Source organism: Pelobates fuscus, chromosome 7 (assembly GCF_036172605.1).
Source record: "Pelobates fuscus isolate aPelFus1 chromosome 7, aPelFus1.pri, whole genome shotgun sequence".
In the NCBI taxonomy this organism is placed as follows: domain Eukaryota; kingdom Metazoa; phylum Chordata; class Amphibia; order Anura; family Pelobatidae; genus Pelobates; species Pelobates fuscus.
The window spans coordinates 123,597,125-123,665,284 of NC_086323.1; the positions used below are offsets into that span (position 1 = coordinate 123,597,125).

The following is a 68,160-nucleotide window of genomic DNA, read 5'->3' on the forward strand; positions in this document are numbered from 1 at the left end:
CACTCGTATGGCTAGGATCACTTAAACTGATTCTTGTAAAATAGAAGTGTTCCTATTACAATTAGAGCAAATTATCTTTTCCCTATACAAAACAAAAACTTTTACATTCTGCTTTTTACCTAGATAGATCCAAACACATTATTGGTTTAAACACTAAACTGGGAATTGAACAAGACGTTAGGCAATGTTAGGCTAAAATAGCCAAGCTAGAAAAAACTGGTAGGATACTGCATATGGAGTCCTCTCCATATCTCAAACTATGTACAATGTTAGACGTTAAAAAGTGGATGTTCCAAGTAAGCCGCAGAACCACTATAGAATAGTGTTCATTGGACCTCCAGTGCTCAAGCAACACGCAGAACTCTTATGCATGGAGTGTAGAGTCCACTGGATACTTTCTCTCACCACCTTTGCAGTGAGATGGGAATTTAATACTGTTTGGGGTGTCCACTGGTCTCTGTGTAAACCAGAGGAAAGCCATGCAAGCCTATCCTTTCCCTTCACTCCATTGTTGGGATTGTGTGGCTAATAATACTACCCAAAGCTTCCAGGACTATTAGTAATGTCATCATCTACTATGGATTTCTGTTAATGGAAATATACATCTGTTATGCAGGGAGAAAAGAAAAACAGTAAAAACCTCTGCAATTTCAAAATAAAATAACTCCATAACTCACAAAATCAAATTTCCACTGGATGGTGTATGTGAAAACAAAAGAAATATGCAGTAATCATCTTGCTCTGCATTATTAACTCTTCATGCCCTCTAAGAGAGTTAGGTGAGTGGGAGAGCATGCACAGTCTCACCCTGTTTATATAAGGTCCAGGTGACCCCAAACCATAGCAGGCCAATATCTAGGAAATGGTGGCGAGATTCGGAGTCAGTCATGGATTGCCTACTCCATGCACTAATCTTCACAACGCCACATGTGGTTCTGGAACACCCACACTTTGTATTATAAACCCCTCACCTCTTGTGTGGGAAGGGTATGGTTCTACCGTTGCTTACAGTTTGCCCTGCAACGCTAAAGGCCCTATCTCACAGCCTAGGATTTGGGGTGGATGAGGGGTGCAGTACGTCCATTTCATATAGTACTCATCCACCACACACACTTAGGGATTAAAGTTTTAAAGTGGGGGTGCTATGCTATTTATGTGATATTGGATTATAAGAAGGGAGTAGCAGTTAGATACATTTTTTTTGTATCTATTACTAGGATATTACGACAGATACTGACAATAAAAAGGTTGTCTACTGTCGGTAAGTGTTGTGTAAATATCTCCTGGGGGTGGAGTTTGTAGCTGTTTAAAAAAAACTTATCTTAGAGAACAGAGTAGAATAACAGCAGGACAGGGACTCTGTGAACATCACACATTTCTCACAAACTGAGCAAAGTTTGCAATGAAGAAGCAGGAACTTTTGATTTTTATTGTCGTACATCTGGGAATTTGTACTGCTAGACTAGCACTTCCAGGTAAGAAATCTTAATTATATTTTGACCAGATTTATAACTCCATATACCTTCATAGTGACAAAAAATAACAGTAAACACATCCTAAATTTAAAACGTCTCCATAATAATAAAGTGTAGGTTCTGCCATTTTGCATGTAATATACAAAAATAATGAATAATAATACATTTTTGTTTCTTTAAAAACCATATATATCAGGTAAAGATAATGTTTTAAATGGCATGTTATGAATGTATTTTAATTTTCCATTAATATTTCTGTATATTAATTACTGTACACAGATAATCATTTGAACACTTCTTTTATACAATATATTACAAATACAATAGTTATATTAATTATTTTCCTACCCTATACCCACGATTACATAAAGACATATTCTAGTCACCAATTTAATGGTGTGGTTGAATGTACATGGCTGGATTGGGAATCATGATAGTTGGATTTAGAACTGCTGCTTAAAGGGACTCTCCAGTGCCAGGAAAACAAATCAGTTTTCCAGGCACTGCAGGACTCTGCAGTGCCCCCTCTCTAACAACCACCGTCCAATGTTGCTGAAGGGGTTAAAACACCTTCAGTGACTTACCTGAATCCAGCGCGATGTCCCTCGGCGCTGGGTCAGGCTCTGCCTATGCTCCTCCCAATGACGCGTGCACTTTAGACCTCCCCATAGGAAAGCATTATTCAATGCTTTCCTATGGAGATTCCATAGACAGCCACTACAGGAGGACTTAGCCCTACAAGGTAATTATTGCAGTTGATAAAAATAAAAATAAAAATGCAATAATTACACTTGCAGGATTAAGGATGATGGGAGTTGGCACCCAGACCACTCCAATGGGAAGAAGTGGTCTGGGTGCCTGGAGTGTATTTTTAATGTAGTGGTTCTAATGTCTATAGTTTGTCCTTGCAGGCTTTTCAATGTAAACACTGCCTTTTCAGATAAAAAGCAGTGTTTACATTGGTGCCTTGAAACACCTCTTGTGGTAGTCACTCCAGACTCTAGAGGTGCTTCTTAGTTGAACTGATACTCCAGACACCAAAACAACTTAATCTAAATTAAGTTGTTATGCTGCCAGAAGGACCGGGAGGCACTTTTACCTCAAGGGGTTAAACTGTTCTAAAACGGTTTTAAGCTCAAGGTTGCCTCCAGAGGCGATGTCCACTTCCCCTCTGGTGGCATGCGGCTTCTGAATTTTCAGATTAAGGAAGCACAGTGTGCTCTCCATTCACTAAACTGGCTTAGAAATAAATAAAACCTTTTGTAGTACTCTGTGAAGTAGTTGACTTGCTACAATACATGAATATAAGTAGCACTTAAAAATAATAAATACCTGCTGCGGCCATCACTACTAACTTAATGAAAAACTGGTGGAATGTAGTGAAAAGTGGGTATATATACCTCAAGCAGTTCCTATTTAAGCAAAAATGAATTATACCTATATTAACCATAGATTTAGACAACCGTACATACAAAAGTTGAAAAGTGTAGCAAAATACAAATAACAAATGTTACACAGTAGAGTCACTAGAAACAAAGTATTGATGCACTAAGAATATAATTGATTTAAAGGAGCACTGTAGGGTCAGGAACACAAACATGTATTCCTGACCCTATAGTGTTAAAACCACTATCTAGCCCCCTTGGTCCCCTTTGCCTCCCTAAAGATAGTTAAAAAAATCTTACTTGTATACAAGTCTGAAGCTGCTGCCTCTGCCTGTGAACTTCCTCTGGTATCATCAGAAGTGGTGGCCTGATCCAATCACAATGCTTCCCCATAGGATTGGCTGAGACTGACAAAGAGGCAGATCAGGGGCACAATTCAAACACAGCCCTGGCCAATCAGCATCTCCTCATAGAGATTAATTGAATCAATTAATCTCTATGAGGAAAGTTCAGTGTCCGCATGCAGAGGGAGGAGACACTGAATGTTTGGATGCATTTTGGCCATGATCCAGGAAGGATCACTAACAGCCATCTCTGAAAATACAGTGTTTACAGCAAAAAGCCTGAAAGTAATGATTCTACTCACCAGAACATCAGGTAGAGCTGAGTAAAATACAGAGAGAACACACAGAGCTGGGAACAATATGGTAACTACCCCACACAGAAAGGATCACTGTTATGGTTTACACAAAGCTGCAATACAAAGATCCCCACAGTACATGTTCCTTCCTGTATCATGCTCCAGTTGTCTCTTTCTATCTTCCTAGCCTTCTCTTAGCTCTCGTTCTCATGATCTTATCTTCATTAGTGCTCCTGCTATGATAACTTTAGCTTTCTATTAAAGGGACACTCCAGGCACCCAGACCACTTCTGCCCATTGGAGTGGTCTGGGAGCCAACTCCCACTACCCTTAACCCTGCAAGTGTAATTATTGCAGCTACTAGAGGGCACTTCCTGCATCATAGCACAGAAAACCTGTGCTAGAGCGTCGCTGGACGTCCTCATGCTGTGTGAGGACCTCTAGCGTCGCTCAATTCCCCATAGGAAAGCATTGAAAAGCATTTTCAATGCTATCCTATGGGGAGTTCTAATGCACATGCGCGGCAATTAGGTCTCCCCAGCCGGTGGGCGGGATCAGTCTCGCCCACCGGCCGACGTAAAGACTGGGAGGAGCAGCGGCAAGAAGAAACCACCGCCGAGGGATATCAGCGGGGTCTCAGGTAAGTGACCTGAAGGGATTTTCACCCCTTCAGCAACCGGGGATGGGGGGTGGGAGGGAGAGGGGACCTGCAGCTATTTAGAGTTTCCCTTTAAATATTGCTGCTGTTATGAAACATGCAGCTACTCCATTAGGTCTGTGCACACAGTGTGCATATGGCTAAAGCATCATGATACTGATAGACTCCAAATATGTCAGCTACTCAGCACACAGTCTACACAGGGTAACGCAGCAGGATACTGACATACTCCTTATTAACTTTGCAGCTGGCAATACAATGAATTTCCGGTGGTAATATGGAGCCAAGAGGTAGCTAACATTACCAACATTCATTACGGGTTGAAACAGATTGAAATCAGAATCAGATCAGTCCTCAGAGTCACAGCCCCAGTCCTTTAGATTAAAGTGTCACCACTTTTCAACTAGCCAAGGCATGAGTCTTGCAGGTCTAAGCTGTAGAGTGACAGAGCACTTTAAAGAAGATGGTGGGTATATGCAGTAGGAGTTATATTTATTAATGGCAGACAGTACACTGCTCTGTGTAAGAAATGCCCCCCTCTCCTTGTCACCCCCAGGCTTCCCTGGGTTTATTTATATATATTTAGTAAATATTTGAGCATATTACATTGCTTAATCATCCCTCAAACAGTCACATGGGCTATTGGGGGATAGAAAAAGTATGCACTTATATTTGGCAGGGGCCAGGATTTGCTGATGCTGTGCTCTCCCTGTGCTGCTTCTAAGATGGCTTCTAAGATGGCCCCTTAAGTCTTTTTCCTCAAACTGTTATTCAATAAACATATCAGCGTGGTACATGTAACTGACAATGTTTTCCAAAACTAAAATTTTAAGCTCACCTTGTTTTCTTTTAAATATCAAGGCTTTGTATCCAGGTAAACCCAGCCCAGACTGATCTGTACTTTATGAATATGCTCAATCATGTTGCATACTGGCTCCATTGTCCTGTCTTTCACTTGTTAGTGAATAAACAAAATGTTGTTTTTTAATATAAATCACTGTTTCAAAGTCACCTTATCAATTTCTGTCTGGCTGCATATATGATGTTGAAATATGTCATGAAAAAAAGGGTTACAACATGTCTTTATTTTCAGCAGACTGTGCAAATAGTCTGTGAAAAAAGTGATAAGTGCTCTCTATCCAATAAAGCAGCTATTCACCAACAAGGAGTTCCTTTTACCTTGTGAACAATAGAACAAAACAAGCAAGTAAATTAGGTGGACAGCGCTAAGAATTATTATAATAAAATCATACATACACAGGTAGCAGCAGATTTCGCAATTGTGTGTCTTACTCTTAAAAAAAGGGAAATAAAAGTACAATGATAGTGCAGTATGTTATGAATAATATGGTTGTAAAGATATATTCCAAAGGGGCACTCACGTTTTCCAGAGCTTATAAAGCTCTATTTTAGGAGCCGTCTAAGGATTTCTTTTTGCTGGTATCAGATTCCCAAGGTAGTGCGATTCATCATATGAAAAAAATAAGGATGTATACCAATGGTACAGTACGTATGTAAAAGTAGGATAAGTAAATAATATTTGACCTACTTACATTTGCTAGAGCAATGACCTGCTCTAGTGTATGGAGCTTTAGGTGGAACAATCCCCACCTAGGGATATATGTAGATCAGGAACAGCAGAGTGATGGTAAGAGTATAAGGAGCTCAAGAATGACTGGGTATTAAAACAGAATCTTTATTAATAAACAGAATAAATAAAACTATTTAAAAGTGAACTATATAGTAAAAAGAAGTATAAATAAAACCAGTCCTTGTAGGCAATCCTTAATCTCCACTTGACATGTTTCGCTTAGTGCAGTTGTTTACAAATTAAACTGCATATTTGTCCAGGGAAGTACACATATATGTACACAGGCACACACAGACAGATGCAATCAAAGAAATACACTCACACACAAATCCACGTGCATACTGACACACACTATAACCCATACAAATGCACAGATAGATACAGTGACACATTGACACATACATAAAGAAAGAAAGAAAACATATTCCAGCAACATTCTTGTGGGCTCTGGGATGGCTACACTGGCTGCACCATGACTATTTTATTCCTCATCCTTTCTGTGATGGGACTGTCCAAGCAAGCCTGGGACACTTTGGGACTATATCATTGGGCTGAGGCACAGTTCAATAAGTTTATTTCCAAGGCACACGTGCTTCAGTTTTTTGTTTTAAAGGGACACTATAGTCACAACAAAGAAAACAGTTTAAAGGGACACTCTAGGCAGCTTAACAAGTTAAGCTTAAATTAAAGCTAATAAGCTGAAATACCTGTGGTTAGTTTATTTTATTTTAATTCTGTGTAGTTTTCTCAAAGTGCTGTAAAATATTTTGCTGGTATCAGCAGTGTAACACAGTCTCTGAAAGAAACATACCTTTTTTATTAGCCAAGAAATGCTCACAGCAAAGACTCAGCACAGAGACAATGCTAGCGCTAAGCACAGTATGTGTAATATAGTTTTGTTACTCTTTTGCCTTCACTTCTGTTCCTCTCTACTCATTCTTAACCCCTTCTCCTCCAGCCCCTGTCAGCCAATGCCAGCGCCTATAGGTGGTGTCGTCATTTAGTGACAGTAGGTTTACTGTTGGGTGGGAGGGATATGCATTTTTTTTTTTTTTATCTATGCAGTTTTTTTTTTTAATAAAACATTTTTTGTGTACAGATGATGCTTCTGAATTTTCACTGCTCAATTTACTGCCATTTAGGAGTTGAATCACCTTTGTTTCTGTTTCTGCAACCCTAGTCACACCTCCGCTGCCTGAGACTGACAGAGCCTGCATGAAAACAAAATGTTTTCATTTTCAATCAGATGTAACTTACTTTAAAAGTTTTTATCTCCTGTTCTATCATTTGAACTTAAATTACATACAGGAGGCTCCTTCAGGGTCTAACAAGCTATTAACAGAGCAGGATATAAGAACTGTTAAGTTAAACAGAATTTGCAGTAAATGAGGTGTAAACATTAGATGGCTCTTTACAGGAAGAGTTTAGAAAGGCTGTGCAAGTCACATGCAAACAGGTGTTACTAGGACTGCAAAGTGATGGAACTCCTAAATGGCAGAGAATTGAGCAGTGAAACTGCAGGGGCATGATCTATACACCAAAACTGCTTCATTAAGCTCAAGTTGTTTTGGAACTATAGTGTCCTTTTAAGATCATCAACAACTTATAATGGTCATGTGTATTTGAATCCTTACTATAAACAGATGCATACTTTTTGGCAAATGTACTTATTAAAGCTGGCAAATGACGCTGAAGGAGGCGGACTTGAACCTCTGGCAGCAATGTGCTTTAACTTTGTACGTACAGCTTTTCAAACATAAAAAAAAAAAAAATTAATATTACATTGTAATTACTACACCACTAGCTTGTCATGCATGTATAGAAATTGCTAAATCATATTTAATTTCATTAAAACAAACTAGTTGCTGATGTTTTGGTAGACTGTATGTCAGTGGTGTATCCTGGTTTTGTGCTGCCCTAGGCAGGACAAAACCCAGGCGCCCCCCCCCCCCCCCTCCTCACCCAACCCTTCCCCCCGCCCTGCCTTCTAAATACACACACACACACACACACATTCACTAACAGATACGCATACACTAGCTAACAAAAACAAACACTCACTAACAGACACACAACCCACTCACAGGCAAACACACTCACACTTACAGATACACACACACACTCACACTAACAGGCAAACACACACACTAACAGACACACTCACTCACTAACAGACACACTCACTCACTAACAGACACACTCACTCACTAACAGGCACACACACTCACTAACAGGCACACACACACAGTCAGAGACACACACTAACAGACACACACACACTAACAGACACACACACTAACAGACACACTCACTCACTAGCAGACACACACACACTCACTAACAGACACACTCACTCACTAGCAGACACACTCACTAACAGACACACACACACAGTCAGAGACACACGCAGTCAGACACACACACACACACTCACTAACAGACACACACACTCACACAGTCAGAGACACACACACACTCACTAACAGACACACACTCACTAACAGACACACACTCACTAACAGACACACACACTCACACAGTCAGAGACACACACACTCACTAACAGACACACACACTCACACAGTCAGAGACACACACACACTCACTAACAGACACACACACTCACACAGTCAGAGACACACTCACTAACAGACACACACACTCACACAGTCAGAGACACACACAGTCACTAACAGACACACACACTCACACAGTCAGAGACACACACACAGTCACTAACAGACACACCCACTCACACAGTCAGAGACACACACACTCACACTAACAGGCAAACACACACACAGTCAGAGGCACACACAGTCAGACACACACTCACACACTAACACATTTTTTTTTTAATTTAACCCCCCCCCCCCCCCCCAGCCTCCTTACCTTTGGGAATGCTGGGGGGGTCTCTTTCTCCCTGGTGGTCCAGTGGCTGCTGAGCGGGCGGCATTGGCGGGCGGGCGGCTGGTGAGAGAGAGCTCCCCGTGAGCTGTCTGCTCAGCTCCCTCGCGCGCCGAAGAGTGAGGCTGGGAGCCGGAATATGACATCATATTCCGGCTCCCAGCCTCACTCTGCGGCGCGCGAGGGTGCTGAGCAGACAGCTCAGAGGAAGTGCTCCCTCGCCAGCCGCCCGCCCGCCAATGCCGCCCACCTGACCGGCATGTCTGTTAGCCACAAGGCTAACAAGACATTTGCCTTGGGCATTTGGGGGCGGCGTTTTTTGCCGCCCCCTGGAAAATGCCGCCATAGGCAAATGCCTTGTTTGCCTCGCGGCTAATACGCCCCTGCTGTATGTACCCTCTCCTAATGCATAATTGAGAAAAGACTTTCTAAGTAAATTAACAGAATTCACCTAGAAAGTGAGGCAGCTCAATGAGAAGTTGCAAGGCAATTGCCTTCCTCTGAAATTTAGCTACACTGTACTAACCAAACAAGAAGGTAACAGGACTAGTTCTCTGATTGAAAGCCAGAGGGGGTGTAACAAGCTGAAAGGGACACAATAGGCACCCAGACCATTTCAGCTCCTTGAAGTGATCTGCGTGCAATGTCCCTGTCCCCCTTAACCCTGGAAAGGTAATTATTGCAGTTGTTTATAAACTGCAATAATTACCTTTCAGGGTTAACTCCTCCTTTAGTGGCTGTCTACCAGATCATTAGGCAACGTTTGGTCATCTAACTGATGCTGGACATCCTCACGCTATGCATGAGGACTTCCAGCATTACTGTAATCCCCATAGGAAAGCATTGAATGCTTTCCTATGGGGAAATCCTAATGCGAGTGTGGCAATTGCCGCACATGCACATTTGGTCTCCCCACCAGCTGACATCGGCAGACATGAGCCAGTGCCACCACTGGACCCAGGAAAGTGACAGAAGGGGTTTTTAAACCCTTCTGCACCGTGTGGTGGGAGGTGGGCACTATAGGGAGCTATAGTGCCAGGAAAATGTATTTATTTTTCTGGCACTATTGTTTCCCTTTAATTTATAAAAGTGCCAATTTCTACTTAAATCTGCACTTTTTGTAAAATGAAAAGAGAACACACTTCATACAAGCTGAAGTGCTTTAGGGGTCTGGGGTCACCCTCTAAAGGTCTAGCTTTTTAGTAAAAATCCTCAGATTTTAGATCATCTGCCTGCATCAAGAACTTGGCCAGTCAAAAGCCCCTCATTTTGGTCTATAAACAGCTGGACAAGTTTAAACTAGGACTGAAAATGCATATTTATTTAATTCTTAATTTAAGAGTTCTTATACGTTATTCTAATCCAGAGCCCTTTACAAAATTATAACAATTACTCCTATTTATCAAACACAATCGGCAACACTCTACTGGATGGATACAGACAATAGTTGTTTATCTTACTGCCTTTGGCAAGATTAGAAATGGGAAAATCTCTAAGCAACACACAAAGATAGCATGCACTCATTTCTTAGTCGTCAATATACCGTATATATACTCGAGTATTCGGTCAGTTCAGCTGGGAGCTGAGTGGTATTCTCCCAAAAGATGTGCTCAGCCCCCAGCTATCTACCAAACGTTCGGTCACATTAATCTACCGAATAAAACTCTAAAACTGTATTTTAATGTAGATTGTCAGTTCTGCTGCACGAGGGGATAATCCACTTAATCGTCCATTTTAGTGGGAGTATCCTTCTCGTGCAGCGAAGCCTGTTGGGAGAATTATGCTGCATGATGGGAGAAATCCCCTGAAACAACTGTATGGAAACCCCTTGCATGGGGAACTGTATAAATATGCACGCTGTGAATAAAGCCAGTTAGTTGACTCCCAAACTGTGTTTCGTCCGGTTATTGGGAGGATTGGGGATATTGCCTTACTTTTCAGCGCTGACTGTGGATGTACCTGTTATACCAGCGGAGATCGTGGATTCTAATACTGCACTCCGCTACAGAGTATAAGCCGAGTTTTTCAGCACATTTTTTGTGCTGAAAACCCCCAACTCGGCTTATACTCGAGTCAATGTCTGTATTATGGCAATTTAAATTGCCATAATACAGACAGGGGGCTGGCAGAGAGCGCTTACCTCTCCTGCAGCTCCTGTCAGCTCCCTCTGCAAGTCCCAGTGTAAGTCTCGCGAGAGCCGCGGGGTCATAACGCGGCTCTCGTGAGACTTACACTGGGAGCTGACAGAGGTGCTGACCGGACCGGTGCAGAGGAGAAGGGAGCTGACAGGAGCTGCAGGAGAGGTAAGTCAACGCTCTCTGCCAGCCCCCCTCCACTGAACTGCCAATGCCACTGGACCACCAGGGAGTGAGAGCCTCCCTCCCTGCCATGTATCAAGCAGGGAGGGGGGACGAAAAAAAATATAAATATAAATAATAATAAATAAATAAATATATATATATTTTAAAAATAATAATAATAAAAAAATAAAATAATTACAAAAAAATAATAATAAAAATGCCCACCCCCCCACCAAGGCTCTGCAAACACACACACACACACACACACTGCACTCATACACACTGCACTCATACACACTGCACTCATATACACACTGCACTCATGCACACACTGCACTCATGCACACACTGCACTCATGCACACACTGCACTCATGCACACACTGCACTCATGCACACACTGCACTCATGCACACACTGCACTCATGCACACACTGCACTCATGCACACACTGCACTCATGCACACACTGCACTCATTATATACACACACTGTTATAAATATTCAATTAATATAATTTTTTTAGGATCTAATTTTATTTAGAAATTTACCAGTAGCTGCTGCATTTCCCACCCTAGTCTTATACTCGAGTCAATACGTTTTCCCATTTTTGGGGGGGTAAAATTAGGGGCCTCGGCTTATATTCGAGTCGGCTTATACTCGAGTATCTACGGTATCTGTTAATCCCAAACTACTTGTGTGTCTGCTCTGTGAGGTGAGAGGATGACTAGTGGTTTCCCTTCTGTACAAATTGTCAGTTCTGCTCAGAGCAGAGGTTTCAGTTATGTGCAGTTAAGGTGTAAATATTCTATTATGAAAATTGCAAGCTGAACTAGGGAATCTCCTCACAGAAAGATTAAAGGAACACTATAGTGTCAGGAATACAAACGTGTATTCCTGAAACTATAGTTTTTAAATAGCCATTTAGACAGCTGGCCCCCTACTCCTTAGTTTAAAAAGGTGTAAAACGCATCTTTTATTTTAAGCGTCTGGTCACTTCTGACCCCGCCCCCACTCTGCCTCCTTGGCTGAGATCATCATATTTGATGATCTCAGCCAATCCAAAGCTTTCCCATAGTAAACTATTGGGAGGCTATTGTGCATTGTTCCAATCCGCATGTCCTCATACAGATGCATTAAATCAATGCATCTCTATGAGGAACGCTCAGCACCTCCATGCAGGGTGTGAAGTCGCTGGGCACTGACCCAGGAAGAACCTCTAGTGGTCCTCTGAGTAACTGTTACTAGAGGTGTTCCCAGGCAGGAATGTAAACACTGCCTTTTATCTGAAGGAAAGGGAGGGGCTAGCTGCGGTGAGAGAGACAATGTGAGTAAACTACTTTTTTATCTCCAACTTGAGGGAAGGCGGTCACCTAAACAGCCACTCCAGGACTATAGTATTAGGAATGCATGTTTGTATTCCTGACACTATAATGTTCCTTTCTAGCTAGAAGTTAGTTGTTTGTAATTAGCTTGTATTAGAAATGGCAATATCTGCCTGCAAATTTTGGTTTGACTGAATTGTGTAAATTCAGTAAAATGGAATTTGCAGGTGCTAGTTCTGCTGAATTATTATAGATTATATTATAGATATATATTATAGATTATAAGCATTTGGTTGTGTTTTTGTATAATTTGCATTTCAACTATTCAAATGCATTTGAACTAGCTGAAATTCAGTCTACATTTAGTTTAACCCCTTAAGGACACACGACATGTGTGACATGTCATGATTCCCTTTTATTCCAGAAGTTTGGTCTTCAAGGGGTTAAGGTGTTTGAGTCATTATTGTGAAACTCAGACATTGCTAAATTTTCTAATCAAATCCAGATTTTTTGACCTGAATGCACCCAGATGGTACATATTTATTTTATGGATTGGGGGCGTGCGGTCTTTGGTGAATAACTATATATATATATATAAGAGAGAACGCAAAAGTACAGCTCATTATATATTGAACCATTGTGCTGGTGCCTAGAGTATCCCTGTATCCCTGTATTAAGACTGGTCTGGTTTCCTTTGTCCTAGATTGGAAATGCGATATAACTACATGTGATACCATTCAGCATTGGCCTTTCAAAAAGGATTACAAAGTCGATGATGTTGTGGAATCTGTTTGCATGGAAGGATACAGGCTGAAGGGTTTTAAATTAAGCCAATGTTATTCATATGGATGGGATCCTCCACTGCCCACTTGTGAAGGTAATTAAAAAAATATTTAATTATTTTTGAGATTTCTCAATCAGTGCCATGCAAATGTTATTATTCCATTAGAATCTCCATCTTGCAAATTACTCAAGGTTATCAGTTAAAATGAAAAATACTGGGAATCCATATGAATTGTGCAATGTAGGCCAAATTAGCCAGGTTAAAAACGTAACTGCCTCGAAGATATTTTCAGTGCAGTTGATTTGGCCTAAAACTTGAAATTCACTTTGAATTCAATACACGTCACACTTTAGCAAATAACCTTATAAGATGAAAACTACAGATTTGAGAAAAATACCAAACGTGTCCAGTGGCTTAAATTGTGCACATCAGATGTTAACAAATGACAAAGCACTGTTTAGAGAATTATAGCTCCATGACTGCATATGTGTAGTATTAAAGAAAAAAATATATATTTTTTTTGTAATATAATTGCCTTCATTTTCTTATTAATTCATGTCTGCTGAAATTTTCAAAGGCATTACTTACCTACTTTTTATTCAAGTCATTTTCTTGCACCCATGACCGCATACCATGTTATCTGACCCAATGCTCACTACATTACCCTGGGTTCAGGACCAATGTGGCCTACTGGGAAATTTCAGTGTCCTGCATACCATCAGGACGGTTGCATCCAAAAGACTTCCGTCTGGGTGAACAGGCTGTGGGGCACAAACAATCAGATGACCGGCAGGAGGGGAGTTCACAGCACTACCCTACCAGCCAGTAACACTTTGAGAAAGACCCCTTAAGGGTTGAAACGTCAATTTGATGTCAATTTAAATATTTCTAATTAAAACCACATATTTACTTTGAAGTCCTGTAAGTGCATGTGTGTGTGTAGATTGGATTAGTCGTATTAGTCCAGTAGACAAGATGCCAAAATACCAGAGTATTGCAGTATGCAATGATACCTTTTTTTTATTAAATTAACATAATATTTCAAAGACAAGCTTTCAAGAGTTCTCTCTTACTCAGGTCTGAAGCATTAATGATCAATCTGATAGAGTTTAATAATTAAAAACAACTGATGTTAGAGAGGGGGATGGAGGGGGGTGGGGGTCATAAATAGCAGAAAATGTGCCTGAAAGGTGCAGGTTGGCTGAGAATAGCCAGAAAAAGTAAATAAACAGAGCAGAGTCAATAAGCCTGTTGAAAAGAAAAATGGAAAAAAAAAAAAGAAAGAAAAAAAAACAGCAGAGCAGGACATGCAAGTGTAGCTGCATATATGTATGTATATAAATTGATCCATTAAAGGTTAAGCGAGAATATTGAAAAATAACTATATAAGACATTAAGATGGGTGTTTATATAAAGTTTTGTTAGTGTGTGAGAAAGCCAGAATCTACATTAAGTCCTTCATTTCTGGTGTTGAAATGTGTGATCATTTAAATCTCCAATGTCTTTCATTCATGAGAGTGTGTCAGAATTCTATCCTGACAACCAAGATAGTGTTTTATTTTATTACTGCAATGCCTGTTTCTCGCCTCTAGTGGCCTCCCTAGCCACTAGTCAATCCTCAGTCGCTCTTACCTGCTTCATATGATCTTCCAAGTCTGTTATAAAAGGCCACACCCAACTTATCACATGGCCTTTACATTGAGAGCCAGCCAGCAGCCCCACTGGACCCCAGGGAAAGGTAGGGAGGCTGGGGGATTAAATTTTTTTTTTAAAAATGTGAGTGTGTATGTTACTGTGTGTGTGTCTGTTACTGAGTGTGTTAGTTGTGTGTTATTTTGTGTGTCTGCTAGTGAGTGTCAGTGTTTGTGTGTCAGTATGTCAGGGTGGCGGTCCGGTGCCCGGAACCCAGGCGGGACGTGGACCGAGACCCATTATGCCTGATGTTAAGTAGGAGTCACACTGCGGAGGAGGATTAACAGGGTCCGGTGCAGGGTAACCGCACGCCCCCTGGTGTTGAGCACCAGCGTTTGTGCAGCCACATACCAAGACCCTGATTCAGCTTATGCGGATACCAGGAACTAGGAGCTTGGAAATTAAGCAGACCTCCCATGAGCTTAATAGGGAGGCTCTGCAGCAGGATTGTATCCAGTACTAGAAACAAGGCAAGACTAGAGATAGGCACCAAACATGAAAACAAGACAGAACTAATAGAACCCAGAGCCAGAGAAAGATAGTAAGCTAAACCCAGAACATATACACAAGACATGAGGAAAACATGAACATAACATGGGCATGACTGGACAGGACTATACATGGACTGGGGATACAAACTAAAACAAGACAAGATAACATAGGCAAAACAAGAGGAGAAATAACTAAATACTACATATGAAAATCATGGGGATTTAGTCACACTATATGATCATACATTGCATAAGCCTGCCAACAACGCCAATGTACCCTATATCTGGCAGGTCCTACACTGCCTAAAGTATGCTAAAACATCCCAAGTAGACATATATAGCACTTACCTGCAAGAAAGGGCAGAAGCTTTGAGCAGCTGCCTGCAGGGCTCTGAAACAGAAAGGAATGATGGAAAACAAACAGGCAACATAAAACAAACATTTAAAGGAAACCTGGAGACTGGGAAATCCAGGGACGAACTATAGGAATGAACCCAGAAATCCCAGCATAAAGAAAACCAGACATAGAATAGAAAACCAAAAACCCAAGAAAGCTAAGCAAGAATAGCAAAAAGAGTACTGGATACCAGAAGCCAAGTCCAGACATCAGAACAGAGCAGAGCAGATCATGACACAGTGAGTGTGTGTGTGTTAGTTTGTGTGTCTGTCACTGAGTGTGTGTCTGTTAGCTAGTGTGTATGCATCTGTTCGCGTGTGTTTGTGTGTGTGGTTAAAACCCCTTCAGCACTTACCTTTCCAAAGGAGCCCGGCGCTGGAGATCTCGCCGCCCCAATCCGCCTCTCCGGTCTGAATGCACGTGCATAATAATAATAATTCAAACCGCCCTTAAGGAAAGCATTACTCAATACTTTCCTGTGGACGTCCAGCGTCTTCTCACTGTGGTTTTCACAGTGAGAATCGCGGAAGCGCCTCTAGCCGCTGTCACTGAGACAGCCACCAGAGGCTGGATTAACCCTCAGTGAAACATAGCAGTTTCTCTGAAATTACTATGTTTTCAGCTGCAGGGTTAAAACTAGAGTGACCTGGCACCCAGACCACTCCATTGAGCTGAAGTGATCTGAGTGTCTATAGTGGTCCTTTAAGTGTATGTGTATCTGCATGCACTGGCGTACCTACCGCTGTCGCAGGGGTCACGACTCCTGCGACCAGGTGTCCGCCGCCATGTGTTGCGGCCCCGGCCCGTGCAGGGTAAACGCCGGGGGGGGGGGGGGATGGATCAACATATATGCGGCAATAACACAGCCAGACACAATAACAAATGATACAACATTAAGGGATCATATTTGTGCACATCTGTGAATGTGGTGTACATGATAGTGTGTGACAAAGGTTGCTACATTGGAGAAACTGTCCTTTAGCTGCATCCCAGAATGAACCTACACAGACACTCAATCAAGAACCACAAGGAAAGCGGATATTGTACCCCTGTTGATCCACAAGCACCAATACATGCACCTACATGTACAATGTACACAATACATGTACCTATCAATATACAAAGTACGGTGTGTAGACCTATGCTTTCCAATACTCTTATGCATGTGTGCTTATATATGACTGTGCATTTATATTTGTGTATATGTGTTTGTGTGTATGTATATGTGTTCATGTATTTATGTCTATGCGTATACATGTATGTATAAAGTGTGTATATGCTTATGTGCTTGTGTGTGGATGTACGTGTAGGCGAGCATGTACATATATTTGGGCATTTGGTTATATGTACATTGTATGTACTTGTGTATAGTATGTATGTTCTTGTGTATACTTGTACATATGCACTACTTGTGTATATGCCTATGTACATGAGTGTGAGTGTGTCTGTGTATGGATATAGGCTTTAATGCATATTCTGTAACTCTTGGATAGGAATTCATACATTCTTTATATTAATACTCCCCCCTTCTGCGCTGTTTACTTGGTTTTTTTTGGAGGGTGGTTTCCTCTCCCCCCTCACTCTGTGATCTTCGCATTAGATATTTACGACCCTCTGCAAGAATGGTGTCTATGTTCTATCAAACCTGTCCTATCTGCACTCATGTCGCTTTAACCCCTGTATCACAACTCAACTTTGAATTCTATGTGTCGTCTTGCTCAGAAATGCTTCAGACTTGAGAAAGGGAGGTTCTCCCAAAAGCTTGTCATTAAAAAATTCTATTAGTCCAATAAAAAGTTATTACAAGTTATGAATTGTATCTGTTTTTTACATCCACATCACTGGACTAATACGGCTACAATCTCTACTTGAACACTATATATATATATATATATATATATATATATATATATATATTTGTTTTTTGTTCTTTAATACATTGCAAAACACAAATACACACACCAGTCAAGCCACAAGACTTGCTTTTCCCACAGAAATCTCACTTTAACAGTGCTCTCACTACTGCAAGGGATTCTGGTTAGACGTATGCAAATGAGCTCAAGCTCATGCTGATGAGTTGCATTAACAAAGAAACAGCTGTCCATGAGCGGTACACTGGCTTTGCTTCTCTTCCTGAGTTATTTCAAAGCTGTTGTATACAGCAGACACATAATCCAAGGAATCCATGTATAAATTTTAATTATGAGGCAAAAATGTGGTTCTTCGTTGAGCTCATTTGCATACGCCTACCCAGAATCCCTTGCAGTAGTGAGTGCACTGTTAAAGTGAGATTTCTGTTGGAAAAGCAAGTCTGATGGCTTGACTGGTGTGTGTATTTGTGTTTAGCAATGTAGTAACTATCCACTTACTTCAGGTGGAAGGGGTTTTAATCCACACTTTTCCCCCACCACAACTAGATTGGTATGTACTAGATATAGAGATAGAGAGAGAAAAAGACCAAAGAATTTGTTTATAATCAAATCCGCATACTTTGTAACGAATGATGTAAAAAATTAAGTAACTAGCATTTGATAAGCAACATTTTTTGCTAAAAAAAAAGAAAAAAAAAAGGGACCTATGTTCTATACACGCAATTAATTGAATTTAACATTTCTTATTTCAGAGGATAATTCAGAATCAGCAAGCAATGGAATGAGAGGTATGTCTTAATATAGTTTAAATTTACTTGTCATCATTCATCTCTTCATTCCAACATTGTATAGCACTTTCAGAACTGCCTTTAACTTGATAACTTTTTGGCACTTGTAAAATGTTAAGTATAAAAAAATTGGAATTTGAAAATGTTATTACAAACTTAAAATTCATCCAAGTTCCATCTATTTTTAAACCTTTTATGCCAAAGGATGGGTAGGGAGAAAGCTTCGCCTCTCTTCCTGAGTTGTGTTTCAAAGCTGTTGTATACAGCAAGCATAAACTCCAAGGAATCCTTGTTTAAAATTGAAGGCTTTTCAACCACTTTTTTCCACACCATAACTTTCTTGGTTTGTGCACCGCAAATAACGCCAAGCCTCACTAGCAAGCCAGTAACCAAACTCATGCGGATGAGTTGCATTAACAAAGAAACTGCTGTCCACGACTGGTTCCATGGCTTTGCATCTCTTCCTGAGTTGTGTTTTAAATCCATTTTATACAGCAAACATAAATTCCAAGAAATCCATGTTTAAAATTGAATAATGAGCCAAAATGTGATTCTTTGTTGAAATAATTTAATATGCCCACCCAGAATCCCTTGCAGTAGTAACATCACTGCAAATATGAGCTTTCTATGTGAAAAGCAAGTCTTATGGCTTTACTTGTGTCTAGATCGGTGTTTAACAATGTATTGACTATCCACTGACTAAAGGTGTTTTCAATCACTTTTTCCCCACCATATATACATACTGATATTTTATTGTTTTGCTTTGTTTGTATATTATTTTCAGATGGAATTCAACATAATTCATTTTGTCCACATCCCCCCAAAATAAGAAACTCTGAAAAAATAACTATTAAAGAAAATTATGTTAATGGAGATACTGTGGAAATTAAATGTTTTCCTAACTTTAAACTACAAGGAACAAACATTATACACTGTGAAAATGGAATATGGGCATCCCCTCCAAAGTGCATTTGTGAGTAAAGTGCATGCATTAGGGATACAATATATAATATAAGAAAAGTACAAGATATAAAAAGTGGTGCACAAAACACTTTGTCAATATCTTGGTAGTGAAGCTCACAGGTTTGATGCAGAACAGGGGCAGTCAAAGGCAGAACCCCAGCTGTTGTAGACCTTCAACATTAATGGTGTTTTGCCAGCATTCATTTTGACAAAGCATCGTGGGCAGTGTAGTTCAACAAAATTCTGTATTCTACCTTTGATCAGTCATAGTGTAGAACACTGTTCAGCCTCACGGTTTTATATGTAAATATCACTGTCTAGTAAATATGTTTGTTTGTTTGTTTGTCTTATCTCTATATTGTATCTTTAACATTTGTCTTATATTGAGGACATGGTCAACCTACTATCTCAACCATTCTTATGCTGAACATTTCTTCTATTTTTAAGCCGTGATGACTCCAGCCTCAAGAAAGTCTACTTGGTGGTTGGATATGGAGGATTCCTATACTGAGGATTCCTACTGCCCAAATGCATTCAATATCCACGTGGTTATACCTGACTAAATATGTCCCTTGTCTGCGCCCAATTTCTGATGTATCTCCCTAGAAAACATAGTACCTTTACAGGGCCGGATTAACATAGGGGCTGATGGAGCTGCAGCTCCAGGCCCAGGCCCATGGAATAGGCCCATTGGTTTTAAAAAAAAAAAAAAAAAAAAAATTTTCTTTTTTTACATATTTTTTTTTTTTTTTACACACTACTCTTAGGGTTGCCAGGTATTTCTCATGTATTTCTTAGGGTTGCCAGGTATTTCTCAGAAGTATTTATCAGGTATTTGAGGCTGCCTAGCCGGTGCCGGTATTGCAGTAATACCGGCAATACAAATGTCTGTCTCAGTATAAACATAGTTTATTCTGCAATACCAGCGCCGGCCAGTAGGGGTCGCTGTTTGTGTGGAGAGAGGCAGTGATAAGAAGTTACGGCATCTCCCTCCCTGCATCTCTCAACTCACTGATCCGCGGGGACCAGTTCTGCACAGAGAGTCCAGACAGCAGCTCCGAGACATGGGGACGCTGAGACATTGGGACACTGGGTAACATGGGGACCCTGAGCATGGACGTCCGCAGGAATTTTTCCGGGGGGGAGGGGGGACATAATTGTAATGACATCCATGCTTGGCCCCTTTTTGACAGTGTCACGAAAGGGAAGGAGCATAGTCATTTTCACATAAAGCCAGGGTGAATAGCGTTTTCACAACTATGGTGTCAGGAATATATGTTTGTATTCCTTACACTATAGTGTTCCTTTCATCAAATTACAGGAACATTCTGGTCACCATAACAACTTTATCTAAATGAAAATGATGTGATGCAAGGAGGCCCCTGGGTGCTCTTTCTTTGAAGGGGTTAAACCGCTCTCAAATGGTTTACCCCCAAAGGCTTCCTTCAGCTCCAGATCTCCAGGTCGCTCAGTGGTATTCAACTTCTGAAACAGAGTGTCAGGAAGTGCAGATTGACGTCAGGCATGGGTGCTGCAGATTGGCTAGAGTGGTCAGCTGACCCTCTAAGCCAATCGCTAGTTCCCGATTCATAAAAATGTTTTACGTTTTTATGAATGGGGAGCTACTGATTGGCTTAGAGTGCTAGCTGACCCATCTAGCCAATCAGCGGCACCCCTACCCAGCGGCCCTCTGTGTTTCCTGACACTCAGTAAATAAAAGTGAACACATTAACACTGATATTGTTTGTTTTTACCTGGGGAGATGAGAAGGTCCAAAGTTTCCCTGCCAGGCCCAGGTACCAACGCCTAATGATGTGGTGTCCAGAATGAAGTGCTCCAATCTCATTTTCTTCTCCTTCATTTGACACAGTCTTCTTTGCCTTCTGAGGCTCCTTCTGCTCCTTTACCTTTCTGCTACTTTCTGCTTATTTTGCGCCCTTCTGCTCTCTTTCTGATCCCTTTCTGCTCCTTGATGGCCCTTCCTGCTTCTTGATGGCCCTTCCTGCTTCTTGCATACCCTTCCTGCTTCTTACTGCCCTTCCTGCTTCTTTCTGCCCCTTCCAGCTTCTTGCAGCCCCTTGCTGATCCTTTCTGTTCCTTCTGATTCTTCCTGCCCCTTCCTGCTCCTTGCTGCCCCTTCCTGCTCCTTGCAGACCCTCCCTGCTCCCTCTTCCTACTCCTTGCTGCCTCTTCCTACTCCTTGCTGCCCCTTCCTGCTCCTTGCTGCCCCTTCCTGCTCCTTGCTGCCCCTTCCTGCTCCTTGCTGTCCCTTCCTGCTCCTTGCTGCCCCTTCCTGCTCCTTGCTGCCCCTTCCTGCTCCTTGCTGCCTCTTCCTACTCCTTGCTGCCTCTTCCTACTCCTTGCTGACCCCTCTTGCTCCTTGCAGACCCTTCCTACTCCTTGCAGACCGTCCCTACCCCTTCCTGCTGCCCCTTCCTATTCCTTGCTGACCCCTCCTGCCTCTTGCAGACCCTTTCTGCTCCTTGCTGACCCCTCCTGCTCCTTGCTGCTCCTTCTACTTTACCCTCCTGTTCCTTGAAAACCTTTCGACCCCTTCCTGCTTCTTGCTGCCCCTTTCTATTCCTTGCTGGCCCCTCCTGCCCCTTGCAGAACCTTTCTGCTCCTTCTACTTTACCTTCCTCTATGCGGTCTCCCCCACCCCCCATCCCTCACTTACCTGCTCTGTAGGCTGCCTCTGTGCTGCTCCCCTGCGGTTTCAGTCATGAGAGAGAGGCAGGGATAAGCTGTAGCTTCCTGCCTTTCTCCATTCACAGCGCCACCTACTGGCCAGCGCTGGTATTGCACTGTATTCTCACACTAAAACGAAAAATAGCAGCACAAGCTGAAAAATCCGGGGGGGCCAAGTACCCCCTTTACCCCCCCATTCGGATGCCCATGACCCTGAGACACTAGGGACACAGTGGCCCCATGTCTCCCAGTGGCCCCTAGTCTGTGTCCCCATGTCTCCCAGCCACTGTCCCTAGTGTCTCAGTGTCCCCATGTCTCCCAGTGTCCCCATGTCTCTAAGTGTCCCCTAGTGTCCTAGTGACATCAGGACACATGGAGACATGAGGACACAGACTCAAAGGGACACTGGGAGACATGGGGATACAAACACTAGGGGACACTGGGCGACATGGGGACACTGAGAGGCATGGAGACACAGGGAGACATGGGGACACTGGGCGACTGAGACATAGGAGACATGGCAGTGTTCCCATGTCTCCCAGCCAGTGTCCCTAGTATCTCAGTATCGCCATGTGTCCCTGGTGTCCCTAGTGTCTCAGTGTTCCCTAGACTCCCAAAGTCCCCTAGTCTCCCAATGTCTCTGTGTCCCCATGTCTCCTAGTGTCTCAGTGTCCCCTAGTATAAAAGAAAAAATCTCAGGCACTCAATGTGATAGATTTAGGCAGGTTTATTGGACACCGCAACGTTTCGACCTGTACCCAGGTCTTTATCAAGTCTCCAATGTCCCCTATGTATCAGTGTCCCCTATGTATCAGTGTCTCAGTGCCCCATGTCTCTCAGTGCCCATAGTGTCTCTGTGCCCGTAGTGTCTCTGTGCCCGTAGTGTCTCAGTGTCCCCTAGTATAAAAGAAAAAAATCTCAGGCACTCACTGTGATAGCTTTAAGCAGGTTTATTGGACACCACAACATTTTGACCTGTACCCAGGTTTTTATCAAGTCTCCAGTGTCCCCTATATATCACAGTATTTCAGTGCCCCATGTCTCCCTGTGTCCCCTCGTGTCTGTCACCCAGTGTCCCCAAGAGTCTCAGATTTCCCAGGTCTCCCAGTGTTCCCTAGTATCTGTGTCCCCATGTCTCCCAGTGTCCCAATGTCTCTCAATGTCCCCTAGTGACATGGGGACACTGGGAGACATGAGGACACAAACACTAAGGGACTGGGAGACATAGGGACACAGACATTCCCCCTTTTTGTGTATGTTCGCCCTTTCGGACGTTCTGGTTATGTGATTTGTGTCAGTAGCCCACCCTTTTACCGCATCCATAGACTTCCTGCTTTACTGGACACTGCTGTTAGGGGGTATGGGTTTACTTGAAAGATGAAAGCATGAGATTAGCAAAGGGTATGTGTTTTCTCATAGTTGCATCCTATGAGTTTCCCTACAGCATCATCTCCATCAGATACATGACGCTTAGGAGGTAGGACTGTTTTAGTGTTTTTGGTCAATAAGATTTTGTAATTAGGCCCATCATAATTATCAGCACCAGGCCCACTGGGCTCTTAATCCGGCCCTGTACCTTTATATACCCCATATAGATTTAAAGCACTCACATTGTACAGCGGCAAATGTTTTTGCCACATTCCGTACGGGGACCATTTAGACTTTAGTGAAAAGCCCCACTAAAACTGGAGATCTGATTCATGACCTTCAGACAGCACTGGTTAAAAATAATGCTATGCTCCACTTAATATTCTTAACAAAATGGTGGCTAACATCCATTAGCAATACAGTAGCCAATTATAATGATGTTTGGAATTCCTCATGATTTGAAAAATATAACTTTTTATAATGTGAGTCATTATATTAAGAGATGCTATTATTTTGAATTGGAGGAATGCGGGTGGGAGTTGTAAACTATTACTGTTTTTGTTCTTTATATGTATCTTCTTTTTACTTTGCTCTGTTTGCTCTGTTTGGCATGTTTAATGATACCTTGCACTTTAGCCTTCAAATGTATGTTTTTTTCCTTCTATACTCTATGAATTATCTATTTTTTTACCCTTATAGAGATATGTATTCCTCACCATGATATATGTACTCTATCCGTTTGATAATAAGCCTTAGGATACATTTCTTTTGAGTACTACTCTGTTAATCTTTTCTTTTCAATTTGTTCCTTATGTGAGTGCTTGAAAACTTAAATAAAATGTTGAATTAGGGGAAAAAAATGTTCATGTTTGTGGAGCAAATTAAATGACTGTAATTCTGTAAACTTTAGGATATGTTAATATGGCATGGAGGCTCCTCTAAGTCAATAAAATTTTGTTTTAGTAGAAAGAGATGTATGCAGATACCCACCTAGAGTGGCACACGCGATTACTGTGAGAAAGCCCTCCTTCTTCTCCCGACACTATATGGCAGAATATAATTGTCATTCTAATTATGTTCTTCAAGGAAACCCAACAGTCAGATGTGAGAATGGAGCATGGGAGGATCCACCCGTTTGTATAGGTATGTAGACATTTTTTAAATATGTTACTTATATGGATTTCAGCATCAATACGTTAGTGAAAAGAAAATTAAGATTAAAATGGACATCATTAGGAAATATAAGAAGAGGCTAGAACTTGAAAGCCAAGCAGCCCTCTTCTTTGCAGAAAAGAAACCTCAAATTAAATGCATTGTACCTGCATCACATGAACAAATTCATAAAATTATATATATTTAATTTCCACAATCAGTGTTTACGTAATCTATATGCTTTTCAGAGCCATGTTTTGCTAAAGTGGAAGATTTGAAAGCAAACAACATACAGCTACAAGTGAAGCTTTCGTCTGAGCTGTACCTCAAACACGATGAAGCCATTGAATTTAAATGCTTGTCTGGATATGAAATATCTAATTCAGACTTGCTCAGAATAAAATGTAACAAAGGGATGCTAAATTACCCAAAATGCATTCAGAGAGGTAAGTACAAAAAAATAGGTAAAGTCTATATGTAAGGAAACCTAGTATATTCAATCCTCATTCGGTAGTTTCCACGTGACCTGCCAGAGCATCAGTGAGGATAGCTCTGCGTTCGGTAGATGAAATAGACAAAATCCATACAAATAGCTTTATAAGATAATTTCCTTAATAAAGCATACGAATCCCCAAACATCAGCCGAAGTCAAGAAGAAGGGTACAACAGAACTGGCTTTTAATGACCACACACAGGCTTTTATGCAAGTCCCCATGCAAGGGGACATCCCACAGGGAGGGACACAGTATAACCAATCAGTTACAGTAAAACCGTAAAACACACCCAGCACAAACATACAAATCCCTCACCTAGTCCTGGAGATAATCAAGTCTGATAAAGTAATAACTGGATTTTCTCCAGGCAGAAAAATCACAATTTCCCCCAATTTTCCAAACACCCCTTTATACATGGGGTATCCCCACAAATAATATGTCCCCTGATAGCCCCGATCTGGGTGAACAACATTTTCACATTTCACCCAGATCGGTTCAGGGGTTCTCAAAAAATGTGGAAGTCCTTTGTGACCGGCTAACTGCAAGCTGGCTGCCCAAAATAGTTCCAGGAGTTTGGGTGGTTTTGCCGGTCTATTCAGTAAAGGGGTAAAAAACAAATAATTCCACGAATGGATTCCCCTGGCTCTTAGCAGCGATTGTTCCCCTCATTTGAATGCACAAAAGTACCGAATAGCGCTCTTCTAGCTATTCGGGAAATAGAGATCCAGCGTTCACTTGTTGAGACCGGTGTTCGGGAAGTCGAGTGTCCGATTTTAGTTCCAGACACTCGACGACCAAGTCCCGCTGCCTTTGTTCGCCTAAAAAAGATGGCCGCCGTTTTCCAGCCACGTGGCGTTCGGTAGTAAGAACGCTGGCCGCACAGATAGAGGGTTCAATTGAAGCATTCTTTGAAGTTTAACGAGTCAGGGGGGTGGTAGTTATATCTTCCGAATGAATATGGAAGAAATATTATACATAGAGAGGGATTTCTTCACACTGTACAATGTTAAAAGGATTATTGCACTTCAGAGAGATTTGTAATTAGGGGACCAACCAGTAAAGTGGCAGATTATATACAATGTAGACAAGATCAGGTACACGTTTTGGGATGAGGAACTAACAAGCAATTTACACCCTGAATAGTACAGAGTTAGATAAAACAATACATGAGAATAACGTGTTAATCGTTATAGACAACAGACCACGCAGTAAAATCATACATGAAAAGGATATTCATTCACGGGAGGAAAATATAATTTTGCCTCTTTAGAATTGAATGGTAAGACCCCACCTTGAATATGCTGTATCCTTTGGGGAACTTGTTTTACATTTTAAATCAGAGTTTATAGAGAGAATAATGATAAACAACAAGTTCACATGCGTTCATTGACAACAATCAATGATAGCGAAAAGAGTCTAGAGTCAATTGCAGGACGATATAAGGAAAAAAAATATAAAGAAATAAGTAGTGAGTAGTGCGCAGGGGTCAAGTCCTGGGGAAAAAAGTGTGGGAACTCCCCCCACCAAAAAAAACCCCACTCGTATGCATATATAAACGCAAGCACACACATGCACTCACAGACGCACACATGCACTCACAGACGCACACATGCACTCACAGACGCACACACATACTCAGACACTCACACAGTGGTGTATTTTAATTTTGTGCTGCCCTAGGCATGACTATACCTGAGAACCCCCTAATCTAAATTTACCACCCCTTCCTATCAAGGGCGCACCGCTTCCTGATTAAGAACCCACCCCTTCCTCTTTAGACTCCACCTTTTCCTGCTCCTTTTAAAGAAATACTATAGTGCCAGGAAAACAAAGCTGTTTTCCTGGCACTATAATTCCCTGTAGTGCCCCCCCTCCCTCATGTCCTCCCCTCCCCCACTCGACACTGATGGGGTTAAAATCCTATGGGTATTTAGCAGATGCTGGATGTCCTTATGCACAGGGTGAGGACGTCCAGCATCAGTTAGGCAACTTTTGGTCACCTAACCACCCGAAAGTCCCTCTAGTGGCTGTCTGATAGACAGCCACTAGAGGTGGAGTTACCCCTCAAGGTAATTATTGCAGTTTCTGAGAAACCGCAATAATTACACTTGCAGGTTTAAGGGGACTGGGACACTGCACCCAGACCACTTCAATGAGCTGAAGTTGTCTGGGTGCCTATAGTGTCCCTCTAAGCACACTCTCTGACAGACACCCACACTGGCAGATACACACTGACAGTAACACACACACTCAGTGACAAACACACAGACGTCACTGATTTGACACACACACACATTCACTGACACACACTCATTCATTGACAGAGACACACACAAACACACTGACAGACACACACTAATAGTCACACACTCACTAAATGACAAACAGACTCTCACTGATTTGACAGACACTTACAAACATACACTAACAGAAGCACATACACGCAAACATGTGCATACACTAACAGAAGCACATACACTTATACGCACACACACGTGCATACACTAACAGAAGCACATACACGCAAACATGCATACACTAACAGAAGCACATACACTCATACACACACGTACATACGCTAACAGACGTAAAAACACTCATACACACACACACACTGACACAAACACACACATACACCAACAGACATGAACTAACATACACATACACCAACAGACATGAACTAACATACACACACATACATAGACTAAAAGACATACACACACACACTAACAGACATACACACACATACACTAACAGACATACACACACATACATAGACTAACAGACATACACACACACACATACACATACACTAACAGACATACACACACACATACACTAGCAGACATACACACACATACATACACATACACTAACAGACATACACTAACAGACATACACACACATACATAGACTAACAGACATACACTAACAGACATACACACACACATACACTAACAGACATACACACATACACTAACAGACATACACACATACACTAACAGACATACACACACACACTAACAGACATACACACACATACATAGACTAACAGACACACACACACATACACTAGCAGACATACACACACACATACATACACATACACTATCAGACATACACTAACAGACATACACACACATACATAGACTAACAGACATACACTAACAGACATACACACACACATACATACACATACACTAACAGACATACATATATACAAATTAACATTGCCCACCCACCCAGCCTCCCTACCTTTTAGGAAAGCTGGCATGGATGGGTCCCTGTGGTCCAGTGGGGCTGCAGTGAGGCGGGCTGCTCTCTCCCTGTCATGGGGGGAGGCACCTGATTGCCTGCCTGCCTGCCTGCCCCCCACCGCGGCGGGCTGCTCTCTCCCTGTCACACGCGGCGAGGGAGCTGTGTCCTCTCTGCTCCCTCTCGCCGCGTGGGTTGTCTGCTGATGCAGGGAGCCGGAATATGACGTCATATTCCGGCTTCCTGCATCAGAAAACGGCGCGCGGCGAGAGGGAGCAGAGAGGACACAGGTCCCTCGCCGCATGTGACAGGGAGAGAGCAGCCCGCCGGGGGGGGGGGCAGGCAGGCAGGCAATCAGGTGCCCCCCCCCATGACAGGGGGAACAGAGGGCATTTGGGGGCGGCATTTTTTTGCTGCCCCCTGAGTGCCTGCAGGGGGAACGGCGTTCCTGCTGTGAAAAAAGTGCAGGAACGCCGTTCCCACGCGTTCCTGCAGGACTCGAGCCCTGGTAGTGCGACTGAAAAGAGTCCAGTCAGTTAAACCATAAAGAATAAAGAATAGTAGAGGTATAGTAATAGAGGTATAGTAAGAGAGTGATAAAAAAAGAAAAGGGGTGTAGAAAGAAAAGGAGAAAGAAATTGGAACACGTAGGTAAAGGGTGGTAAAAATCATACTGACCAGGGGTAGAAGCAGGAAAGCAAATCTACCTTGGACCAAGCATGTTTGTTTTATAATTTTCTGTACAGATTTCTAAACAACGCCTGCGTAGATTATATATTTTTTATTAAATATTAAAATTTAGAATAGAAAATACGTGAAGTAACAGCTTAGCTAGTGAAAGGGTTAATTAAGAGTGTCAGCTGACACTCTGCCAATCATTGTGGCCCTCCTCACTGCTTGCACTCATTCTTCCAAGTTAGCCCAAACCGAAGAGGAGAAACATCTTAAAGGGACACTATAGTCACCTGAACAACTTTAGCTTAATGAAGCAGTTTTGGTGTATAGAACATGCCCCTGCAGCCTCACTGCTCAATCCTCTGTCATTAAGGAGTTAAATCCCTTTGTTTATGAACCCTAGTCACACCTCCCTGCATGTGACTTGCACAGCCTTCCATAAACACTTCCTGTAAAGAGAGCCCTATTTAGGCTTTCTTTATTGCAAGTTCTATTTAATTAAGATTTCCTTATCCCCCTGCTATGTTAATAGCTTGCTAGACCCTGCAAGAGCCTCCTGTATGTGAGTAAAGTTCAATTTAGAGATTGAGATACAATTAAAGGTAAATTACATCTGTTTGAAAGTGAAGCAGTTTTTTTTTTCATGCAGGCTCTGTCAATCATAGCCAGAGGAGGTGAGGCTAGGGCTGCATAAACAGAAACAAAGTGATTTAACTCCTAAATGACAGTGAAATTGCAGGGGAATGATCTATACACTAAAACTGCTTTATTTAGCTAAAGTGATTTAGGTGACTATAGTGTTCCTTTAAGTGCTAATCCATTTGAGAATAGTTTAACACTTAAAGGTAAGACACACAGATGGACTCCAATGACCATGACAACTTCATAAAGATAAAGACGTTATGGTTCTCGAAGGGTTCCTCTAAGCTCTTGAAAAGAAAGGTTAGTTAAATTCTGAACACAATCATAAATGTACTCCTATTAAATGAGCTGACCCATGCATTCTGTAATAGACTAAAGACCTATAAATTACAATATTTTTTTTCAGACAAACTATTACCTTGTGGGCTACCACCATCAATCAACTATGGAGACATAATACAAACTCTTAAAACAAAGTATGACTCAGGTTCTGTGCTGGTGTACAAATGTCCATCTTTCTATATACTTGAAGGCAACCAAAAAATAACATGCTGGAATGGAGTTTGGAGCGATCCCCCTGTTTGTTTAGGTAGGTGCACAGTATTGTGCAGTGACTTCATCCGAAGAATGTTAGTTTTTGACACAGTAACACTGTGACAGTGGTAAAGGTTGAAATAAACTGTTTTGCAAACTACCAACACTCACTGGGGTTAAAACATGTTCTATACATTTCATCATCTCATTATGTCCCTATGTTTAACGCAGGTAAATATTTAAGTTTAGATTTTGCATCAGTTATGTGCCAGGCCAGTACAAACTACTGTGCTGCCTGGGGCCAAGGTCACCTGAAAACAAAAACACAGTGCCCTAAAGCCAGTTCCACTTGAAGCACCTCCCACACCCAACTGATTACAAGCCATTTTCCACCAATTGTTCCTCACCATATTCCCATAATTCATAGCCCCAAACAAAATTCAGCTCACACATAAAAATGCAGTTTTATATTTTATAAGGCTACTTAAAATAACCTATCAAAGCAAACAAATATAGGGATGCAGTTCCACCATATGGCAATATTGTAATAAGACCGCCACTACTTTACAGGACCCCAATATTGGTGGGTCCTACACTAATTCCAACATTGGAGTCAAATTAAATAGTTCTAGTGCTAAATAAGCGAAAGTTTATTTTAATCTGTAAGAGCATTGTGAATTTATATATTGCAAAATGAACATGATTTAAAAAAAAAAACAATAAAAAAAATAGTGTACAAACTAAACATTTAAAGTGATAGTTCTTTGGTGTATATACTCACAATGCATATATCATATATCTATTCTATGCCAAATGGACAAAATCCATTGAAAATTACCAAATTCAGATCACATTGGCTATGCTTATATTTACCAAAGAGTTTACTACGGGTTTCTGTAACCTCATGTTGGCCAAAGACAAACCGAAAGTATCCAATAAGATGCACCTTTGCAAATTATCATTCACTTTCTTTGTGCAAATTAATTGATATTTAAAAAACCAGGAAAACCCTTGGCAGCTCGAGAGTTATAGCATGCCTATAGAGATCATATTGCTATAATGGAGGTAATGTACCTCCATATGCCCCCATTTGCAATTTAGCAGTTGGTGGCAAGTCTACTAAGCATTTAAAACTAGTGACTGGGTAGCCATTGCTGCCAGTCACTAAAAAAAAGGCCCCATTCCATATAATTGCTAGGAGATTTGGGACCCCAGCCATTCTGGGGGATTTCAATTTTTGGGGGGGTGGACAATGGCATATCGTTTGGTTTGGCTGATATGCGGACCGAATTTACAAATAAACAGTAATTGATGAATTCCATTAACAATATCCAGATTTTGCAGTACTGGTGGAGGCAGTATCTCCAGAAGGATATTGATACTTTAGTAGCCCTCTGAACTCTCTCTAAACTGGTTCATGGATTGCAGGATAAAACTTACAAGGAAAGGTTAAAGGAACTTAACATGTATAGCTTGGAGGAAAGACGAGACAGGGGGGATATGATAGAAACATTTAAATACATAAAGGGAATCAACACAGTAAAGGATGAGACTATATTTAAAAGAAGAAAAACTTTAACCTCCCTGGCGGTATGATTATGCCAGGAATTTTGTACCAAAAGCGGTACAATTTTTTTGCATTTGAATTACCCGCCCAGTTCCGCCCCCATGAGCCTCTGCGGCTCACAGAGACGGAACCAGGAAGTCAGATGGAGGCATCCGCCGGGGCTCTCACCGGCAATCACAGCGCGGGGACATCGCTGGATCGCAAGGAGAAGTTAACCCCTTCAGGACAGAGTCAATAGTGCACGTTCTGATCAAAACAAAACGTAAACAAAAACTGGAATTTGCGCTATATGTCTGTTCACCCGTAGTTCCCCTCTTTCAAATTATATGCACCCACACTTATTATATATCATTTTGTTCAGGAGAAACAGGGCTTTAATCTATCATTAACTATTCATATATGGAACATCATTTATTATGAATAAAAGTAAAAAAAATGTGAGAAAATAAGATTTTTTTTTAAATTTGCATTTCCGTCTGACATTTTAACTGTGAATGTCATAATACTGTTAGGTTTTACTGCAAAAAAATGCACATATTTGTAATCAGCGATGTCTCACAAGTACAACAGTACCCCCCATTAACAGGTTTTATGTTGTTTTGGAAAGTTACAGGGTCAAATATAGAACATTCCATTTTCAAATTGAAATTTGCCAGATTGGTAATGTTACCTTTGAGACGGTGTGGTAGCCCAGGAATGAGAATTACCCCCATAATGGCATAGCATTTGAAAAAGTAGACAAGCCAAGGTATTGAAAGTGGGGTATGTTTAGTCTTTTTTAGTAGCCACTTAGTCACAAACACTGGCCGAAGTTAGCGTTCATATTTGTTTTTGTGTGAAAAAAGCAAAAAACTAATATTTGGCCAGTGTTTGTGACTAAGTGGCTACTAAGAAAGACTGGACATATACCCCACTTGCAATACCTCGGGTTGTCTACTTTTGCAAATGGTATGCCATCATGGGGGTAATTCTCATTCCTGGGCTACCATACGCTCTCAAAGGCAACATAACCAATCTGTCAAATTTCAATGTGAAAAAAATGAAATGCAAGCCTTATATGTGACTCTCTAACTTTCCAAAACACCATAAAACCTGTACATGGGGGGTACTGTTATTCTCGGGAGACTTCACTAAACACAAATATTAGTGTTTTAAAACAGTAAAACATATTACAACAATAATATAGACCATAAAAGTGCAGTTCGCTTGTAAAAAAATGCAAAAAACTTCACTTTTACTTAAAATATCATTGTTGTAATACAATTTACCAGTTTGAAACCTGAATATTTGAGTTCAGCGAAGTCTCCCGAGTAAAACAGTACCCCCTATGTACAGGTTTTATGGTGTCTTGGAGAGTTACAGGGTCAAATATAGTGCTTGCGAATTAAATTCTCTGCACTTTCTCCCTGTGTTGTCAGGCATGTCAATCAAATTTTAATTAATCAAATCACATAATTACGTTAAAAGATTATTTAAATATACATGTAGAATTTTAATATATATGCATTTATAGTTATTTAAATTCTACGTGTATACTAATGTAATCTTTTATGTAATTATATGTATTTATCTATATATATATATATATATATATATTTGCGGTTATTTGTATTTTATATATAGATATATATATAGAATGTCATTCTAAGTGTATTTTGTTACCAATATATATATATATATATATATATATATTAATAACAAAATACAGTTAAAATGAAATTACATATGCATATATAATTTATATTAAATTTTGTTTCAATATTTTATTTATTTTATTATTTTATTTATTTATTATTTTAATTATACATATTTATATATAATATATATATATGTCCATCTATTATATATATAATATATATATACATATTATATATATGTAACGTCATTCTAAGTGTATTTTAATATTAATATATATACTTATATTAATATTAAAATACACTTTGTATGACGTTACATATATATAATATGTATATATATTATATATATAATATATATACATATTATATATATATATAAAAATATATTTAATTTATTTTTACACATGTCTAATATATTTTTTTTATACTTCCCACCAGCAGGGGGACTGTCTGATATTTCAAACAGTCCCCCTGCTGGCAGATCCACAGCCAGCTATAGGGGGCCATGTGATCGCTCTTTGAGAGCGATCACATGGCCCCCGGGGGCCTGATTTGCCGTGGGAGGGCTGCCTGGGCTGTGAGGCAGTCCTCCCGAAGCGGATCGCGGCGGAGGTAAGTACATCTTACCTCCAGGGGCTCTGTTATCTACCCCGAGCGTGACTCGGGGTTACCGCTTCTGGCAGCGAAAATTAACCCCGAGTCACGCTCGGGAATACCGCCAGGGAGGTTAAACCCTTAAATTAGAGGGGCAAAGGTTTAAAAATAATATCCAGAAGTATTACTTTACTGAGAGGGTAGTGGATGCATGGAAAAGGCTTCCAGCTGAAGTGGTAGAGGTTAACACAGTAAAGGAGTTTAAGCATGCGTGGAATATGCATAAGGCTATCCTAACTATAAGATAAGGCCAAGGTCTAATGAAAGTATTTGAAAAAAAATTGGGCAGACTAGATGGGCTGAATGGTTCTTATCTGCCATCACATTCTATGTTTCTATGTTGTAAGATATGCATTGTATCGATACCTGAATCTAAAAGCATTGAACAGTATTGAAGTGCAGAGCTAATGAGGATGCAAACCCAGTTTCTGATCTCCAAATATAAACAAGTAAGAAAAGCTCAGTACTCAGTATGCAGATTTTGATTAAGTATATTTAGGCTTCAAACCAAAGTGACCACATTTTGATACTCAAGTGTGTGTTTCTTAAATCATAAATGCTTGTTTTAGAAACTCCAGTATAAATAGGTAGATTTAAAGTACTAACATCACCAAGGTGTATCATAAAGTAAAATGTTCAAATGTGCAATTAAGCTGCTAACATAGATTTAATATTTTTGGATAAGCTTTTCAAATGATTTATCATTTTTGGATAAACATTTATTTATTAATTTCAAAATGTTAACATGTCAAAAAATATGTCATGTGTCTGTATGTATGATAAATATATTAATAAATGTAAAATAAAATTTAAAATATTGAAATATTTTTCAAAATATGACAATTTTTAAAGTTCATGCAAAAATATGAAATCCTTTGAAAAATGTATCCAAAAATGTTAAATTGAAGTCTTGAGATGCCTCTGATAATAAACACAACTCATCATGAAACATTGTTTACAAAAAAGACAGTAAATACTATTTGACTTTTACTGGTATTAAATACGAGAATGTTTGTTTTTTTCTAGAACCCTGCACAGCAACTGAAAAGGATATGAGAGAAAATAATATCCAATTACAATGGACATCAGCACAGAAAATCTATTCTCTGCATAATGATATCATTGAATTTAAGTGTATTCCTCAATATATGATATCAGATCCCAAACTGCTTAGAGTTACATGTAATAGAGGAGTGCTTAATTACCCTAAATGTTTCAAGCCAGGTATGTGCCGTGCCCATGCCATATAAGTGACTAAAATGCCTGTTTTCGCTAATAATTATTTTTGGATACTTTTACTTGGGTTTATTCACAGAAACAAAACAAAAGATGTAAACTGCAACATCATAGAATAATATCAATTTTTGGTGCCACAACAATGAACAGGCAATTTTAATCCTATCCTGGGTCTTTCAGTCATAAGGAAGACCCAAGAAAGGGTCAAAATGTTGTCAACTAGCTGTTATAGCATAATCAAAATGTACCCTATTCAATGAATAAGATGCTTCAGTTTGTGGAGTATTTTTGCTTATGTGAAATGTGCCAGTCAAGTGGGATTGATATGTAAGTTTCACTCTTTGCTGATAGGATGCCCATTATGCCCACCATGCAATTTCTTATTCTTTAATGAATGTTGTCTGTTCATTTATCTCAAATGAAAAATGCAGGGAAATGGTCAAATGGCCATATTGTGTTTGGCCCACCACCAACTACGTGTTAGGCAAACAAAACCACCCACAGCATTTCACTAACAGCAATCCTTCTTGTCTTTAGTCGTAAACAGAGAGTCAGTTTTAATCTTTATTTTAAACCTCATAATAAAATATCTCAGAATGGCAGAATAATGTGTGTAGGCACCTAGGTATAGAAATTGGAATTTAATTAGGCTCTAAGGATAGGTTGTGCCTAGACATCTCAGCACTCATCTTGTGTCAGCCTTGGGAAACCAAATGAAATGGAGTGGCATTTGTTGAAAGGGTATTTATGTAAGGGTTGTGTAGGTTATTTTCAACAGACAATCCAATGATGGGAATGTCTTTAATCTTGTGACAGATTAAACCATGATCTAAAAGTTGTAAAGGCCACAATTTAGTTAAGACCCTGTATGGCTTTCATTGTAGTTAAAAAATATAGATTAAGGTAACAGCGCACCCACAAAAAATACAGTTTTTAATCTTGCAAAGATGCTTAAAGCGGCACTGTCATGGTCGAATCTGTTTTTTTTTTTTTTAACCCCCCTCCCGACTCCACTACATCTAATTGACCCCCAAGTCACCCCCAAATCCCCCTAAACCCCCCATATTACCTATTTTTTAATCTTGATTCTCTGCCCCAATATATATTCAGGGCCCCTGAGCGGTGGGTGGGGGCCTTAAAAAACAATAAGGGGGGGACCTACTGTCCTCTCCCCGGCCCCCACCCCTGAGCGGTGGGTGGGGGCCCTAAAAAACAATAAGAGGGGGAAACCTACTGTCCTCCCCCCCCCCCCACCCCCACCCCTCAGCGGTGGGTGGGGGCCCTAAAAAACAATAAGGAGGGACACCTACTGTCCCGTCCCCCGCCCCGGCCCCCACCCCTGAGCGGCGGGTGGGGGCCCTAAATGAACCCCCCCCCCCCAATCAAGGTGACTAGGGGTCCCAAGCCCCTAGTAACCCCCCACCCAAATAAAAATATCCCCTACCTACCCCCCTCACCCTTAAAATAGTGAGGGGGAATAAAATAACTAACCTGTAAACAAAATATAAAGCCTTGCCCCGCCCTGCATTTAGGCTAAGGACACTCTGATTGGTTGGTTTAAGCCAATCAGAGTGCTCTTTGTCATTTTACACAGAGTGGGAAAATGCCAAAGAACTTTCCCATGCTGTGTAAAATGACACAGAGCACTCTGATTGGGTGGCTTGAAATCCATCCTATCACAGTGCTCTGTGTCATTTTAGACAGCGTGGGAAAGTTTTTTGGAATTCTCCCACGCTGTGTAAAATGACACAGAGCACTCTGATTGTTGGCAGAATACAAAAGGAAAAATTAGTCTCCTAAAAGGAGAAAAATTATAGGTGGATTGGCGCTAAACAGTAAAAACAGCAACTACCCCCAGTGTCTAAAATCACTCAAAGACACTACACAATAGTGAAATAACAATATACAAAGTGGGGGGTGCAAGTGAAAAGAGAACAAAATGAATCTTGTAGATAATCTGAAAGATATATAACAATATACACATAGCATATTACTGTATATATGTAAAAAAGATGTGTAATAGAGGTAATGGGTCACTCACGATATATAGAGCCTAGAATAGCAGGCTCTAACTGTGATCACTTGTGAAAAATCAGCTTTTTCAGGCTATACACATGGTCTTCTTGTAGTATTAGATGTCCTCTCCCCAGTGTATAAAGGATAAATGCCAAACCAGGATGTTTCTCCGCATTCTACTTCCGGTTGTGACGTCATGACGTATCCGCCGTTATGGCGTCATTTCCTGTGTGTCCGTTTTGAATCTTCCGGAAGTAGTAGGTTCAATAACTCAGAAGACACCATTTTAATTGTGGGCAAAAAGTCCATAAAATAAGAAAGCAACAATAATAGTAGATAATGTAAATATGTCCAATTGTAACAGGACAAATATACATATGAAGAGAGATAATAACAACAATCCATCATAAAAAATTATACAGAATAATTTAAAATGATACAATTAAAACCACACTCATATAAACATAAATTATAGGTCTATATAAGTGCTGCCATTTCAAAATCCACGTCGAGACCACCAGAAGACAAGGTGTCCAAATTAAAGATCCACCTCATCTCACAGCGGCTCAACGTGGATTCAGCTTGGCCACCCCTCCAGTGGGTCTTAATCAATTAAATACCATGGAAGATAAGTCTTTGTACCTCATTCATCCTGGTTTGCACCAGCAGGGATAAATTTATTTAAAGGGATAGTCTATTTCCTATAGTCTTTCCAAATTTGATGAATCTCAGCCAAGGAGGAGGGGTGGGCGGGCAGCAACAAGACCTGCACGGAGCTGGAAATGAGGTGAGTAAATTCACCTTTTCAATGGGGTAGAAGTACAAGGAAAGCCAGAAATCTAAACAGCAGTTCTTAAACTCTAGTGTCATTAATACATGTTTGTATTCTTGACACTGTAGTGTTCCTTTAAGTCCTCTCTATGCACTACCACAATGACATCCCACGCCCTGCAGTAAGGGAGAGTGACAACGCGGAAAGCAGATTGGGCTGCAGAGAGTAGATTGAAGGTATACACTGGTATTTTTGGTTGTAAACCTTTTAGCTGCAAGACTTACCGTATTTATCGGCGTATAACACGCACAGGCGTATAACACGCACCTCATTTTTAGAAAGAAATTCCAGGAAATTTCCCCCCTCATCCCATAGTATTCCCCCCCCTCATCCCATAGTATTCCCCCCTCATCCCATAGTGTCCCCCCTTTCCATAGTATTCTCCCCCCTTTCCATAGTATTCTCCCCCCTCCCATAGTATTCCCCCCTCCTCCCATAGTATTCCCCCCCTCCTCCCATAGTATTCTCCCCCCTCCCCTCCCATAGTATTCTCCCCCCCTCCCCTCCCATAGTATTCTCCCCCCCTCCCCTCCCATAGTATATAGTATTCTCCCCCCTCCCCTCCCATAGTATTCTCCCCCCCCTCCCCTCGTATTCTCCCCCCCCTCCCCTCCCATAGTATTCTCCCCCCCTCCCCTCCCATAGTATTCTCCCCCCCTCCCCTCCCATAGTATTCTCCCCTCTCCCCTCCCATAGTATTCTCCCCCCTCCCCTCCCATAGTGTACTTTCCTCCCCCTCCCCTCCCATAGTGTACTTTCCTCCTCCTCCCCTCCCATAGTGTACTTCCCCTCCTCCCCTCCCATAGTGTACTTTCCTCCCCCTCCCCTCCCATAGTGTACTTTCCTCCCCCTCCCCTCCCATAGTGTACTTTCCTCCCCCTCCCCTCCCCTCCCATAGTGTACTTTCCTCCCCTCCCATAATTACTTACCTGTCCTGAAGCGTGGGCCGGCTTCACACCGTGCACCGCGGAACAGGAACTTTAATTTAAGGTTCCGGTTTCCGGCGGGACTGAAAGGAAGTGTGCACACTATTGTGCACACTTCCTTTCAGTCCCGCCGGAAACCGGAACCTTAAATTAAAGTTCCTGTACCGCGGTGCGCGCTGTGAAGCCGGCCCACGCTTCAGGACAGGTAAGTAATTATGGGATATCGGCGTATAACACGCACCCACGATTTTTCCCCTATTTTCAGGGGAAAAAAGTGCGTGTTATACGCCGATAAATACGGTATTTCCCATAATCCTTAACAGGAAGGTTACATTCATGCTCAATATAGCCAATTGTGCAAACATTAAAAAAAAAAAAATACAATTTAATAGTGCAAATAAATGGTAAACTTTAATGATTTTCATTAATTGTAAATGAAAATTGTCCCACAGAAATAATATAGGCAAACTAACAAAGTGGCAGAGCCAAGGGGAAAATTGTGGTCCCCCCAAATCGCCCCACCAGTTCCAGGGCCGGATTAAGAGCACAGTGGGCCTGGTGCTGACAATTATGATGGGCCTAATTACGGAGTCTTATCGACCAAAAACACTAAAACAGTCATACCTCCCAAGCGTCATGTATCTGATGGAGATGGGGCTGGAGGGAAACTCATAGGATGCAGTTATAAGAAAACACACTCTATGCTAATCTCTCTCTAATTTATGTTTTCTTCTGTCAAGTAAATCCATAACCCCTAACAGCAGTGTCCAGTGAAGCAGTAAGTCAATGGGTGGGGTAAAAGGGTGGGCCACTGGTGCGAATCACGTAACCGGCCAAAAGGGGAGAACATGCCCAAAAAGGGGGCATGTCTGTCCAAAGAATTGGACAGTCCTTAGAAAGCATGGAGTGAGCGCATCATTAGACGCATTTATGTCAAGCTCAGGGTGCTGCCTGCATAGAATGCCCTTAGTTGGACAACCTGCATGATTGGCGGGCAGCCTGACAAGAATGCATGTCAGGCTGCCCGCCAATCATGCAGGCTGTCCAACTAAGGGCATACTATGCAGGCAGCACCCTGAGCTTGACATAAATGCGTCTAATGATGCGCTCACTCCAGGCTTTGTAAGGACTGTCCACTAGCACTTGCTGGTCCACTTGTCTCCTTACCTTCTTACTAGCAGGCAGAAGTTCCTGGTATATAGTCTGAGACAGAGAAAAGATGTATGTAGTGAGTGTAGAAGAAAGGGGACATGCCACAGTTTTAGAGAGACCAACGTCTGCATTACCTAAACTAATTTTATTGTCAGCCAGTCCACACAGGTTTTGTTCCCATACATCCCTCGTCACCAGAACAACTACAGCTTAGTAGAATCATTCCATTCAGGCTTTTGCAGTAAACACTCTTTTCAGAGAAAATAACTCCACTGGCCACTCCTTAGATGGCTGCTAGAGGTGCTTCCTGTCCAGTGAAGCAGTAAGTCAATGGGTGGGGTAAAAGGGTGGGCCACTGGTGCGAATCACGTAACCGGCCAAAAGGGGAGAACATGCCCAAAAAGGGGGCATGTCTGTCCAAAGAATTGGACAGTCCTTAGAAAGCATGGAGTGAGCGCATCATTAGACGCATTTATGTCAAGCTCAGGGTGCTGCCTGCATAGAATGCCCTTAGTTGGACAACCTGCATGATTGGCGGGCAGCCTGACAAGAATGCATGTCAGGCTGCCCGCCAATCATGCAGGCTGTCCAACTAAGGGCATACTATGCAGGCAGCACCCTGAGCTTGACATAAATGCGTCTAATGATGCGCTCACTCCAGGCTTTGTAAGGACTGTCCACTAGCACTTGCTGGTCCACTTGTCTCCTTACCTTCTTACTAGCAGGCAGAAGTTCCTGGTATATAGTCTGAGACAGAGAAAAGATGTATGTAGTGAGTGTAGAAGAAAGGGGACATGCCACAGTTTTAGAGAGACCAACGTCTGCATTACCTAAACTAATTTTATTGTCAGCCAGTCCACACAGGTTTTGTTCCCATACATCCCTCGTCACCAGAACAACTACAGCTTAGTAGAATCATTCCATTCAGGCTTTTGCAGTAAACACTCTTTTCAGAGAAAATAACTCCACTGGCCACTCCTTAGATGGCTGCTAGAGGTGCTTCCTGGGGCAGTACTGCCTAATGTGCAGCACTGCCATTCAGTGTCTCCACCCTCTGCATGCAGACACTGAACTTTCCTCATAGAGATACGTTGATTCAATTTATCTTTATGAGGAGATGCTGATTGGCAAGGGCTATGTTGGACTTGTGCTGGCTCTGCCCCTGATCTGCCTAGTTGACAGTCTCAGCCAATCCTATGGGGAAGTATTGTAATTTGCTCAGACCACCACTTCTGATGATGTCAGCAGACAGTCAGTTCAGAGGCAGAGCCAGCAGCTGCAGACTTGAATACAAGTAATATTTTACTATATTTAGGGAGGCAAGAAGGGGCCAGGGTGGTGGTTTTAACATAATAGGGTCAGAAATACATGATTGTGTTCCTAACCCTATAGTGCTCCTTTAACCCCTTAAGGACACATGACATGTGTGACATGTCATGATTCCCTTTTATTCCAGAAGTTTGGTCCTTAAGGGGTTAAGCAAGAGTATGTGAAGAGTAGTTAGGGTTGACACCTTTCTTGGAAAAAAATACCAGTCTTAATCATTTGTATAATTAATTAGTTATCCGTGACTGTAACGGATCGCCTGGCACCCCGACTGAGAACCTCCGTTGATGGATGCTCCTAGTGCTTCCCGAGGGCTACAAGCACTCCACCAGACACCATAAGCACCGCAGACCCCACGAACCGCCGCAGCTTGGTTGGGGTCTCGCCGTCTCCTGCCCACCCTGGACCTACGACCAGGCTCCAGGGGGTAAACCTCTCCTCCAAGATAGTGAAGCAGGAACAGTCGTGCTCGAGATCACGTGACCTCTGGTTCTCTTTAAGCAGTTGCTGCGCAGCTGCATCAATAATCTCCTCCGGGGGATTCGGGCCATATTTGGCTATTCTCCTCAGTAACTCAGTAGCAAAATCTACGCATTCATATCGATAGAACATGACTGCTGGTGGGGACGCTGTTCGGAGACAAGCGTTGCCCTCAATATGCTCTCATACGATACCAATACGGGTGTCTCCAAGGTGCTGCTCCTTGCACTAGGACGCCATCCCACCGCTTGCCACCAATGTAACGGATCACCTGGCACCCCGACTGAGTACCTCCGTTGATGGATGCTCCTAGTGCTTCCCGAGGGCTACAAGCACTCCACCAGACACCATAAGCACCGCAGACCCCACGAACCGCCGCAGCTTGGTTGGGGTCTCGCCGTTGGGGTCTCGCCCACCCTGGACCTACGACCAGGCTCCAGGGGGTAAACCTCTCCTCCAAGATAGTGAAGCAGGAACAAGCTCTTACAAGAGCTTACAGCAAGGGAATATGCAGAGCATAGCAATCCCTTGTAGCAGATTCCCCCAATAGGAGACGACACTTCAAATAGAGGGTGAAGAAGAACTGACTGTGCTGGCACACCCAGCCTGGTTTTTATTACGGTCTTGCACATACAGGACCGCCCACAGGGAGGTATAAAATAACCAATAAAATAACAGTTACAACCCACAGTAAAGTCATTCCCTCTGCCTGTGATACAATTATCTTACACAATGGGAAATTGAATTATCACAGGCAGAGAAATACCGTTTTTACAAATATACTATAACTTTAAAACTATACATCACATTCACATAAAAACATATGTGTACATATTCACAATCAATCCATTCAGGGGAACAATATATAAAAAAATGGCACGAATCAGACCAGGGGTTCAAAAGTTAGCAAAAGTATTAATAAAACCCACTGCCAGCATGGCTTTCCGGCCCAAACCAGTTTCACAAGAGTCCTCTATCCTGGAGACAATGGAGAGGTAATCCAATTATATCCAGGGATAAAGGCAGACTCCATTGAGCACATGTTAGCAAAAGACACAAAAATACATAACTCCTATCATACTGAACAGAACCCCCACATTCAACCCATCCCGAGATGGCTTGGATTTGAGCGCTCAATATATCCGAACAGCGCTCAGATGCCACAAACACAGTCAAATCGCCATGGAGTTTAAGTTTAGTATGGGCTGATGAGAGGGCCATAGTCTGAAAGGGACATACACAGTCCAATAGAATTCCATATGCTGCTTAAAGGGCCAGTGGCAGTATAATAAAATACAGTATGCCCAAATGTTGCACTTGAAGGGCCAAATCTCCCAGGGACCATAATCACAGGGCAGGAGGCGGGCAAGCAGCCCCCTCCAAAAGCTCATGGCAAACTCTGTTAAAGGGGTGAGTTTGCTACATTTCTCCCCTTTTCCAAACAGACTAACAGGGTATCTGACCTTCTTTCGGTTAGTGCCCTTGTTAGTCCAGAAACCCACCCACAAAACGCAATCAGCAGTGCAGCCCCCCCACAACACTTGGTTACACCTGAGTAAGGGAGAAACTTGTCCATGTCCAGGTGTCTCCCCACGGCTGTGCAGGGTACTGGTAGGCTTCCTTGGTGAGTTGCTGAGTGGGTAGAGACCAGCGGTACTCTGCCCTGGTGCCAGCGCTACCACGGAAGTAGCCTGGTTGGAGCCTGGTTGTCGGAGGGGGAGACTGACTGTCTCCCCTTTGGATACACAGCTCGGCTGCTGGAGGTGGAGACCGATTGTCTCCCCTTTGGACAAACCACCATGCTGCTGTGGGGGGAGAAAGACTGTCTCCCCTTTGGCTAAACAGCCCTGTTGCTGGGGGACAGGACTGACCGTCCCTACCCCCTGTGTTGTAAGTGCAGAGACCAGGGTCCCATCTGCATGGTTGTGGGGCTTACTGTCTCCCCTGGGTATGTCAAACTGCCGTTGGGGAGAGGGGGAAACAAGCTCCTCTCCCATACATACTTCCAGCTGTAGTAGGGGGTCTGGGCCGACTGCCCAGCATCCCTGTAGGGTTGGTATAGAGACCTCGGTCCAATCTGCACCAACCATGCTAAATGGGCAGAGGCCAGCGGCGCTCTGCCCAGTTTCCAGCTCTTCTGCTGGGGTAGCCTGCAGAAAGTCAGGCTCTGCACAAGGGGAAAAGGAAGGGCAGAGGCCAGCGGCGCTCTGCCCAGTTGCCAGCTCTTCAGCTGGAGAGGGGTCAGTGGGGTTTAAAACTTCACCCACTACCCCCAGTACTGGGTTGGGACAGGGCTGTGGAGGAGGGCTATCACTTACCCCCTCCTCCTGGTACTCCGGCTGCTGTGGGAGAGTGAGACCGACTGTCTCCTCTCCTATTAACACACTCTGCCGCTGGGGAGGGAGGACGACACTCTCCTCTCCCTGCAATATATTCTACCGCTGGGGAGAGAGACTGACCATCTCCTCTCCCTGTAGGGCCGGTAGAGAGACCTCGGTCCCATCTCCATCTGCCTGCTGGGGGCCTTTCCAGTACCACTCTATGCAGTCCTCTACTTTGGGTTTCTCTGGTTTGTGTTGGAGGAGGATACCGGCTACCTCATCTCCTTGACCATGTCTCAACAATTAACAGTATGAAGTCGTGCTCGAGATCACGTGACCTCTGGTTCTCTTTAAGCAGTTGCTGCGCAGCTGCATCAATAATCTCCTCCGGGAGATTCGGGCCATATTTGGCTATTCTCCTCAGTACCTCAGTAGCAAAATCTACGCCTTCATATAGATAGAACATGACTGCTGGTGGGGACGCTGTTCGGAGACAAGCGTTGCCCTCAATATGCTCTCATACGATACCAATACGGGTGTCTCTAAGGTACTGCTCCTTGCACTAGGACGCCATCCCACTGCTTGTCACCAATGTAACGGATCACCTGGCACCCCGACTGAGTACCTCCATTGATGGATGCTCCTAGTGCTTCCCGAGGGCTACAAGCACTCCACCAGACACCATAAGCACCGCAGACCCCACGAACCGCCGCAGCTTGGTTGGGGTCTCGCCGTCTCCTGCCCACTCTGGACCTACGACCAGGCTCCAGGGGGTAAACCTCTCCTCCAAGATAGTGAAGCAGGAACAAGCTCTTACAAGAGCTTAGTAGTGATTACAGCAAGGGAATATGCAGAGCATAGCAATCCCTTGTAGCAGATTCCCCCAATAGGAGACGACACTTCAAATTGAGGGTGAAGAAGGACTGACTGTGCTGGCACACCCAGCCTGGTTTTTATTACGGTCTTGCACATACAGGACCGCCCACAGGGAGGTATAAAATAACCAATAAAATAACAGTTACAACCCACAGTAAAGTCATTCCCTCTGCCTGTGATACAATTATCTTACACAATGGGAAATTGAATTATCACAGGCAGAGAAATACCGTTTTTACAAATATACTATAACTTTAAAACTATACATCACATTCACATAAAAAAAGTACATATTCACAATCAATCCATTCAGGGGAACAATATATTAAAAAATGGCACGAATCAGACCAGGGGTTCAAAAGTTAGCAAAAGTATTAATAAAAGCCACTGCCAGCATGGCTTTCCGACCCAAACCAGTTTTACAAGAGTCCTCTATCCGGGAGACAATGGAGAGGTAATCCAATTATATCCAGGGATAAAAGCAGACCCCATTGAGCACATGTTAGCAAAAGACACAAAAAGACACAAAAATACATAACTCCTATCATACTGAACAGAACCCCCACATTCAACCCATCCCGAGATGGCTTGGATCTGAGCGCTCAATATATCCGAACAGCGCTCAGATGCCACAAACACAGTCAAATCGCCATGGAGTTTAAGTTTAGCATGGGCTGATGAGAGGGCCATAGTCTGAAAGGGACATACACAGTCCAATAGAATTCCATATGCTGCTTAAAGGGCCAGTGGCAGTATCATAAAATACAGTATGCCCAAATGTTGCACTTGAAGCGCCAAATCTCCCAGGGACCATAATCACAGGGCAGGAGGTGGGCAAGCAGCCCCCTCCAAAAGCTCATGGCAAACTCTGTTAAAGGGGTGAGTTTGCTACAGTGACATCACATGATGTAAATCACAAGGAGTGATATCAGAGAAAATTCTGTAAAATCACCAACAAACTACTCACAGTTTGATTCTGCTGTATAGATGGATTGCTCCCAGTGTCTCCCTGTCTCCCAGTGTGTCAGTCTTGCAAGTCACCCAGTGTCTCAGTGTCAGTGTCCCCATGTCACCCAGTCCCCTAGTCTCCCAGTGTCTCAGTGTCCCCATTTCTCCCAGTGTCCCAATGTCTCAGTGTGTCCCCATGTCACTAGGATACTGGGGACACAGTGAGACATGGGACACTGAGAGACATGGGGACACGTAGAGACATGGGGACACTAAGAGACCCGGGGACACTGAGAGACATTTGGGGAAACTGGGAGAAATGGGGACACTGAGACACTAGGGACACAGACAGTGGGAGACATGGGGACACTGAAACATTTGGGGACACTAAGACACTAGGGACACAGAGACATGGGAACACAGACACTGGGAGACTAGGGGACACTGGGAGACTAGGGGACACTGGGAGACTAGGGGACACTGGGAGACTAGGGGACACTGGGAGACTAGGGGACATAGACATGGGGACACTGGGACATATAGGGACACATGGGGACACTAGGCACACTGAGAGACATGGGACACAGACACTGGGGACACTGGCTGGGGGACACTGGGAGACATGGGGACATAGTGTCTCCGTGTCCCAATGTCTCAGTGTCTCCCAATGTCCCTATGTCTCACAGCGTCCCCATGTGTCTCAGTGTTCCCAGGTCCCTCAGTGTCTGTGTCCCCATGTGTCCTAGTGTCTCAGTGTCCCCTAGTGTCTGTGTCCCCATGTGTCCCCTAGTGTCTGTGTCCCCATGTGTCCCCTAGTGTCTGTGTCCCCTAGTGTCTCAGTGTTTCCATATGTCCCCTAGTGTCTCAGTGTCCCCTAGCTTCTCAGTGTCCCTGCTGCCTTTCCCCCCATCCCTCACTTACCTGAGCTGTAGAGCTGCTGTCTGGACTATGTGCTGTGTTGCTGCTCCCCCACGATCAGTGAGTAGTAGAGAGAGGCAGGGATATGCTGTGTAACTTCCTATCCCTGCCTCTCTCCACACACAGTGACCCCTACTGGCTGGTGCTGGTATTGCAGAGTAATCTCCATTTATTCTGAGAAAAATACCTGCATTTGTATTGCCGGTATTACTGCAATACCGGCACGGCCAGGCAGCCTCAAATACCAGCTGTGCCAGTAAAATACCAGTCAGGTGGCAAACCTAAGAGTAGTGTGTAAAAAAAATGGGCCTATTCCATGGGCCTGGGCCTGGAGCTGCAGCTCCATCAGCCCCTACGTTAATCCGGACCTGACCAGTTCTACAATCAAATGGACCAGCTGTTATGCAAACCTTTACAAATGATGTTGTTTGTTTTTGTACATCTAGGAACAGACCAAAATAAAGAGCCCGAAAAACCCGATCTGGATGACGAAAAGCTTGACCTTCTGCTTCAAGACTGGATACCAAGAATTGTCAAAGGTACTCCTGCTGTCATCGTAATAGATTGAGCTTTTCCAAGTATGTGTAGTTCAGCAACTTTACGGAGATACCTGTTGCTGGCTACATTATGGTTACATCTCAATAACCTTATGATTAAAACCTTCCTCATTTCATATACTCCAGGTGCAGCTACTGACTTACTGTTATAGTATGACAGTGGAACAGATGTTAAAAAATGCACTTTAACAGAACCAGAGTATGTGTGACTATGACTATCAATCAGATGCCTATAGGCAGCTGCCGACTAGGAAATCTGGTTCTTTGGCTTCCTCTGGGGCAGAGAAATTTAATTTGCTGGATTCTGCCTCTCTTTATTTATAGATATATAAATAATGAAATATCATGCATTTTTATTTTTAATCATTAAGGGAACATTATAACTTCTCTGGAATTTACAATAATCTATTAACTTGTCCAGTGGCGTACTAAGGAGGGGGTGGTTCTCCCTGGGTGCACTCACTAGGGGGGTGCCTGGGGCAGACTGTGTTGGGACTGTGTTGGGCCAATCGCAGACACTCCTCAGTGTGCAGGCAGGGAATTAAAAGCAGCCCTGGAAAAAAATTATTTACCAGACCCATAATGCGTCGCGCCAGCATAGTGTGCAGATACAGAGTTAGAAAAGATAACTTAAAATTAAAAATTATTACTCCAATTTGGAAAAAAAGCACATAAAGGCTTTAAAAAAAAGAGTGCAGATTTATTTTAAGCAGACGTGCCTTTGCATATAACCAATGTTTCAGTCCAACTACCATGACATATTAAGGAAAGCTTTGTAATGGGACTGAAATGGTGAATGTATGTAGGGCACAACTGTAAAAAATGATGTTATCTTGTTTATTTTGAGGTCCTGTGGGTGCACTCTTCACTTTAAATATGTTATTGTGCTGGATTATGCACCTAGCAACAAGACTGGGCCAATATCTGCTTATTACATATGGTACATATCAATGACACACTGCAGAGATGCAGACCCGATATCACCACTGGACCACCAGGGAATTAAATAAGGTATCTAGTCCCCCCCTCCCTCCATCACCCCCTTCCCTAACATCATCACCCCTTCCCTCACATCATCAACCCCTTCCCTCTCACCATCACCACCCCTCACCATCACCTCCCTCGCTCTCTCTCTCACTATCACCACCCTCTCTCTCACTATCACCCCCCTCCCTCTCACCATTACCCCCTCCCTCTCACAAACACCCCCTTCTTCTCACCATCGCCCCCCTCCCTTACACCATCACACCCCTTATTCACACTATGACACCCCTCTTACCTTTCTCCCTTCACTCAAACCATCACCCCCTCCCTCACAGTTTTACCCCCTCCCTCTCACATCACCCCCTCCCTCAAACCATTATCCACTATACAAGCACACACTGCATCCACTACACAAACACACACTGTATTCAATATACAAACACACTACATACACTATACAAACAAACACTGACACACACGTATACCTGTATGTGTTGGTATATGTGTATGTATGTGTCAGTGTGTGTATGTGTATCTGTATGTGTGTGTATCTGTTTGTATGTGTGTGCCTCTATCGGTATGTTTGTCTGTGCCTGTGTGTGTCTCTCTCTCTCTATCTCTGTGTCTGTATGTGTGTGTCTGTGTGTATATATATGTTTGTATCTGTGTGTCTATCAGTATGTGTGTCAGTGTTTGTCTGTATGTGTGTATGACTGTGTTTCTATGTAACTGCATGTGTGTACCTATGTGTCTGTTTATTTGTGTATATGTGAACACTACACACAAATACAACCCTGCATCTAAATGTCAACACTTCATAAAAACACACCAACATATTAAAAAATCACACTACAGAAAAATGTACACCTGCATTCAAATGCCAATATATACGTGCAAACACACCCGTACATTCACTCACACATACTCCATACAACAACATGCTTACATTCAAACACACAATCACTGCTCAGTGCTAAATATATTTTTAAAAAAATACAAACACTGCTCCGTGCTCAATACGTGTAAGAAATATGTGTTTTCTTTTAACATTTTTAAGCTGGGGGGTTGCCAAATATAGGACCTGCCCCAGGTGTCAAATGCTCCAGGTACGCCCCTGAACTTGTCTTAACCCTTTTTTCATGATATGCTCTGTTTTCTTTAAAAGTTGTATTAACCACATCACAATACAGTTCAGAAAAGGCAGACACAGGGCAAAAAATGGCAAAAGTGGGAAAGAAATAGAAACAGTGATGGTTATGTGTAAAATTTAGTACAGATGTATTCACACCAACAATTTTTTCGCTTTTACTGTATGCAATAATTTTTTCATTTGCACTACACTTTTCCTGTTTGCATTCCATACCCCACAGTTTTCTCTCATGCCTATCTTTTGTCCTTTGAACATCATTGTCGATGTATAAAAAAAAAAAGGTGCAAGAATGTGCCTTTTTTCCTGCCAAAATGGCAGGTTTTCTTAAACAGGTCTTCTTTATTTTTCTTTGAGGAAAAAAAATCCTTTAAGTTGCAACTGTGTCTTTCTTTTCTAGTAATATTACTTGTTTGCTTGTTTTGTGACTTTAATTAATTCTATCAGGAAAATAAAGGAGCAAAAAGATTCAAAGAAGGAATAAAATGTGGCATAAAGTCAGATTATTTTGTCGAACTAGAGTAAAGTCCCTAATGTATAAAGGAGGAGTGACAAAGGAAAATGGAGTGTTCACAGAAAATTGACAAAGAAGTAAAATGAAATTAGACAATTTTATACATAACCCCATTATTTCACTTTACTTCTTCTTCTGTATGTTTTCTTCTATGCTGAATATCAGAGGCTAAGGGCAGCGCTTATGACAATGATTGAGAGGGAGTGTGAATTTAATTATTTGTTAAATATAGAGAGAACAAATATAATATTAAAAATCTTTGGAAGTGACAATTGCCCGTTAACATTTTTGCTTTACAATAATAATTTTATGCCATTTTTCAGAAACTTGTGATGCTCCCCCAGAGGTTCCAAATGGAAAGCTTAAAACCAAACAACAAGCAAGTTATGATTCTGGTTTCTCTGTGGAGTTTGAATGCAATGCAGATTTTGTAATCAGCGGGACCAAACATGTTAAATGTGAGAAGGGACAATGGTCTGATCCCCCTCAATGTACTCGTAAGTATAATTTAAAAAAAAAAAAAAAATATATATATATATATATATATATATAATATAGGAAACATACTATATTATCACAAAATCTGCATTTGCTTTTTTGTCTATTAAACAGAGGGATGCAGAGTTTCTATAGGAGACCTCGATAAAAATAATGTTGTGCTATACTCTTCGGATGATCTGAAGAGTGTCCATATGGAAGGCTCGGAAGTAAGACTTAGGTGTAAACCAGGATTCCGTCGATCATTTCATGCATCTCTTACGGCTGAATGTAATAATGGAAAAATGAGATATGAAAGATGCTTTTCTAAACGTGAGTACAAAGTAATATGGTCTTCTTCAAACATACATAATGTGTTATGTTTCCCACCCTAAAGGAAGTGGCCATGTTGTGATGGAAACCATGTTAAAGGATAGGATTGTTGAACATCTAAAAACACATGGATTTCAAGACCAGAGACAACATGGGTTTACTTCAGGGAGATCATGCCAAACTAATCTTATTGATTTTTTTGATTGGGTAACTAAAATTATAGATCAGGGTGGTGCAGTAGACATTGCTTACTTAGATTTCAGTAAGGCTTTTGACACTGTTGCACATAGAAGGCTTATCAATAAACTACAATCTTTGAGTTTGGATTCGAATATTGTTGAATGGGTAAGGCAGTGGCTGAGTGACAGGCAACAGAGGGTTGTAGTCAATGGAGTATATTCGAAGCTTGGGCTTGTCACCAGTGGGGTACCTCAGGGATCTGTACTTGGACCCATTTTCTTTAATATTTTTATTAGTGATATTGCAGAAGGTCTTGATGGTAAGGTGTGTCTTTTTGCGGATGATACTAAGATATGTAACAGGGTTGATGTTCCAGGAGGGATAAGCCAAATGGAAAATGATTTAGGTAAACTAGAAAAATGGTCAGAGTTGTGGCAACTGACATTTAATGTGGATAAGTGCAAGATAATGCATCTTGGACGTAAAAACCCAAGGGTAGAGTACAAAATATTTGATAGAGTCCTAACCTCAACATCTGAGGAAAGGGATTTAGGGGTGATTATTTCTGATGACTTAAAGGTAGGCAGACAATGTAATAGAGCAGCAGGAAATGCTAGCAGAATGCTTGGTTGTATAGGGAGAGGTATTAGCAGTAGAAAGAGGGAAGTGCTCATGCCATTGTACAGAACACTGGTGAGACCTCACTTGGAGTACTGTACACAGTACTGGAGACCCTATCTTCAGAAGGATATTGATACCTTAGAGAGAGTTCAAAGAAGGGCTACTAAACTGGTTCATGGATTGCAGGATAAAACTTACCAGGAAAGGTTGAAGGATCTTAACATGTATAGCTTGGAGGAAAGACGAGACAGGGGGGATATGATAGAAACATTTAAATACATAAAGGGAATCAACACAGTAAAGGAGGAGACTATATTTAAAAGAAGAAAAACTACCACAACAAGAGGACATAGTCTTAAATTAGAGGGACAAAGGTTTAAAAATAATATCAGGAAGTATTACTTTACTGAGAGGGTAGTGGATGCATGGAATAGCCTTCCAGCTGAAGTGGTAGAGGTTAACACAGTAAAGGAGTTTAAGCATGCGTGGGATAGGCATAAGGCTATCCTAACTATAAGATAAGGCCAGGGACTAATGAAAGTATTTAGAAAACTGGGCAGACTAGATGGGCCGAATGGTTCTTATCTGCCGTCACATTCTATGTTTCTATGTTTCTATGTTTCTATGTTCCCATGCAAAAATGTATGCCATTTATGTCCCCATCTATCCGCTATCTGCCAAGATGCATAGAGCTGTAATAATTTCGGAGTCATAGCACTGAGCATGAGTGGAAGCATTATTTCTTTAAGGGATCCTATAGTGTTAGCAATGAAAAGCTGTATTACTAACACCATAGTGCCTGTGGCGCCCTCTCACCCCCTCCTATGTGCCCCTTCCCATGCCCATTAAAGGGTTAAAAACCCTTTATTACTCACCCAATTCCAGCACCGATGTCACTGTGCTCTGGTTCGGTGCTCCACGTCATCCGAAGTGGAGACCTAATGCGCATGTGCGGCAAGCGCTGCAAGCAAATAAGGCCCTCCCCATAGGAAAGCATTGCTCATGAAATACCTCTTCAGAATGATCTCCATATATAAATTGCTAGCTCTGCTTAATTTCTTATGTCTGTCTTAAATAGTTTCCAATTTATGGGGCAATGCAATAACACTTGTAGTTTCAATGAAGTTACCCTTTTTTCCCAACCACATGCTCACAAATTTAACCCCTTAATGCACTTCTTACTTTTTCCGTTACTCCGGTAAAACAATGGATCAGGGCTTTAAACAGTCTTTCTGCTTCTCTGCAGAGTAACTGTAATTAGCCTCCTTTCTCCCATATTGTACATCACACTACAGGTCTGCATTCTCAAATATTTTTAAAAAGGGGTTCCGTATAATTTCTACATTATGTTACTAATATTACTAACGCTAATATCACTAGTCATTCAAAGATTGAAAAAAATAAATCCTAAAAATTTTGCATATTTATATAATTTTCAGGTTTCAGGTATCCTTAATGAACAATCAAACCCTGAGGAGCCAGGCAAGGCCTAGGCAGAACAGTGAGTGTGAGGGAAGTGTATACAGAGAAATGTGGTAAAGTGGTCTTGGGATGTGGGTGGAGTAATATGGGGTAGATAGGTGGGCTAGTATAAATAGGCTGCCATCTTACAGGATAGCAGCCATCTTAATTATCAGTTGGGAACAGCTTGGTCATTGCTGGTTGTTTCTCTCATTATACCTGCTTTCCAAGTGCTGTTTGCGGCCAGGCTCAGGGCTGAGGCCTTACAAAATGGGGGTCTGCGCCTGCATGCTCAGCTGGTTTATCATCAGGCCTCCATGGCAGTCTCCGCCTCCCCTCCTGGCAGTAGTAGAGGTCCCCGGAGGCGAGCTCACCCACCGGAACATTTTGCCCCTCAAGGGGAAACTATGGGCCCTCCTGGGCTCAGGAGTGCAGGCATGGCCATGAGGCTTTCTTCACCTACCTTGCCGGTTTCTTTCACTACACGGGCAGCAGAGCGGTCCGCAGCTGTCCACACCTGCTTATCATCCCCATCTCTAGCCCCACGCAGCAGGAGCCGCAGACCTTCTTCCTGGCCCCACTGGTCCGCGGCTATGCAGACTGATGGTGCTCTGGCGCAGGCAGAATCTCCTTCCGCGGCAGCTGAGGGTTTCCTGGCAGCCTTGTCTTTATCGGCGGACCCGCAATGTGGGTCCCGCAGCCCAAGCGGGCAGAGTGGTGGACAGGCCTCCAGGCGGGTGAGTAGGCTTAAGGGTGTCTCCCGGGGGGCAGAGGTTTCCCCTCCTGAAGTGGAGATGGTGGCTTGGAGTAGTGTAAGTTGGCTGTCTCCTACCCCTTCCTTCCGATTGTTACGGCTTCACTGCTCCAATCGACTCCCACGCCCTCTGATGAGTCCGGTTCTGCATTGGTAGTCGGTCGGGCGGGGTGTGTGGGTAGCCCGGTCGGTTCTGAGGCTTGGGGTTCACTGATGGGGTGTCTGAGGGGGCTTTTGAATAGCTGGGAACGTAGTTCAGCGGCCCTTTCTTTGGAAGTGCAGGTTAGGGTGGGGTGGGACCATTCTCCAGTTACTTCTCTTGGTTCTTCGGGATCCAGCTTGCCCCGGACAAGACAGTGGGTCCTTCCACTTGTCTGAGCTTCTTGGGGATTGAGATTGATTCGGTTGCTGGGGAATGTGATTTGCTGGAGGTTAAGGATTTGTACCTGCGCGGATTGGTCTCTGCCGCTGGGTCCCTCAGGAAGATTCAGTTGCAACACCTGCTCTTCGGTAAGCTGCAATTTGTGTGCCGGACTATTCCTATTGGAAGGGTGTTTAATTGGCGCTTGGCAGCAGCAGCCGCAGGGGTGGTACGCCCTCATTATTATGTGCATATTACTCGCCCATTGAGTGAGGATCTGGCTGTTTGGTCCGTCTTCTTGGATGGGTTTAATGATCGGTCGTATTGGCCTAAGGTATCCAATGCCGAGCTCCATCTTTTCACCGACGCTGCAGGTGCGGTGGGTTTCGGGACCATCTTTAGGGCCCACTGGTGTGCTGAATATTGGCCGGAATCTTGGCATTCGGCGGGGTTGACTAAGAACTTGGCTTTCTTGGAGCATTTCCCTATCATGGTGGCAGTGGAGATCTGGGGTGATCTCCTCAGGGATCTTAGGGAGGACTTCCACTGTGATAATATGGGGGTAGTGCTGGCCATCAACAATTTGTCAGCTTCCTCCCCTCCAGTGTTTCGGCTTCTGCTGCGCCTAGTGCTGCATGGTTTGCTTCTGAATATATATTGTAGGACTGTGCTTGTGCCCAGGGTTGCTAATGATACAGCGCATGCTCTTTATCATTTTCAGTGGCAGGAGTTCTGGGCGGCGACGCCCGGGGCAGACGACGTGGGCTTTCCATGCCCAGCAGATCTTTAGTCCGTTTTGATCAGTTTGTCCGGCCTGCTTGGTGAATTGGTCCATTTGTCCGGCCTGTTTGGTGTTCCCGATATTATCCTGATACATGCTGGGGGAACAATCTTGGCACTATTCTGGTGTGGGATCTGGGGTAGATGATCCTGCGGGATTTGGCTGAGCTATGGCTCAGATTCCCGAGGGTGTCTAGTGTGGTCCGAGGTGCTATCTCGGAACTATTGGAGGGGGGCAAGAGACCTCAGGGCTCTTGAATGGAGCAGAATTAAACTTAATAAGCAAGTTTCGAGGTTTGTGAAGGGAATGGGGGAACTCACGATGCGTCACTGCATCTTTGAGCTTAATGCAGCGATTTATTGTAGGAGTGATGGGGTCCACCTGACGGAGGTTGGACTGGATCTGTTTAATCTGGCATTGCAGGATGCATTGGAGGAGGCCATGGCTTTGGTGTTTGGGTGGCCCCGCTGATTTAGGGGGTAGACCAGAGGGTCTTGTCAGGGCCGGCCTTAGGGGTGTGCGAGCTGTGCGGCCGCACAGGGCGCCATGGAGCAGGGGGCGCCGTGCGGTGGCACATCCGGCCGGGAGTTAAAAAAAAAATTACAATTAAATTTGTGGCAGGGGCGGAGCTTACATGTGGCGGGGGCGGAGCTAAAAGCGCCGGAAAACTGCTGCAGGGGAAGACGGAAGGAGTCCCTGCTTCCCCACCAAATAGTCACCAGGAGCTGCACTGCCTCCACAATGAACTCCACAGGTAACTGTGTGATTGTCAGGTGAGTGTGACTCTCTGCCTGTGTGTATTACTGTCTGTGTGTGTGTGTGTATGACTGTCTGCCTCTGTGTGTCTGTGTGTATGACTGTCTGCCTGTGTGTGTCTGTGTGTGTGTGTGTGTGTGTGTATGACTGTCTGCCTGTGTGTGTGTGTGTGTGTGCGTATATGACTGTCTGCCACTGTGTGTCTGTGTGTATTACTGTCTGCCTCTGTGTGTGTGTCTGTGTGTATGACTGTCTGCCTCTGTGTGTATGACTGTCTGCCTCTGTGTGTCTGTGTGTATGACTGTCTGCCTGTGTGTGTGTGTGTGTATATATGACTGCCACTGTGTGTCTGTGTGTATTACTGTCTGCCTCTGTGTGTGTGTCTGTGTGTATTACTGTCTGCCTCTGTGTGTGTGTGTCTTTGTGTATTACTGTCTGCCTCTGTGTGTGTGACTGTGTGTATGACTGTCTGCCTCTGTGTGTATGACTGTCTGCCTCTGTGTGTCTGTGTGTATGACTGTGTGTGTGTGTGTGTATGACTGTTTGCCTCTGTGTGTGTCTGTGTGTGTCTGTGTGTATGACTGTGTGTGTGTCTGTGTGTATTACTATCTGCCTCTGTGTGTGTGTGTATCTGTGTGTATTTCTGTCTGTGTGTATGACTGTCTGCCTGTGTGTGTCTGTGTGTGTGTGTGACTGTCTGCCTTTGTGTGTCTGTGTGTGTATAACTGTCTGCCTGTGTGTGTGTGTGTGTGTGTGTGTGTGTGTGTGTGTGTGTGTATGACTGTCTGCTTGTGTGTGTGGATGTCTTCCTGTGTGTGTCTATGGCCGTCTGACTCTGTGTGTGTGTGTGTGTGTGTGTGTCACATACAACCAATACACACATATCACACACTGTTAATACACCCATTACAAATATCACACATAGCATACATATCACACACAGTCATCACACCTACTATCACATACACAGACAACACAAACATTACAGCATACATGGATGACGGGGGGGTGGGGCGCTGTGAAGATTTTACGCACAGGGCGTCTAAATGCCTAAGGCCGGCCCTGGGTCTTGTGGTGGTAAGTGGATGGGTAGGGCTGCCCCTCCTCTAACCTCAGGTACAGTTATGGATAACGGACGTGCCCACTGAGCCAATAGTGGTTAGCATTACAAAATGGAAGGCCCAAGAAAAGGCCTTGTGCTGGTTGGAACGAGGGGGTAGGGGCAGCTGCCCTAAGTTATGTTTGGTTGGCAAGGTGGTACTCAGTGTCGTATCTATTTACTGAGTAGTTATGTATATAGTGTTTTATAAAGTTGAAGTTTAAAGATTTATATATTTATATTTTAGTAAAACTGTTTCCTATTTTAATCCAAAGCAAGTCGGTTGTGGTTCGTTTGGGAAATAAGTGGTTGGGTTGTTTAACCCCTTAAGGACACATGACATGTCTGACATGTCATTATTCCCTTTTATTCCAGAAGTTTGGTCCTTAAGGGGTTAATAATGGTGAAGGTTTATGCCCATACACAGTTACCCTCTACGTACGCACATGTACAGAATTTATTGTAGTATTAGTACCTTACTGCTATGTGCTATGCATGCCTTGTTAATATTTTCATTTTTTTTTTTTTTTTTAAACAAATAACAGATTAGTGAAGGGGTTCTGCTGTTGTTGCTACTTTTTAGGCTATTTGTGTTACAGCTAGGGATATCAGAAAAAATGGGTATTTAAAGAGGAACTGCCACTTTCTTGATATTTATATTGAATAAAACATTGACACTCACCTATAGCGTGTTAAGTATTTTCATTACATGCTCCATTATCTTTTCTTTTAAATTCATATCAATGATTTAGTAAATGAAATCACAAAGGCAATGCCAAGGCAAACATTGGAAATGAAGGTGAGAAATAGATGCACTGTTCCATTTCTCCTCTTCATACAATTCTTACTCTATGCTAAATGTCATGTGCAAAGGACAGATCTTTTAACAATGATTGGCAGGAACCTAAGATCGCAGAGTTAAAGACATGTAGATTCCTACATTTCATTTTAATTTTCACAAAGACATTTTGTATTAAATGTAGGGATAGGTAAACACAATATTACAAATTCTGGGAAGTGACAGTTGCCCTTTAATAATGTAAATTTCCAACTTGTGCATGTCAAGCTTTTTGAAAATTTATCATTTTTATATTGTAGCAACCTGTCGCCTAAACCAAGACATGCTTGATGTGAATAACGTGGAACTGGATCCTGTACATGAAAATGACATTTATTACGAGGAGGGTGAAAATGTTAAGTTCAGATGCAAAGAGGGTTTTTTTAGTAAGGACATAACTGGAAGATGTTCAAACAGAGTTCTCAGCTATCCAATATGTGAGGAACTGCGTAAGTAACAACTGTATGTATGTATGTAAGTACAGCCTCAATGAAAAAACTAAAAATTGTAATCTTCAAACTGATCTTATAGCACCACATGTTTACTTTAGAAGCTATCTGACGTGTTCTGTCAGTTGTTCTATAATCAATAGACTTGGAGATTCATTTTAGATTGCAATGTGTGCTATTTTGATATAATTGTATATTATATATTTAATAAAATATTTCCTATGTTGGTTACTTTTTCCTCAGTTGATCTGTGAACCAAATGGTAGGAAAATGCTCCTATCAGTGCACTGCAAAATACATACATAATAGTATATAAGTGTATATATTTTTTAGCACACAAATTGGCCCAGTTTAACCTTTTTGGTTTGTTTTCCTGATTTAATACCCAAATTGACATTCAATCAAGATGAACTGACATTCAAACTAATTTTGGGTGTCCGTAAAAATGTTCTGTCTTTGAAAATGGTTGAGCAAAACTGAAAATTCTCTCTGTGCACAAGTTTAGTTATCATGCACGTTAGGTTGCTTCAGACTGTAGCAAACAATTAACAGAATAGGAGATATTCTAACATAGTTATTTACCAAAGTGATATTTCCGAGTGAATACAAAGTAAATGTCAAATTTAAGACCAGAGTAGCTGAATTGAAAGCATTGCTAAATCAGTATTTTATTTTATTTATTTCGCAGTTTTGCTATTTTGACCTTAAGAATTCACTTTAAATTCTCACTTTTTGTTCAATAAGGGAAGTTTAAAAACGAGACAGATTTTTCAGGAAGTGTGTAGAAAGGTTGTGCGCGTCACAGTAAGGGGTGTGGCCCCAGTCTATCCACATAAGGTTAAGGATGAATAAAATAAGCATGTGGTCCATAGGACCCTCATAGACCTGAGTGAAAACCGAAAACACCGGGCTTCACCCTTATGCACTATGGGTGGGTTTATTAAAAAATAAGATAAAAATGAGTAACACACACCCCTTGTGAACTGATTGGAGAATGAACTCCATGCTCATTATATATTATCTTAATTTGTGTCAGCAGCAGCTTATCGAATAATTTCACCGTAGGTGTCAATGTCACAGTTCTTTCATATGATTCTTAGGATTATGCTTGTTATGATTATTATTATATTATTATAACCGTGTTTATTACCACTCTGCTTTCTTTTTTTTAAAGGATCAGAATGATGAGAAAACAACCAACAAGATAGCGATGTGATAAATATGTTTTAAAGCCTGTGTGGTATTCTCTTCTAAGAGAGCTTTAAACACCAACGGATGTATACATTTGTGAAATGGTAACTGTTTAAGTATGAATTCAATTTAGTTACAAAATACAGTAAGTGCAAGTATGTTGATTCTATGTCTTAGCTGTTTCCTTTAATTGTCAGGTTATTCTATAAAATATATATCTCATTAAAAGTCAAAATGATTATTGCAAGTCAAAAAATCTGCTTATTCTAAACAAAATTATGCAATTCCAAATAACTTGACTTCTAACACATCATAATTTAATGATACGGTGTTCAGTAATAACTAAAGCTTAATTTAAGATTCTGGTGCTTGCTTACAAGTCCCTACATAATGCTGCTCCAACCTACCTATCCTCCCTAATACACAAGTCTGACCCGTTAAGGCCCCTGTGTTCTGCTGAAGACCTACGTCTATCATCTATCCGTACTCCCACATCTGATGCTCGCCTCCAAGACTTCTCAAGGCTGCACCTTTTCTGTGGAACTCTCGTAACCTTCTCCGCTAGACCTTTACCCAGTCTCCACTCCTTTAAAAAATCTTTGAAAACACACTTCTTCAGGAAAGCATATCATTTAAACTGTTAGCGGGTTTTCATTCCTTTTCCCCCCTGACCCCCATGACTCCTCTCCTGCAGCTGTCAAAAATAACCTAATACTTTTCTAGCAACCTATTTCATTACCCCAAATCATGCGGGGGGGACAGGTAATGGGGAAATCCCCCCCAGCTCCGCCGGCCCCCCTTTTGCTGCAGCCGCCCGAGCGCTCTGCAGAGAGCCTCAGGCGGCTGCAGCTCTGCCCGGGCTGGTGCGTCCATGAGGGCGCACCGCCCGGGCGGAGCCAGAGGAGAGGGACTGACAGGAGAGAAGCGCTCAGCGCTCCCTCCTGTCACTCCCTCAATGTAGCGTGGCCGAGCCCTGTATAGTCCGCCGGTACAGGGAGCATCTGTCTCCTGTACCCGGCCGGACTCACAGGAAGTGAACACTGAGTGTGCACTTCCTGTTAGTCCGCCGGATACAGGAAACAAAAGCTCCCTGTACCCGTGGACAGTACACAGCTCGGCCACGCTACAACACAGGTAGGGGAGGGGGGAAGAAAGAAACAGGGAGTGGGGGGGATAAAGAAACAGGGAGGGAGGGGGGGGGGATAAAGAAACAGGGAGGGGGGGGATAAAGAAACAGGGAGGGAGGGGGGGATAAAGAAACAGGGAGGGAGGGGGGATAAAGAAACAGGGAGGGGGGATAAAGAAACAGGGGGGGGATAAAGAAACAGGGAGGGAGGGGGGATAAAGAAACAGGGAGGGAGGGGGATAAAGAAACAGGGAGGGAGGGGGGATAAAGAAACAGGGAGGGAGGGGGGGATAAAGAAACAGGGAGGGAGGGGGGATAAAGAAACAGGGAGGGAGGGGGGATAAAGAAACAGGGAGGGAGGGGGGATAAAGAAACAGGGAGGGAGGGGGGATAAAGAAACAGGGAGGGAGGGGGGATAAAGAAACAGGGAGGGAGGGAGGGGGGATAAAGAAACAGGGAGGGAGGGGGGATAAAGAAACAGGGAGGGAGGGGGATAAAGTAACAGGGAGGGAGGGGGGATAAAGAAACAGGGAGGGAGGGGGATAAAGAAACAGGGAGGGAGGGGGGATAAAGAGACGGAGGGGGAGAAAGAAACAGGCAGGGGGAGAAAGAAACAGGCAGGGGGGAGAAAGAAACAGGGAGGGAGGGGGGAGAAAGAAACAGGGAGGGGGGGAGAAAGAAACAGGGAGGGAGGCGGGAGAAAGAAAGAGGGAGAGAGGGGGGGAGAAAGAAAGAGGGAGGGAGGGGGGGAGAAAGAGAGAGGGAGGGTAGAAAGAAACAGGGAGGGAGGGGGGAGAAAGAAACAGGGAGGGAGGGGGGAGAAAGAAACAGGGAGGGAGGGGGGAGAAAGAAACAGGGAGGGAGGGGGGGAAAGAAACAGGGAGGGAGGGGGGAGAAAGAAACAGGGAGGGGGGGAAGAAACAGGGAGGGAGGGGGGAGAAAGAAAGAGGGAGGGAGGGGGGAAGAAAGAAAGACGGAGGGAGGGTGGGAGAAAGAAAGAGGGACGGAGGGGGGAGAAAGAAAGAGGGAGGGGGGAGAAAGAAAGAGGGAGGGGGGAGAAAGAAAGAGGGAGGGAGGGGGAGAAAGAAAGAGGGAGGGAGGGGGGAGAAAGAAAGAGGGAGGGAGGGGGGAGAAAGAGGGAGGGAGGGGGGGAAAGAGGGAGGGAGGGGGGGAAAGAGGGAGGGAGGGGGGAGAAAGAGGGAGGGGGGAGAAAGAGGGAGGGGGGGAGAAAGAGAGAGGGAGGGGGGGAGAAAGAGAGAGGGAGGGGGGGAGAAAGAGAGAGGGAGGGGGGGAGAAAGAGAGAGGGAGGGGGGGAGAAAGAGAGAGGGAGGGGGGGAGAAAGAGAGAGGGAGGGGGGGAGAAAGAGGGAGGGAGGGGGGAGAAAGAGGGAGGGAGGGGGGGAGAAGGAGGGAGGGGGGAGAAAGAGGGAGGGGGGAGAAAGAGGGAGGGGGGAGAAAGAGAGAGGGAGGGGGGGAGAGAGAGGGAGGGGGGGAGAGAGAGGGAGGGGGGGAGAGAGAGGGAGGGGGGGAGAGAGAGGGAGGGGGGGAGAAAGAGAGAGGGAGGGGGGGAGAAAGAGGGAGGGAGGGGGGGAGAGGGAGGGAGGGGGGGAGAAAGAGGGAGGGAGGGGGGAGAAAGAGGGAGGGAGGGGGGAGAAAGAGGGAGGGAGGGGGGGAGAAAGAGGGAGGGAGGGGGGGAGAAAGAGGGAGGGAGGGGGGGAGAAAGAGGGAGGGAGGGGGGGAGAAGGAGGGAGGGGGGGAGAAGGAGGGAGGGGGGGAGAAGGAGGGAGGGGGGAGAAAGAGGGAGGGAGGGGGGGGAGAAAGAGGGAGGGAGGGGGGGGAGAAGGAGGGAGGGGGGGGAGAAGGAGGGAGGGGGGGGAGAAGGAGGGAGGGAGGGGGGGGAGAAGGAGGGAGGGGGGGGAGAAAGAGGGAGGGAGGGGGGAGAAAGAGGGAGGGAGGGGGGAGAAAGAGGGAGGGAGGGGGGAGAAAGAGGGAGGGAGGGGGGGAGAAAGAGGGAGGGAGGGGGGAGAAAGAAAGAAACGGGGGGGGAGAAAGTGAGTGACAAGGGGGGGACGGAGGGAGAGAGGGGGAGAAAGAGTGACAAGGGAGGGGGAGAGAGAGAGTGACAAGGGAGGGAGAGAGATTGACATTCATCACACACACACAGGGGCGGACTGACCGGTCGGGCACTTCGGACATGGTCCGAGGGCCCGGCCGGGAGGGGGGCCCGCCATCAGGGGGCCCGGCCGCCCCTTTAAATGCTGCAGCCGCCTGAGCGCTCTCTTAAGAGCGCTCAGGCGGCTGCAGCTTCTCACCTCCCCGTAGCGTGGCCGAGAGGCTCTGCGTCCGCGGTGCCGGCCGGAGTTATAGGAAGGTGCACACACACTGAGTGTGCACCTTCCTGTCAGTCCGGCCGGGTACAGGAAACAGAAACTCCTGTTCCGCGCGGAACAGGAGTTTCTGTTTCCTGTACCCGGCCGGACTGACAGGAAGGTGCACACTCAGTGTGTGTGCACCTTCCTATCAATCCGGTCGGCACCGCGGACGCAGAGCCTCTCGGCCACGCTACGGGGAGGGGGTAAAAAGAGAGAGGGGGGGAGGGGAGGAGGGGGGGGGGTTAAAAGAGAGAGGGAGGGGGGTTAAAAGAGAGAGGGAGGGGGGGGTTAAAAGAGAGAGGGAGGGGGGGGGGTTAAAAGAGAGAGGGAGGGGGGGGGGTTAAAAGAGAGAGGGAGGGGGGGTTAAAAGAGAGAGGGAGGGGGGTTAAAAGAGAGAGGGAGGGGGGGTTAAAAGAGAGAGGGAGTGGGGGTAAAAAGAGAGAGGGAGGGGGGTTAAAAGAGAGAGGGAGGGGGGTAAAAAGAGAGAGGGAGGGGGGGTTAAAAGAGAGAGGGGGTTGTTAAAAGAGATGGGTTAAAAGAGAGAGGGAGGGGGGTTTAAAAGAGGGAGGGGGGTTTAAAAGAGGGAGGGGGGTTTAAAAGAGGGAGGGGGGTTTAAAAGAGGGAGGGGGGTTAAAAGAGAGAGGGAGGGGGGGTTAAAAGAGGGTTGGGGGGTTAAAAGAGAGAGGGAGGGGAGGTTAAAAGAGAGAGGGGGGGTTAAAAGAGAGAGGGAGGGGGGGTAAAAAGAGAGAGGGAGGGGGGTAAAAGAGAGGGAGGGGGGTAAAAGAGAGGGAGGGGGGTAAAAAGAGAGAGGGGAGTAGGGGGGTAAAAAGAGAGAGGGGAGTAGGGGGGTAAAAAGAGAGAGGGAGGGGGGTAAGAAGAGGGAGGGGGTAAGAAGAGGGAGGGGGGTAAGAAGAGAGAGAGGGGGTAAGAAGGGAGGGGGGGTAAGAAGAGAGAGGGAGGGGGTAAGAAGAGGGAGGGGGTAAGAAGAGGGAGGGGGGGTAAGAAGAGAGAGAGGGGGTAAGAAGGGAGGGGGGAGTAAGAAGAGGGGGAGGGGGAGTAAAAGAGGAAGGGGGGAGTAAGAAGAGGGGGAGGGGAGAGTAAGAAGAGGGGGGAGGGGGTAAGAAGAGGGGGGAGTAAGAAGAGGGAGGAGTAAGAAGAGGTGGGAGTAAGAAGAGGGAGAGGGGGAGGGGGAGTAAGAAGATGGGGAGAGTAAGAAGGGGGAGGAGTAAGAAGAGGGAGGAGTAAGAAGAGGTGGGAGTAAGAAGAGGGAGAGGGGGAGGGGGAGTAAGAAGATGGGGAGAGTAAGAAGGGGGAGTAAGGAGAGGGGGAGGGGGGAGTAAGAAGAGGGGAGAGTAAGAATGGGGGTAAGAAGAGAGTGGGAGTAAGAAGGGGGTAAGAAGAGGGGGAGGGGGGTAAGAAGAGGGGGAGGGGGGAGTAAGAGGAGGGCAATTGCCCCCTCCCCTGTCCGCAGGCACCGTGCGGGCAGCCGGCAGGGGAGGGTGGAAGAGAGGACCCGGGAGCTCAGCCTGCAGCTCCTCTGGGTCCTTCTTGCGCGAGCACAGATCGTTGCCGCGGTTACCACGGCAACGTTACGGCTCTTGCAAGAGTAAACTCTAGCCCTGGAGCTACGGGCTAGAGTTCACTCAACACTGTGACCACCAGGTATTCCTGGTGGTCGCAGTGGTGAGAGTGAACTTTAGCCCCATAAACACACTGCCCCCACACCATACACATTCACACACTGCCCCCCATACACACACACTGCCCCCACACACACCATACACACACACTGCCCCCACACACACCATATACATTTACACACATTGCCTCACACACACACACATACACTGCCCACCCATACACACACAGCCCCCCCATACTAACATTGCCACACACATACACAGCCCCCTCGTACACACATTGCCCCACACACCCTACACATTCACACACTACACCCCCTCACACACACTGAACCTTTCACACAGACTGCACCCCTTACACATTGCACCACTGCTCCTATACCCTACTACAGCCTCATATCCCAGCAGACCCCAGGTAAGTTGTCAAACTGTTCTTAAACGGTTTGACTACTTACTCTGGGAGGGGGGCCCGGCCCTCCTGGCACCATAACGACTACACAGAGTAGTAGTGGTTATTGTGCATGGATTATTTCTTTAAATAATCTACGAGTGCCCCAGTAGCCAGCAAGCCAGCCAACCCACAGGCCAGCCAGCCCACAGGCTGGCCAGTAGACAGCCAGCCAGTCTACAGGCCACCAGTTAGGCTTAAAGCCAGCAACCCCACAGCCTGCCAACCGCAGCCAGCAAGCCACAGCCTGCCAGCCAGCAAGCCACAGCCTGCCAGCCGCAGCCAGCAAGCCCACAGCCTGCCAGCCGCAGCCAGCAAGCCCACAGCCTGCCGGCAGTAGCCAGTAAGCCCACAGCCTGCCAGCAAGCCCACAGCCTGCCAGCCGCAGCCAGTAAGCCCACAGCCTTCCAGCAAGCCCACAGCCTGCCAGCCGCAGCCAGCAAGCCCACAGCCTGCTGGCAGTAGCCAGCAAGCCCACAGCCTGCCAGCAAGCCCACAGCCTGCCAGCCGCAGCCAGTAAGCCCACAGCCTTCCAGCAAGCCCACAGACTGCCAGCCAGCAACAGTAATTAAGGTAAGAGGAGCCAACTTGGCCTAGTTATCAGCTATGTTGTGTTGCTATATTGTGAATAGGAACCAGAGTGTTGGAGAGACCCCCCTCCAGGCCCCATTAGACTCCATTGTAGTCTCTAATGGGACCTGGAGGAAATTCTTTCTAACACACTCTCTAAAGGACACTGAGATAGCCTCTGCTAGAATGCTCCCCCCCTCCATGGCCCATTAGCCCTCAATTGTAGTCTCTACTGGGGCCTGGAGGCGACTGTTTCCAGCAGGGACACTGAGATGGCCTCTGTTAGAAAGACCCCCTTCCAAGCCTGTTAGACTCCATTGTAGTCTCTAATAGGGCCTGGAGGGGATTCTTTCTAACACACTCTCTAAAGGACACTGAGATAGCCTCTGCTAGAAAGACCCCCCCTCCATGGCCCATTAGCCCTCAATTGTAGTCTCTACTGGGGCCTTGAAGGGATTATTGCACTTTTGTTCCTTGTGTCTAAAGATTGTGTAGGGTGTGGCTGGAGGCGGTGCATGGAGGCGGGACATGGGTGGCGCTTGCTGCGGAGTATGGGTGGGGCCTGTAAGGGGGCCCTTGATTTATTTTGCCCGGGGGCCCTGAGGGTTCTCAGTCCGCCCCTGCACACACACACAATCATGCCACCCTTACACACACAGAAACATACAATTCATCCTTACACACACTCAATGCACCCGTGCACACACACACAAACACACAATCATGCAATCCTTACACACACAGAAACACACAATGCATTCCTTACACACACTCAATGCACCCCGTACACACACTCAATGCACCCCTTACAGACGCACACACTGCATCCCGTACATACACAGAATCACACCTTGCAGCCCTTACACATACAAACACAGATTCACACAATGCATTCTTTACACACATATCAGGACATCCCCTACACACTCCACCCCCTGTGAACAAACTCATTGGTGGAACGTGAAGGTGGACCCTGGAACCCAGACCTTGAGCTGTGTAAAGGGCCCCCAAAAAATTGAGCTGATTCCCGTTCTCACAGAACATTGATTTTTGGGACCACAGTTACAAACAGCCTCCAGAGAGCCTGTTCTACACCAGACCAGTGGAGCCAGACTGCAGCTAGAGCCCATCATCATCCTCATCTGGTTGTAAGTAGGCAATCTAGCATATTATTTGTGGCACTAATCTCTAATTTACCTCACATTAAAGAAACACTATAGTCCCCAGAAGCACTGCAGCTTAATGTAGTGGTTCTGGTGTCTATAGCCTGTCCCTGCAGACCTTTTAATGTAAACACGGCGGCACTCCAGCACTGGCGTTAGTTAACATGGCAGAAAAATAATTGAAAAGGGTTAGGGGGGCTACTAGTAAGGATAGGGGAGAGGGGTAGGTAGAAAAATAATTGGAAGGGTTTAGGGGGGCTACTAATATGGATGGGAGGAGGGGGGAGGTAGAAAAATTATTGGAAGGGGTTAGGGGAGTACTAATATGAATGGAAGAGGTAGGGTGGGTTATAATATGCATGGAAGGGGTTAGGGGGTACTAATATGCATGGAAGTGGTTAGGGGGGTACTAATATGCATGGAAGGGGTAGGGGGTTAAAATGCGTGGGAGGGGTAGGTGGGGTTCTTTTGTGCATGGAAGGGGTATGGGTGGTTCTAATATTCATGGGAAGGGTAGGGGTGGTTCTAATCAGGAGGATCCCGGCGCTGTATACGGGTAAGTAAAACCCCTTCCTTGTAGTGACCCTTTAATGTTATTATTTAATCATTTATATAGCGACTGCAAATTCCGTAGCGCTGTACAATGGGATAAACAACTCCTAGTTTACGGAATAAGAATATACCCGGCGAGTAAAAATGCTATCCCCCCCAGATTTTTTTGGGTTCCTACGCCCATGCTAGAAACCTTCGGTCTAGTGTTTGACCAACAATGACATCTTTAGGAATCTTTGTGAGAATTATGTATAGATGACACACAAAAAACAAGCGTTAATAAGGTTAACAAGTGAGATGGTATAAGGAGAAAGCAAATTAACGGCCAATACCAGAATCTCTGGATACTCCAACTAAGATAGATAGTAGGTAAGAGGTGATGTCCGAAAAAAAATGCCAAATGAGCATTGTGAGAGGCAGGAAGAGAACAAGTAAAGGGCTTTGTTGAAAAGCCCAAGGTTTTTGAAGAAAGACTGGGTGGTCAATAGTGTCAAGTAGCAGTAGAATTGAAAAGGAGAATTAAAAGTGTGTAATTACCTTTTGAATTTAGCAGTTATTTAATAATTAGTCAATGTAGTAAGGACCATTTTAGTGAAGAGAGGGGAAATCCTATTGAAAAGGGTCTTGGAATTGAGAAAGTGAGTTACATGGATGTATGCAAGCTGTTTTATAAACGTAGAAGTGAAAGATAGTAGGAATATGGGATCTTACAGAGTCTGTGAAATGATCATGTAGACTTTAAAAGAAATTACAAAGCAATCAAAATAAATCAAATCAAAATAAAGTAAGGGCTGGTTTATAAATCCCAAGAATGAGCCAGTTTTG

General features: G+C 43.8%; 1 protein-coding gene across 2 annotated transcripts; it reads left to right on the forward strand.

The window, feature by feature from the left end:
• The first annotated feature begins 1,340 nt into the window (after positions 1-1,340).
• Positions 1,341-60,105, forward strand: LOC134568167 (coagulation factor XIII B chain-like). Of its 2 annotated transcripts, XM_063426521.1 has the most exons (13): positions 1,341-1,475; positions 12,983-13,156; positions 18,267-18,302; positions 19,087-19,275; positions 24,285-24,464; positions 24,722-24,919; positions 29,946-30,128; positions 34,958-35,155; positions 47,409-47,501; positions 50,488-50,661; positions 50,777-50,974; positions 58,086-58,274; positions 59,449-60,103. In XM_063426521.1, the coding sequence occupies exons 1-13, from the start codon at positions 1,403-1,405 to the stop codon at positions 59,457-59,459; spliced, it is 1,896 nt and encodes a 631-aa protein (XP_063282591.1). In that variant the 5' UTR covers positions 1,341-1,402; the 3' UTR covers positions 59,460-60,103. The 2 variants fall into 2 exon arrangements, with proteins under 2 accessions (XP_063282591.1, XP_063282592.1); XM_063426522.1 differs by lacking the exon at positions 24,722-24,919 and having other exon boundaries at positions 59,449-60,105.
• The last annotated feature ends 8,055 nt before the right edge of the window (positions 60,106-68,160 follow it).

Bases quoted from the DNA above. Each gene is read 5' to 3' on its own strand.
- LOC134568167 (XM_063426521.1), top strand. From the start codon at position 1,403: ATGAAGAAGCAGGAACTTTTGATTTTTATTGTCGTACATCTGGGAATT. The intron at 1,476-12,982 runs GTAAGAAATCTT...CCTTTGTCCTAG, and splicing joins TGCTAGACTAGCACTTCCAG to ATTGGAAATGCGATATAACT. The intron at 50,662-50,776 runs GTAAGTATAATT...TCTATTAAACAG, and splicing joins TGATCCCCCTCAATGTACTC to AGGGATGCAGAGTTTCTATA.